The sequence below is a fragment of the Enhydra lutris genome, unplaced genomic scaffold, assembly GCF_002288905.1.
Source record: "Enhydra lutris kenyoni isolate GAN:26980312 unplaced genomic scaffold, ASM228890v2 scaffoldscaffold44, whole genome shotgun sequence".
In the NCBI taxonomy this organism is placed as follows: Eukaryota; Metazoa; Chordata; class Mammalia; order Carnivora; family Mustelidae; genus Enhydra; species Enhydra lutris.
Window position 1 is genome coordinate 15151081 of NW_019154128.1, and position 71710 is coordinate 15222790.

A 71710-nucleotide genomic window follows, 5' to 3' on the forward strand; every position below is an offset into this window, starting at 1 on the left:
AATTTACCTCTTGACTGTCAGGCTTGTGATCCCTACAGAAGGTCCTCTGGTCCTGGAGTGAAAACTGTGCCTGCTTCATAGGGTTTTCATGGACATAAAATGGAGAGAGGGCTTGGAGCAGGGTCTAGGACACAGAACTCAATAAATGTTAGTTGTTCTATAACCATCATTATCACTGCCTTTGCTACTACCATCTCTCACACTCCCATGGAGAGATGGCAGGGAACTCCCCAAATGCTTCCACCATCATGCCTTGTGAGGAAACCACTCAGAGCAGTCCAGAACCACTGTGGGACAAAGGATAATCATGACCTTGGCGTCAATACCAAAATCCTTCTCCCTATCTCCCTCACAGGCACTGGGAGACTTTCCCAGGGCTCTCAACCTGTGCTAGAGTATGCCTTGTATTCCTCCCTACAGTGAACTGTCCTTCCACTAAGAAGTCAGTATCTAATCACCCCTCTCCATGACTTTTTCCTTCTTACATGCCACTGCAATCCTGAAATCCCCCTCTGTCATTCCAGGTATGCATGGTGGTCTCACCCTGATCTAGTTCCCTCTTCCCAGGCATCGAGTGGTTGATGGAAGCCCTCATCAAGCCCCCTTCAGAATCAAATTGCTCTAACTCCCCTCAAGATACTGATGACTGTGTTGAAGCTAGTGCCCTTCCTGGTGTTCCTCCAGCAGTCCTTCAGAAGCTCATCAACCTTTGTTCCGGGAAGTGAGTGGCTGGGTCTTGAGACTCTGCTGGCCCATTCACAAAAAGTAGGAAGTCTTTCTCAATGTGGTGAGATGAGCCAAGCACGTAAGTGCTCAATACATATCTGTAGAATGGTTGGACCATTCTACATTAAATGGTTGGTTTAGGCAACCTAGGCTTCAAAATTGCTCCTGGGCTTCAAAATTCCCTGACAGGGGTGTGCATATTTCAGAGAAATAACTCAATCTAGGCCCCAGCAGTGGCCAGCATGGGCCATCTGGTGCTTCTTCAGGCAGCCCCTCTGCAATATGGGAGGCAGGATCTTTCATTACCTAAAGCCTGCAGGAAGACCCTAATCTGTCCTTTCTTATTGGCCTCTGGCAAAGAGGCCTGTGTATGGCCTAGCCATACATGTCCTTTTACAGGACCTGTAGTCACCAGGTTTTTGGTCCCTACTTGATAATATTTTGCATTGTATATCCAATATCCTCTGGCTAATGTGACAGTTATGGGTGGGCCAGATACACTATCAGGAATAAAATAGGAGATCCCATTGTTGGAGGATTTGGCTAGGTAACACTGTTTGCCAGTACCCCTACCACTAAGCATGATTATCTAAACTGAAAAGGAAGAGATCTACCACTCATAGCGGTTTGCTGTTTGGGGACAACCAATGAGAGAAGGCACCATTCACACTGGGGAGATGCTCATTTATTGATTCCTCAGTAGTTAACCCATCTGAAACTGGCTACTCAGGATAAGGTGAAAGTGACTACACCTTACTTCTCCTAGCCTGTTAGCCTTTCCTCTGACTCTGCAGATGGGTTTGGATAGAGTGAGGGCTTCATACACATTATCAACCATTTTTTGCAGCCTGAACCTTCATATCACTCTGCATGGGTGTCTGGTGGGCGGTTTCTGAGTCCTGAAAGGGCCTGGGGGCCCAGCTTCCTTGTGTGACAGAGACCACAGGGACACAGTTTAAATGCATGTAAGAATCCACCTCCAGTGCCAGCCTAACTTGACGGCAGTGGGTACCACTCCTTGCCTCAGTTTTCCCCTTTGTTGTTGAAATTAAATGAATTAATTTACAAGTGCTTTGCACAGTGTGTGGCACAGAGTAAGCCCTGTGAATGTGGTATTATTACCACCAGAGTTCATGTTTTTTCAGCATCCCTCTCTAAGCAGGTTTCATTCTGGTAGGATTATTATAAAGTATCTTGCATGAAAAGAGCAAGCCTTAGTTCAAAAATTGCAAAGCTGTCAGTCTGTTTGATATTTCTGCAAAATTCTGGCTTTCTTTTTAATAGGGTAGAGACACAACAGAAACCTGTCAGGTTCACCGTCTCCCATTATAACCCTGGAGGAACTCAGGGGACATGTGGGACAGGATATCTGGTTAGAAAGATAGCACCTGATCACAAAAGGTGGTCACTGTCTTTTTTTATACTGAATTATGTTGACACTCTTATGAGGAAAAAAGTTGTTCATAAACTGGTATAAAAAAGGATAGCCTTGGGGTGCCTGGGTGGCTCAGTGGGTTAAGCCTCTGCCTTCGGCTCAGGTAATGATCTCGGGGTCCTGGGATCGAGCCCCACATCGGGCTTTTTGCTCAGCAGGGAGCCTGCTTCCCTTCCTCTCTCTCTGCCTACCTCTCTGCCTGCTTGTGATCTCTCTCTCTCTCTGTCAAATTAAAAAAAAAAAAATCTTTAAAGCCTCCGCCTTCTGCTCAGGTCATGATCTCAGGGTGCTGGGCTTGAGCCCAGCATCAGCAGGGAGCCTGCTTCCCTTCCTCTCTCTCTGCCTGCCTCTCTGCCTACTTGTGATCTCTGTCTGTCAAATAAATAAATAAAATCTAAAAAAAAAAAAAAAAAAAAAAGGATAGCCTCTCTCTTTCTCTTTGATTCTTAACGAATGGTGCTGGATTAATTGGATATCCATATATTAAAAAAAAATGAACTTCAGTTCATATTTTATACAATGAATAATGAACTCAAAATGATTTTAAATTTATATGTAATATCTAAGACTATAAAATTTCCAGAATAAAACAGAAAAGAAAATTGATATAACCTTGAATTAGACAAATAATTCTTAAATACAACAGTAAAAGCATGGTTTATAAATATAAAACATGTAAGTTACACCTCAAAATGAAAAATGCTTTTTGAAAACCAAAGAATGAAAAGATAAATGGCAGTTGGAGAGAAAGTATTTGCCAGTCATATAACTGATAAAAATTTGTATCCAGAATATAGGTCTTTAAATTCTCAAAACTTGGGGGCGCCCGGGTCTCTCAGTGGGTTAAAGCCTTTGCCTTCAGCTCAGGTCATGATCCCAGAGTCCTGGGATCAAGCCCCATATCGGGCTCTCTGCTCAGCAGGGAGCCTGCTTCCCCCTCTCTCTCTGCCTGTCTAGACAGACAGACATAAATAAATAAATAAATAAATAAATAAATAAATAAAATCTTTAAAACAAAAAAAATTCTCATAACTAAATAAGAAAACTAATAACTCAGTTTCCTGAAAATTGACAGAGGATTAGAACAAATAAAATATATGAATAGCAAATACAAATGAGAGGATTATTATCATTATTAATCACTAGGGAAATGCTAATTGAATTACAATGAGATTCTTTTACCTGCTTATTAAAATACCTAAAAGTAAAAAAAATTTTTGTAAAGTTGGTCACTGGTGAAGAACAAAACAAACTCACCATATAACCTTGAACTAGTTACTCCCCCACTCTGTGCCTCAGGTCTTTTCTGTACAGGGGGTCATGTTTGAGGAATGGGGTCAGATACTCAGGAGATCTGCTACAGCCAATGATCCCACAGAAACTCCCAGGTCTCCCTCCTATGATCCCTTTCCCCCTTCTTCTATAACCCAAACAAGCATTAACAGTAACTGCAGAGCCTATGTAACACACAGGCTGTGAGTTCTTAAAGGGCAAAAGAGAATGGTGGCAGTACCCGCTTCTCCAAAGGGGAGGTAGGAAGCCAGTGTAGGGAGTGGGTGGAACAGAGAAGAGAGATGAAAAGGAGAGAGAGGAAGAAGAAAGAAAGGATAAAGATTGAGAGGGGATAAAAAGGAATTAGGAAGGAGGGAAGGAGAGGCTGAAGAAAAAGAGATAAATCCTCTATTTAGGCATTGGTAAGAAATCAGAATTCAATAGAGATGAAAAATCCAAAAGCCGCACTTCACAAAGGGTGAAATGGAAATGTAAAATACCCTTGTCTCCGCTAAAATAGATTATTCATTGCTCTGTGTCACTGCAGATGTGTGTGCTGTGTCCACTCACAGATAAGCAGAATACATTTGCATGATTTAAATGTCACCCAGAGGCTGTGAATAATAAACTGCGTGAAGTCAGTCTAGAGGGTCTGAATCACTTTCCCCAGAAACTCTTACTTCATCAGCCAAGTCTCCACTCAGGGTTTGAAATTTTAAGTGCTTGAAACTTCTTGTTGTGCTGTCTCATTACTCTCGGTGAAATCAGGGTCAAAACAAACCATGTTCCCTTCATCAGCAGCTTTCAAACACCCCCATACATAGGGCCATTTCATCATCATTTCAAATAAGTTAGATATTTGTCTCTGTCCCCCTGAGAATTTTAATGTCCAACATTGAAAAGGGTAAGATAATACCTGCAGGATGAAAAGCAAGTAAGGTGGTCATTGATGTGTAGGGAAAAACAAAGACCTTCTTCTGGAATGGCATCAGCTGAAATTTGAGTATTGTTTACTTTTTAAGGCATTTTGACATATATTATCCCCATTATCTATCTGATAGATATAGATATAGATATAGTACATTCCTGGAGCTTGGTACTCAAAGCTAGGATTCACATATTCAGCAAGTATTTATTGAGTTGCTACTACGTGCCAGACTTTAGGCACTGAAAGGTATAATAATAAACAAAGAAGGAGCACCTGGGTGGCTCGGTCAATTAAGCATCTGCCTTCGGCTCAGGTCATGATCCTGGGGTTCTGGGATCAAGCCCCATGTCAAGCTCCTGGCTCAACTGAGTAGATTCTGTGTTTGAACAATTCTCAATCTGTTTATCCCTTCATCTACTGATGGACATTTGGGTTATTTCCAATTTGAAGTCATTATAAATAAAGCTGCTATAAACATGGGTGTACAAACCATTTTGATGACCATTTTGATTTTAATTTTTCTTGAGAAAACATCTAAGACTAGAAATGCGAAGGCATGACCTAAGTGTACATTAAACTTCACAAGAAAGTACCATATAGTCTTCCAGAGTGGAGGTTTCATTTTACGTTCTTACCATCCATGTATGCATGTTCCCCATCAGCCCAGATTTAGGGCTGTCAGTCTTTGTAATGTTAATTGTTCTAGTCAGTGTGTAGCAGTATTTCATTGTGGTTTCAATTTGCATTTCTAACTTGTAATTGGTGATTTTATTAGTAATGACACTGAAGACTTTTCATATGTGTATTTGCCGTATAGCTTCTTTAATGAAATGTCTGTTCAGATTTTTCCCATTTTTTAATTGGGTTATCTTTTTTACTGTTGATCTGTATACATTGTTATATGCTTTGGAAGTGAGTCATTTGTCAGGTATATGTATTGTGAATATTTTCTGTCTATACATTTCCTTTTAAATATTTATTAAAATAATTTGACTTATGGAAAAGTTGCAAAAACAGTCTAAAGAATTTTACATTTTTTTTTAGTCTTCATCCACAACCCATAAACAATTTTACCATGTTAACAAAATGTTAACAATTTTACCATTTACCATTTTCACTTTATCTCTAACACACACACACACACACACACACACACACACACACACTGATTTTTTTCTGAATGATTTGAGACTGAGTAACAGAAATAATGCTCCTTTATCTCTAGTACTTAAATGAGAATTTTCTAAAAAAGAAAAAAAATGCCCTCTTAACCACAGTACAGTGATCAAAATCAGTAAATTAACACTGAAACACAATTATCTAATCTATAGATCTTGTTCAAAATTTATCATTTTGTCTCACAATATCTTATCCTATGCATTATGGTGTTAGTTTTGTACTGTGGTTCACCTCACCTTAAATTTCCTGTGTGGACTGAGAGAGCATTTGAGATTTATATGGATACATACTCCAGTTGTTTCACCACAATTTTGTAAAAATGAATTTTCTTTCTTGACTGAGTGCCACGGCACCTTTATTAAAAATCAGTTGACTGTATATAGATGGGGAGGGGTTCTGGAATTTCTACTTTGTCTCACTAGTTAGTCCGTTCTTATGCCCATACTGTACTCTTGTTCATTGTTGTAGGTTTATCCTAAGTCCTGACAGGTAATATAAATCCTCCAACTTTATTTTTTTTTTCAAGGTCATTATGTCTAATCTAGATTCTTTCGATTTCCATAAAACTTTAGACACCAACTTTTTCAAAATAAAGTCTGTTGGAGCTTTGATTGGGATGTCAGGAAATTTGTAAATCAGTGTTTTGGGAAAAAAACTTAAAATTATTGAGATTTTGGGAGCCTGGATGGTTCCGTTGGTTAAGCATCTGCCTTCGGCTCAGGTCATGGTCTCAGGGTCCTGGGATCAAGCCCTGCATCAGGCTCTCTGCTCAGCAGAGAGTCTGCTTCTCCCTCCCTCTCTCTCTCTCTCTCTCTCTGCCTACTTGTGATCTCTGTGAAATAAATAATAAAATCTTTAAATAAATAAAGTCTTTTAAAAGATTATTGAGATTTCATAAGAGTATACCATAATATAGTGTATCTTTACATTTACTTAGGTCTTTAATGTTTCTTAGCAATTTTTACAAGTCTTACACATAGTGTTAGATTTATTCTTAAGTAATTAGGTATATGATGCTATTGTAAATAGTACTTGTAAAATTTCATTTTCTGTTTTTTGTTGCTAGAATATATGTAAATACAATTGAATTTTTGTATATTAATTTTACACCCTACAATCTTATTAAGTTCACTTATCTAATATTTTTTGTAGTTTAGGTAGGGTTTTCTACCATCATGCTGTCTTTGAATAATGACAGTTACCTTTTTCTCATCTTTATGCCATTTGTTTCATTTCTTCTTTTCCTGTGTTGTACTGGCTAGGACTTGCAGTACAGTGTTGAATAGAAGTGCTAAAACTGAACATTGTTGCCTTATTCCTCAGATTTAAAATTATCTCAGATTTCAAATTAAGCATATTATTACCTGTAAGCTTTTCTAACATGACTTTTATCAACTTGAAGAAGTTCCTGTCTATTGCTCATTTGCTGAGTCTTCCCTCCTCCCTCCCTCTTTCTTTTCTTCCTTCCTTCTTTCCTCCCTCCCTTCCTCCCTTCAATTATGAATGAGTGTTGAATTTTGTGACATTAACCTTATGTCCTGAAAGTCTAAAATACTTACTATCCAGCCCTTTAAGAAAAAGTTTTTGACCTCTTCTCTTGATAAAAACATAAAAGAAACGTTGGTTCATAGTATGCATATCAGTGTGGATCTAATCAAGAGACAGAAGCCACATAATAATTTAAACAGGAGACTAGTATGAAGATTATTAAACATAAGATGTAGGAGGGTCTACAGGGCACTATATGGCTGAAGGAGAGTAACCAAGGAAGAACAAACTTGGGAGGGGGATTACCCTCCCCAAGGCTCACATTTAGACTTTGTTGGAGCTGGCATCATAGCAATGAAATAGATGGCAGGGAAGTCCTCTGGTTTGCACAGGCCTGAACGGACCTGCAGTTGTGGGGTCAGCAGGAATCAATCCCCAGAATGCAGACAGGGTGAGCCACGAGAAGTGGCTGGCCACACAGGAAGGAGTTCAGAGAGAGTGGGAGCACCAGTGTGAGTAGGAGCCTGGAGCTGTGGTGCTTCTGTCAGGAGGATTGTGGCACTAAGAGAAAAACCTGGGACATGTGGAGCTAGGGAAGCAGAGGGAGAGGGAACCCAGTGCAGGCAAAAGGGAGAGGGAACCCAGTGCACGAGGATGACCCCCAGATTGGGCTGGGGCTGGGACACAGTCAAGGAACTGTGTGTTCTAGGCATGTGGCTGAAGCAGAGCAGCCGTGGACATCCTCGCATGTCCACTCAGTAGTGCAACTGCCAGGAATGACAGTAGAGTCCCCTCCTGCTTCCATGTGGTTCCAGCATCCTCTATTGAGAAAGCCTAACACCATGTTCCCTGTAAAGAAATGCTTGAAGTAATTCTGTGGAGTAGGTACTAAAGGGTAGACTTGGAGCTGAGAGGTGACATGTTGGTAACTGACATAGTGTTGTTGAAGGATGGAATATCCTACAAGTATTGAACCCACACAATATTCTATTAGACGTTCCTGGAATAAAAGTGACAAGTAGGTATCTTTTTATATCAGATGAGGAACCTGAGTCCCATGTTAAATTAATTGCTCAAAGTTAGAGATTTGGGGTTAAATTGTCTAGACCAATGTATTAGTTGAGAATGAAAACATTTGAAACCATCCAAAAAAAAAAAAAGAGTAAGCATCATATATGTAGCAGGATTATGCATTCTAGGCTTTCAATGAATTGAATGAACTTCAGTGGGAAATGTTTGCAGGTCTCTAGAATAAATATTATCATAACTCAAACAAAAAGGCAAGCAGACTAGGGGAAATATTTTCATCAAATAAGCCAGGGGAAAGTCTTTTGTCAGTATTGCACAAAAAGCTCATGAAAATTGAAAGAAAAAATATCAACTTTAATGTAAATGGGCCAAGGACATGAATAGATGATTCACAAAGAGGAGACCCAAATAGCAAACAGACATAAGAAAATGTTCAACTTTACTACTTCTTATTGAGATGCAAATTAAAACCATAATTGTGTACAATTTATGCATGAAATTTGAAAAATAAAATAGAATGTTGCTGAAAAAAAACTGGTGAAACTGGTAAATGATTGATAGCAATAAAAATTGCTAAAACTTTTCTTGAATTTAAATGCTTATATCTCTGGAATATATTCTGGGAATATAACCTAAGAAAATAGTTACACAAAATAGGAAAAGGTGTTTCCTGGCAGTCAGCTAAAGGATTGGAAAATGGGAAATAATTTAAATGTACATAAGAAGGTCATTAACTGTGTAAATCATTCTATTAATTATGTAATTCATTTGGCCATGATCATGACCAGTGATAAATAATTTGGACATTGACCAAAAATCACCGGAAACTAACACAGCAAGATAAACTATTTCTCAAGATATGACGCTAATTAATTATAGAATAACCAAATTGTATTTACATGTTAGTATCACTGTGAAAGAGAATGACGTGTATGTGAAGAAACACTAGAACATAACATAAAATATAAATTTAATTTATTGATTTGATATTAAAGTTCTACTATTAATATAATTTTGCTGGCAACACATCTTTAAAATGTAGTGACCCAAAAAAATTGAATTTAAATGAAAAAAATTAAAAAAATAAATTACTAAGAAAAAAGGAAAGAAGAAATAAAATAATCCAGGTATTCTGAAAAGAGAATAGCTGAGCAAGACTCACCTCTTTTCTACCTGATGTACTACTATCAAGTCAGCATTATTTGTCTTGACCTTTTTGGCAGGTTTTGTGGAGACATGTCATCCTGAGGCTTCACATATATTGAATGAGCAATGCCTCTACACTCTGTACTAGAGTGGCTGATTATTTTGGACCCTTAAAAGGACCCTTTTGGACCCTGGTACAGAATTTTGCATGTGTTCCTGTTACATTTTTTCTTGGTCTGTGTATCCAGCCCATCATTAAAAGTTCTCAACGTTTTTTTGGATCCTGATTTACATTCGTCATTTGCTGCATTTCTTGACTGCATGTTAGTTGTACATGCAGAATAACATACAGAATAATTTCTGTATATTAAAATATACAGAAGGCTCCATCTGTTTACCCAAGGCCTTGATGAAAATGACCTGAGGAGACCTGAACCCCAGGGCACATCCCATCTAGTAATAAGCTCCTCTGATGACATTTGTGTCATACTTCACTGAAATAGCCTTGCATCCAGGACACATTTGCCAGCTTTAACAATTAGAAAAGTTGATGGTCCTTTTGTAGGTGGAAAATTAAGGCTTTAGGCTTACAGGAAAATTCAGGTGATTCTTCTGGGCCAGGACCAGGCTTAGTTGTGATAGGGACCAAGTTTGCCCGGGGTGTTCAGTGTCTGTCACCTGGACCTTTGCCCCTGTCAATTCTACATGCCCCTGCTGTGGCATCCATGCCATCGTACCCTTACTGGTCTCCAGGGTCATCAAATGCTTCCCTCAGTCACATGTTCCTGGAGTTATTTGCATTTTAAAAAGGATCAGAGTTTCACCTGGATGGCTTAGTGGGTGGAGCATGAGACTCTTGATCTTGGGATAGTGAGTTCAAGCCCCACATGGGCTCAGAGATTACGTAAAAACAGCAGCAACAACAAGGACAACAAAGTAAAAGATATCAAAACTTGAAAATAAAAATGAAGTTCTGACGGTGGAATTCCAGACAATGATGGTTAGATAGAGATTTGACTGGTCAGAATGAGTGGCTTCTGCCTTTTCTGGGATAGCCTCTGAGGCTCCAGAGCCTCACCTGACTTTCTGAGAGAGAGGCCTGCAAGGCGACCTGAAGGGACATCTCCAGTGGACAAAGTAGATTAGATCCCAGGGCACCACAGCCCTCCTTAGGCTCTTAATGATATTTGGATAGAATTTACAAGTCTTCACATCTCCTTAATTCAACTTTATTTTCCTTCTATTTTGCCAGCTTCTAGGTAAGTGAGGGAAATAGACTATCAACTTCATTGCCCGAGAAGCAGGCAAAGTGGCCTTAGAAACTGAAAACTACTGCTTCTCCCACCTCGGGGCCTTTTCCCTCTGATGACTTTGCACTGACTGAGAGAATTTCTGCTGGGGAAGTTGATGCATCATTGCTTCTCATGCAAACCTCACCTGCCTCTGAATAAATATTTTATTTCCCAAAAGCCCTTCCTACAAATTGCCTTATCATTTGCCAAGGATCTAAACCATCTGCCAGAGCAAGCCCACACTCTCCCCCTTACTGATAACTGGGCTTATCTGTTTGCATTTCTACTTATCATCTGCTAGTCTGGCTCATCTCCTTATCAGATTGTGTGTTCTTTAACACACCGGACACCATATGGCCCCCAGCAGAAGAGGCTGAGTTGTTGTCCACCTATAGGCACAATTTACATGACTTTCAACACTGGTCTGTAAATATCAAGTCCCCGTACATCTGAAATTTGTTTGGACTGGGCAGATTTTACATAATTAGAGTAGGAAAAATTTATTTCCTCCCCCCCAGTTTTTTAAATCAAAATATATAATAGGCATCCAGATTAAATAATGAATTAAATATTTACACAGCAAATCTGAAAGAACTCTTACTAGAAGTAACATCACTGAATCTTAATTTGGGGAGAAAAAAAAGCAAATCCCAGACTACGTAGACCATAATCACACTTTTTCTAAAATTTAAAAACAATTAAAACTACATCTTACTGGGGAGTCCCCTAAGCCATAGGTTCATGCTCATGCTCGAATTCAATCCCTCTGGGCACAGCTAGTTTTTATCCTTTTATTTCTCTGGCAGTGAAATCATAGGCAGGTAGAACTTGTCATATCAGTTTCCCCAGGTCCAGTTTTCCTCAGCTCCTGAAGCCTGGGTGCCACTCTTTCCCACATGGACCCCTCTTCATTTCTTTAGTAAGTACTGTCTGAGGCTGAAGCAACCTAGGATTCACCTGGTCCTCCCCCACCCCGATATCACTTGCCTGGTTGGAATTAGGAAATGGTGCCTTATCCATAGCTCCCTCCTCCTGAGGTCTCCCTATTCTGGCACAAGGCTTTAGGTTTCTGAGGATCCCTCTCCTGGGCCTCTTGGTGCCATGGACCTCTTAGGACACCCACTAACTCATCTGGGATTGCTTGGTGCTGACTGTATTCTCCATCTTGACAAAGGATTGCTGTCCCTTCCATGCTGTGCCATACACACCTGGTTGTACCTCAGATGAAACCTGAGGAACAGGACAAATCCCCAGAGGCCACCCCACTTAGTGACTCTTTGGCCAAATCTGGACCCTCTTTCCTGACAGAATCTTGCTGCTGGTTGCCTTTTGCAGGCAAATTCACAAATATATCCCCTCCAGGTTCTTTCTGCTCATTTCTGGTCTCAGTTTATCTGTACCTTTCAGGTATGGAAAGTTCCTCAGTAATAACTATTGTCACAATCATCATTTCCTAAGGGCTAATTATGTCCCCAGTCTTGCCATTGATGCTCTACCTCATTTTGTCAGATTCAGGACACTTCTCCACTTCATTTTATAAGTTAATTTTGTAAGGTCTTGTGTCCCCCACTCAGATCTGAGGAATGGTCTGCATTTCAAAAACAAAGTCCAAAGGGATTTTTCACTTTCAGGATTATGTGTTAAAATTGTCTCATGGTACCTACTACTTTCTCCAAATCAATATTTAGGATTCTTTTGAAGCTCTGAAATGTTTCTGGACAATAAATGATAACCATCTGCTTCCAATCTTCCCTTCTTTTCCTACAAGAAACAGCTTTAACTTGTAGTATAAATTACTAGGATTAGAGAAAAGAAAGTATTTCCTGACAATAGGGCTGCAGAGAAATTATACAAGGTAACTGATGTAAGCTGGAGAGTCTTCGGATCAAGGATGCCAAAGGTTTGGATGAGGCATACTCTCATGAATTATGTTTTCACTTGTGCTAGATTCACTTCAGATTTCTTCCAGAAACCCGAATAATAAAACAAGAATTCTCCTCTCCTCCAACTCTCCCTGGCTTCAACTCCATTTTGTTGATTCACCACTTCCATTTATTTGCTTTCCCACTATCAGAATCCCTTGAATCTGAACAATTAAACCTGACATTTCCTTGGGGAAAATTTTTCTGGGTTTTGCTTTCCTCCTTTAAGGTGTGTGTGTGTGTGTGTGTGTGTGTGTGTGTGTGTGAGAGAGAGAGAGAGAGAGAGAGATTCTAATTCTTTATTTCCCCAGTGAATAATGTACACTTGATTTCTCCAAGTATTGAATGAACTCAAGAAGTTAAGCCTTCTAAAGACAATCTGCTCCTTTGAATAGACAATTTAATAGGTATGTTCAGGAAATACCATGAGCTCCAAGTCCTCTAATTTTCAGGCTGCTGTGGGATCTTCTCCTGCAGTTTCTTCCCATAAGGGTGTCAGCTTTGGGGACCTGGAATCCAAAAGGCTTCCAGATATCATCCCAGACAAGAAGGCTAGGTTCCTTCTGGGACCTGTTCCTGCAATCCAGAACCAAAGAGTGGGGGAGGTGAGTTTAGGTTTTCATCCTTGATGAAGAGGTGTGTACTTAGAAATATGGTTTCTGTGGGGAAATTGAGTCTGGAGAAATGTGGAGGATTTGTTAAGTTCTTTTCTCCAACAGGAGTTTAAGTTCCTTTGGCTGGATTGGTGAGTTTTAATGTTTAGTTCAGGGAATAGGGTGGTGTCCGTTCTGGCAGAAGGGAACAAACCTCTGTAAGGAGAATACACGAGATCCATAAGAGAGATTTGTTTCTAAAACCCTCCCTAAATTGCAAGCGAGTTAAAAGATATATATTCCCACCTTTAAACTTCAGACTCCCAGATCTCCGCACGGTCCTCATCCAGTGTGGATTACATTACTGGTAAAAACATCCCAGGAAGAGTCCAAGGTGGCGGCTCCCGGTTAGGAGAGAGTCCAGAGTTGACAGGCAGACTTTCCTGTTTTGTTGCTCCTGGCTCGCCCACTTTTCCCCTGGAAGGGATGCTGATAGGAATGGGCAGCTTCTGCCTCTTCCAGGACCGCCTTTGAGACTCCAGAGCCTCACCTGACTTTCCCAGAGAGAGAGAGAGAGAGAGAGAGAGGAAGGCAACAGACTCCTTCCGCCATCCGCAGAGGAGGGTCCTGGGGCCAGAGCGCTGGGGCGAGAGTGAGACCAGAGCTGTTGACCAGAACCCGGAGGGAGCGAGGAGGAGACGCTTTGCCAGACAGAGGCGCGTCGCAGAGAACTCAAACTTTAGCGGGTAAGGATTGTAGGGGCTCTTAAGCTGAGAGTTCTTGGGGGCTCTGAGAGATGTACTGGGTCTCTGATTCCATCCAGACAAGAGGTGGATTTAAAATTTCCCGGCTGGGCCGTGGGGTTGGCGAAGCACTAGTGCGGTAGTGGCGCTGTCCTCAGCCCCCGGTGCTGAAACGGGCCACGTCTCCGCGAGTTAACGCGGCAGAGGAAAGGGCCCGCTCAGGGCATCTGTTCCCATCCCCGGCACACTCCGCCCCCTCCAGCCCAGATCACAGGACAAAGCTGCCCCTGTGCCCAAGTCCATCGCACCCCTTATACTCACGTCCGGCAACCGCACTGGGCCAAGCTGGGCTGAGCCGTCGGAGCCGGAGGCAGAAAGAGTTGGACTGACTCCCACTGGGGACAGGTAGGGGGTCTGGGAATAGCACCAACCCGGGAACACCTCCTTAAGACAACCTGTAACCCAGAGGCCGGGGCCCACGCCTCCAACACAGCTTGTCCTGGAAGAGGATCTTTGGCCGCTGCCTCATTTCTGTGGTTTCAGGTCAGGGATTTGCAGAGTCTCCTTGAGTCCACACTGCATGTGGGGAAGTTGTGTCTGTGGTTTGGAAGCAGCAGGAGCTAGGGAGATCAGTGGACCAGGGTTGAGGGACTGCCTCTGCTAGACCCTACTCAGTGTTGGGGATCCAGAGACAGGTGGGCTGAGGAGGAGGTAAAGAGTTTAAATTATTTAGGGAAGTGAGCAATCACAATTTTCTTTCTTCCTTTTCTTCTTTTTTTAAATGATAAAAATCAGAATCTGCGATCTTGGCCACTCCGGGCCTCTGGGCTTAGTGCTTAGGTATTGAGGAGAAGGGCAGCAGGCCCTCTGATCCTTTGCAATCCCCTAACCCGATAATCATATGGGCTTTCTGTCCAAGTCCTCAGGCTTTTCTCTCCCCACTCACTATTCCCAAGAGAGCTGGGCCAGCCTTTCCTCACACTCTGGCTGTCCTGGGGATTCCCGGCAATCCCCAACAAGAGCTGGAGCTGGATGACTAGGGAGATAGAGGGTTGTTTCATTTTTCTCCCTTTGTAATTCCTCAATTCACAACTGCCCTACTTTATGCTGTTGCTGAGATTTTATACTTTGTCATTCTAAAGTGGGTATCTCCAGCTAGACAAGAACTGTGGCTGAGGATGAAGGGAGGGAAGAGCAGAAAGGACCCGAAGTCCTCTGTCCATGGGTCAGGTGCCTCCAACAAGCACTTTGCTTGCTCAGGACTCCCAATATATGAGCTCTGCAACCTCTTGCCTGGAAGCCAGAGAGCCTGACAGTGGACACTCCTCACCAAATCTTCCAAAGGGGAAATGGGTTGATACGGTCCTTAGTACCCCAAACTACAGGGCAGTGGTGCTCCCACCTGGGTTTGGGCTCTTTCCCCGACTGGGCTGTCCAGACCCCTAACTTTTTCTAAGGACCATCCACCAGTACCACTTCCCTCCCCCGCCTTCCACACAACACACACACACACACACACACACACACACACACACACACACACACGCTTTCCTTCATAAAACCCAGTAATAATATAATCGTCTGGGAACAAAGTCACATACTCCCTCAGTGAGAAATCATTGGAAAGGGCAGTGAAAAGTTGGGCAAAGAGAGGGGAGGTGACTACTATGGCTGTGTTCTCCATACCAGGTCTTGTATGCCAAAGTCTTGGATTCTTGAAAATTCTGCCAGGCTAGGGAACCCAGCTGGGATTTCACTGAGCTGGTGGGAGCTCCTTTGGTAGGAGTGGGGGTAGGGAAGACACAAACTGTCCTTACTTCCCATGAATGCCCAAGCACATGCTCTTTTCCTCTTCAGCCTCTGTTCAGCTATAAATGAGGTCCCTGCTGGGCGCGGGATGCGAGAAGAAGCTGAATGTTCGCTCTGTGGTTAACTGACTGGTCAGAGCAAGATCTTAATCTCTTTAGCGGGGACTTTGGCTAGGACTGCGTGTGCCCCTTGTCTTTGGTGTACCAGTTTTTATGCCTTTTCTGTCCTCATTCACTATCTGCCAGAGGTTGCTGCGTCTGGTTAATAATGGGGTTGCCATGGTGACCAATCTCCCGTCGCCATGGTACCCAGGAGGTAAACAGTTGGAAGCTGCAGAGGCTCTTTGCTAGCTCCCCCAGATTGTGCACAGGCTTTGGATTTCCTGGGGGAGTTGGGGAGGGATGGCAATGACGAGGCTCTGTGAACAACCTCCCAACACACACACCCTGCCTAGAAACCTGTTCACCTGAAACCTTATCTAATCCTTGACAACCACTGTGCCCTCCAGGCTCAGATAGGTCAAGCTTTTGTTTTCCACCCCCAGTTGCATACACTGAGGTAAAGGGGTAAATACTTTTTCCTCTGACCCAATTAATATTAGGTGCACACTAACTACTTCTAAGTACAAATCACAAGGCTAAGTCCAGTGGGAGACAGAATTAATTAAACAAATGCAGTCCATGCTCTCTAAACTTCAAGTGTTGTGTGGTAGACAAGCCTTTATATTTCTTTTCTTGTCAGCTGAGCTCTGCTCTGTGCTGAAATAGAGGTAATGATAGTGCTCTGAGAGTAAAGAGAGGTGGGAGTGACTGACTCCAAGAGGAGGTCATACTGTAGTTGAAACTTGAAGGATGATAGGAATTTCAACCGGAGAGAAAGAGGAGAAATCTCTCTCTAGACAGACTAGTGGGACCAAAGATGTGTGGAGTGGTCAGGAGAGGATAGATCACACTCTGGTAACATATAGACTTGGAACCTCTCAGGGACCAACCCATCCATCTCTTCTGCAACATCTCAGGTTAGGAGGAATTGGGGGATCCTGCATCATGGGAGGAGTCCACTGGCCAGAGCCTGTTATTCAGCCCTCACCTGGCCTGGAAGCGAGACTGAGAAATATAAGAAGTCCAACGTGAGATTTGGTGTGTTTGTCAAGAGAAGGGACAAGAAAGTTTGCGTCAGCATGAGTAATTTTGTTTGAATGGAGCTTTCCCATTTAGGCTGATGTGATCCAGGTTGTGAAAAGTCTTGAATGTCAGGCTAAGACTGCATGCTGGAGAAAATACGTAACCTCTGAAAGTTTCTGAGTGCCATGATTCAAACTACCTTTTAGAAAGACCCTGGTGTTAGTGCAGAAGATCCATTCATTCATTCATTCATTCCACACTCCCTGAGCACCTCTTAAGTGCCATACCTTGGATGCATTAAAGAGGTGAGGCAATTATTTTAAAAATACTGGAGAGGGAGGCCAGGACCCCTGCCCTCACTCCTTTTCTGAATTAATGAATAAACGATAGAAGGGGAAAGAGGGGACAGATAGTTGGCAGTGTAACTAAGAGAACTTGGGGATTTGGGATCTGGGGAAGTGAGGGAGAAGTAGGAGCAGAGGCTCATCCTTGGTGATCTGTTGGCTTGTGTGTTCATGGTGTTAACCAAGACAGGGCTCCAGGGAGGAAGAGCCTATTTGGGAGTAGCTGCGGTGTTGCCATTCTGGATAGTTTTGTACCAGTGATGCCCTTAGCTGCCTATGCTGTATCCTCATACATTGCACCCTGGACGTCATCTAGTCCTCACACTCTTTGGTTGCCCTTCTCTGCAGGACAACACACATTCCCTTTTGCATTATAACAATGCAGTGTAGGGGTTAAACTCAAACAGGGTTTTGTTCCCTAGTTCTGCCATGGGGTGACTTTGAACAAGTTGTTCAACCATTATGAGTCTCAGTTTCTTCATGTGTAAATTGGAAGTAATAGTTATAATACCTGCTTCAATGGGTTGTTGGGATGAGTAAGTGAAGTCATTGGAGTGAATTCATGACCACAGCACCTGACACACCAAGTGCTCGAAGTCAGATATGAACATCTTTTTACTTTTCATAATGACAGTGCATGACTTTTGTAATCACATCCCCAAAATTAAAAAAAAAAAAAAAAAACACTTTACCTCTGTGCCTGCAGCTAGGCTAGATGAAACACTTCCTTGGCTTGGGGAAGGAAGCCTGGCCTTGTTGGTCCTGTGTGTGTGTGTGTGTGTGTGTGTGTGTGTGTGTGTGTGTCTATGGGTGTGTGTCTGTGTGTGTGTGTCTGTGTGTTGGGGGGTGGGGGGAAAGTTGGAATTCTGAGGAGAGCATCTATAGGGCTGGCTACAGAGATCTGGGTTCTCTGACTCTAGCAACATCTGGAAAGCAGTTTCATCCTCTTGGAATCTCAACCTGAGCAGCTGAATCTTATTGCAAAGCAGTCACTTAGAAATTGAGTACACTTAAAGCAGAGGAAACCAGAGTCCCATTAATTCTGAGTCATCTCCGAGGAAGACCAAGACACTTTCTAGGCATGAGACAGGTCTCTGTCTGGTGGTTGAGTAACATAATTGATAACCTAGTTACACTTTCAGTGCATTCTCTTTCACCCCAAACCTCTTCCTGTTCTTGGGAACAATGTTAATTTTTTCTCAGACAGGAATTGAAAAGCTGCTGCTGGCATACCCAAATTTCTCTTTGCTTGTGTTATAAAAATGCATAGAGTTCAGAAGAGAGAGAACTCTACCTCACAGCCATTCAAAGTTTCCTTGGGAAACCAGACATAACAACTCTAATTTGGACTTCTCTCTGTCTTGGTGTGGGAACATTTCTGGGTTTGCTTATCCACCACTTCACAGAAAAGGGAGAACATGAATTCTGACCTCCATTTCCCATCACCTCAAAGCTCAATCTGAGCACAACTGGACACACCCTCACGGTCTAAGACCTGAGCTGCCCTTTTGGACTCTTACTGGGCAGATGGAGGCAGCTTTGAATACCTACTAGTCCCAGAAGTTGACCTTGTTTCTTGAAAGACAGGGGATTGACTTTGCGGGCTCTACAACTAAATTGCCTGAGATAGTGCTGGCTGTGTGAAACGTGTGTCTTGGTTTGCTCAACTATAAAATAGGGATAATAACTTACCTCATAGGGTTATTATGAGGATTAAATGAGTTCTGACTTGTGAAAAGCTGTAGAGCAGGGCCTGGTGTAGTGCAAGCCCTCCAAAATGTGATCAATATCAGTATTAATGTGATATTTTGACATTTCTCGCCTTTAGTACACTCATATTTTGTGAGTTTCTTGTAGCAGATACAGCTAGTTTTGCATTTTAAAAGAAGTTTTGGTGGGAATGCAAGCTGGAATAGCCACTCTGGAAAACAGTATGGAGGTTCCTCAAGAAGGTAAAAATTGAGCTACCCTGTGACCCAGCAATTGCACTACTAGGTATTTGCCCCAAAGATACAAATATAGTGAAAAGAAGGGGCAACTGCACCCCAATGTTTATAGCCGCAATGTCCACAATAGCCAAACTATGGAAAGAACCTAGATGTCCATCAACAGATGAATGGGTAAAGAAGATGTGGTCCATATGTACAATGGAATATTATTCATCCACCAAAAAGGATGAATACTTACCATTTGCATTGATATAATACCCTTGACTGGAGGGTATTATGCTGAGCAAAATAAGTCAATCAGAGAAAGATAATTATCATACGGTTTCACGCATATGTGGAATTAAAGAAACATAGAAGATCATAGGGGAAGGGAGGGAAAACTGAATGGGAGTAAACCAGAGAGGAAGACAAACCACGAGAGACTCTTAACTTTAGGGAATAAAACAAGGGTTGCTGAAGGGAAAGTGGGCGGGAGGATGTGGTAATTGGATGATGGGCATTAAGGAGGGTACATGATGTGATGAGCACTGGGTGTTAAATGCAACTGATAAGTTATTGAACTCTACATCTGAAACTGATAATGTACTATATGTTGGCTAACTGAATTTAAATTAAAAAATAAATACATAAACGTTTTTATAGCAGATTTAACATGACTTCTGTAGATATAATTCATATGTCATAAAAGCCATCCATTTAAAGTCACCATTTCAGCCCTTTTTAGTGATATTCACAGTTGTGCCATCATCACCACAACATAATTTTAAAACTTTCAATACCACTACAAGAAACCCTGTAGGTACTAGCAGTCACTCTTTGCTGGCCACCCCCCACTTGAACACTTTCCCCCAGCAACCACTAATCTATTTTCTCTCTCAAAGGATTTGCCTATTCCAGACATTTTATATAAATGGAATCATGTAACATGTGGCTTTTTTGCATCTTACTTCTTCCACTTAGCATGATGTTTTCAAGGTTCATCCATGTTGTACCATGAGTCAGTAGTTTCTTCATTTTCATTGTCAAATAACATTTCACTATGTAGATATCCCAGTTTTGTTTATTTAGTTCTCAGCTGATGGACATTTAGGTTGTTTCCACTTTTTGGCTATTACAGATAATACTGCTACGAATACTCATGTACAAGTTGTTAGGTAGATGTATGTTTTCATTTCTTTTATGTATGTGCTCAAAAGCAAAATTGCTGGGTCATGTGACAATTATGTTTAGCAATTTTAAGAACTGCCTGACTGTCTTCCAACATGGCAGCTTCATTTGCGTTCCTACCTGTAGCGTGTGGAGTTTCCAGTTTTTCCATATCCTTGCCAATGCTTGTTACTATCTGTATTTTTATTACAGCCATTGTAGTTGGTATGCAGTGGTATGTCATCATGATTTTGATTTGCATTTCCCCATGACTAAATATGTTTATATTCATGTGCTTGTTGACTATATATCTTCTTCAAAGACAGGTTCTACTCAAATCCTCTCCCCACTATTTAATTGAGTTGTCTTTTCTTTATTAAGTTGTAACCATTCTTTATATATTCTGAATACAAGACCCTTACCAATATTTTCTCCCATTCTGTTGGTGCCTTTTTACTTTCTTGATGGTATTGTTTGATGCAGAGATTTTTTTTTATTTTGATGAGGTGACCTTTATTTTTCTCTTTTAGTTTATGTTTTTGGTGTCATATCTAAGAAACCATTGCCTAACGCAAGGCCATAAAGATTTACTCCTGTGTTTTCTTCTAGGAATTCTATAGTTTTAGCCCTTTCATGTAAGTCTGTGACCCATTTTGAGTTCCTGTTTGTATCTGGTGTATAATACTTTATGAGGATATCAGTGTTCTTAGTAACATTTGTTGAGAAGACTATTCTTTCTTCCATTAAAGTATCTTGTTATCCTTGTCAAAAATCAGTTGATCATAAAGTTGGGGGTATATTTCTGGACTCTGAATTCTATTCCATTAATCTATATATTTAACCTTATGCCAATACCATACCATCCTGATTACTGGAAGTTTGTAATAAGATCTTGAAATCAGAATGTGAGAGTTCTCCAACTTTGTTTTTGTTTTTCAAGATTTCAGGATTGTTTTGGCTATTTGGGGTTCCTTGAATTTCCATGTAAATTAGGATCATCTTGTCAATTACTGCAAAAATTCCAGCAGGGATTTTGATAAGGATTGCATTGAATCTGTAGATAATTTGAGGAGTATTGCCATACTAATAATATTAATCCTTCCAATCTATGAGCAAGAAATATCTCATTTGTTTATATCTTCAATTTATTTCAACAATGTCTTATAGTTTCCAGTATACAAATCTTTAGTTTCCTTGGTTAAATTTCCTAGGTGTTTAATTCTCTTTTGCTGCTATTAAAAATGGGATTGTTTTCTTAATTTCACTTTCCTATAATACAATTGATTTCTGTAAGCTGATCTTGTGTCCTGCCACACCACTAAACTCATTTATTAGTTCTAATAGTTTTTTAGTGGATTCCTTTCCTATATCCTTAAATCATATCATCTGCAAAGAGAGATAGTTTTACTTTTTCTTTCCAATCTGGATGCTTTTGTTTTTCTTGTCTAATTGCCCTGGCTAGCTGTACAATGTTGCATGGAGGTGATAAGAGTGAATACTGTTGTCTTATTCCTGATCTTAGGGGAAAGTATTCAGTCTTTCACCATCAAGTATGATATTAACTGTGGTTTTGCCATAGGTCCCTTTATCAGTTTAAAGAATTTCTATTCTTATTTTGTTGATTGTTTTTATTCTGAAAACATGTTGGATTTTGTCATATGATTTTCTCATGTCTATTGCATTCATCATATGGCTTTTGCCACTTGATTAATATGGTGTATTATATTGATTGATTTTGGATAGTAAATCAAGTTTGCGTTCTTGGGAAGATCTATACAGTACAATGTAATTTTCAAAGTGCCCTCTCACATAAGTTCTGATACTCAAATTCTTGGTTTTTTAATTTTACTTATTTACTTGAGAGAAAGAGAGGGCAAGAGAGAGAGAACAAGTCGGGGAGAGGGGCAGAGGGAGAAGGAGAAGCAGACTCTGCACTGAGCAGGGAGCCCAACGTGGGGCTAGAGCCCAATGTAGGGCTCAATCCCTGGACCCTGAGACCATGACCTGAGCCAAAGGCAGACACTTAATCAACTGAGCCTCCCAGGCACCCCTCAAGTTGTTTTTATTTATATTGTACCATGCTCAGAGAATTTTAACATTATATAGCTTTTTCCTTTCTGTTTTTGAAGCTTTGGAATATTTTTATTTCTTCCAGTAGGATCACATTCACACGTAAACTATGAGAGGACTGTCAGGCACAATATTTGCATTCTACAGTTTTGTTCCATCATGAAACTTTTTAAATCGAAGGACCTTTAATAATCAACTGAGCCTTGGTTTTCAGCTCTGTTTCACAGAGTTCCCTAAGGCATTCTGTGCACTTTAAGATTTTTTAATGTATTTTTTCCCAAATTTTAATATACCAAACACCATGGTCAAAATTAACTTATGTCCCAGTGATTTTTTTTTAACTAAGTATAGTTGATATACAATGTTACATTAGTTTCAGGTATACAACTTAGTGATTTGACAACTATGCATTTTGCTATGCTCACCACAAGTGTAATACCATCTGTCACCATACTACACTATTACAGCACTTTTGACTATATTCCCTGCGCTTTACCTTTTATCCTCATGACTTACTCATTCCATAACTGAAAGCCTATATCTCCCACTCCCCTTCACCCATTTTGCTGGGTGAAACCAGCAAACCACAACCATCAGTTTTTCTCTGTATTTATGGATTTATTTCCTTTTTATAAAATTTGTTTTTGATTCCACATATAAGTGAAATCATATGATATTTGTCTCTCTCTGTCTTATTTCATTTAGCATAATACCCTGTAGGTCCATCCATGTTGTCACAAATGGCAAGATCTCTTTTTTTTATGGCTAAGTATCTATTGATAGACACAGGTTATTTTTGTTATCTTAGCCATTGTAAATAATGCTGCAATGAACATGGGGTGCACATATATTTTTGAATTAGTATTCCACTTTAGGGAGGAGGTAAATACCCACTAATTATCTTTATAAATTTATAAAGTAAATAAATACAATATTGAATATTGTATTCAATAATGAGTACATTATTGAAATGTATTCAAATACATTTAAATAAAATACTAAAAGTAAGTGTTTTATTCCTTGGGTTTCTGTGGAAGATTCATTTGCAATAAGTCCGATAAAGAAACCAAAATGCTAGGTCACTTGCCCAAATTGGAGGCTGAGCTAAGAAGAGAATCCAGCCTTCCTTTCCCTCAGTACAGTGTCCTTGGCCACCTATATGTCTTTCCAATGCCATTTGTCTCAAACGAGATATTTTACTAGTGTCTTCCCTCTATATAAGCCTAGAGCTGCTTGAAAACACACAGCCTTCAGCATTGCCTATAGTAATGTCTGTTCTATTCCTTGTGTTTGTTCTGTGCGCTGGTTCACAGCTCTCAGAGTAATTAAGTGGCTTAACATTGGATAGTTTCCTTTCATCCTGCCATTTCCAGATGGGATAGGGGAAGAAGGGAAAGGCAATTTGAAGCGTGCTTTAGAAAAAGTTCCAAGGCATGTACACCATGTGGGAGTTGTTGACTTATCTTTGGAGTTTAGTTTGACAAAGCAAGGCTGTCCAACCTCACATTTACTGAGAGTTTGCTGAGTGCTTTTGCCCAAAGGGATGCTGAGAAAGTTGAGCTGTAGAGAACAGAAATGGATGAAACTCATCTCAGAAATCTTTCTGAGAAGATTGTAGACCCCAAGTGGTGAAAGTGATCTGTCTCAGCTGGAGAAAATAAAGACCTGCGCCCAGGGTGCCTCTCTCTCAGACTGTAGGGATCTCCTCTGACTGGGGTTTCAGTTTTTTTGGCATAACTTTGTGTCTAAACTTGGTGCCTCACTAATGGGACCTGCCAGCCTCTGGCTGCTTAGGAGTCATAACCAAAGGCAATGATAATTCAGAATGTCCTCCAGTGGGTCAGAAGAGTATGCATCTAGGACTCTTGGCACCTCTTTATTGTCTCAGCTACATTTAGGGATTGGAAAATGATAATGTTTCAAATGACACAAATTGAACCAGGACTGGTTTTCACACTTAAGCCATAATAAAAAAGGACAAAGCACGAACAATGTTTTTTTAGTATAAAGAGCTAGTCATCATAAGTAGGGACCAATATTTTTTTTTTATCAGAAGCACATTTTAGTTTAGAAGAAAGAGCTTTACATGTTTTGACCTCCTTTGTTGCTTACTTGCTCTCTCCCTTATAAAGTTCTGACGTTTTTAAGTAAGATAAGAACCTTCGGTGTGACTCATTCATGGAGCATTGTGAGAATCAAATGAGTTAATACACATTCGAAGTTATTAGAACAGTACTAGGCAGAGAGTAAATGTTCAGTAAATACACTTATTATTAGTGTCAGCATTGCAGTTACTCACCCGTTCCTCCTCCATTTAGGCCACCACGCATAGAATAAATTCTATTACACACCATGTGTATATATGCTTGTGTTTAGGAGGATATTTTTTAAATAAGAAGAAACAGTTCTTGCCTTTTTTGGAGTTAATAAAGGAATGAGAAAAGGATGAGAAAAACTGGAGTGCAGGTAAGCTGTGTTAGATTCCTGGCCTTCTTAGGTGTCCAAGCCAAGAATGGTAGAGAAAGTTAAAGATACGCAGCAGAGTACAGAAGCCACAATCATAAACAATGAATCTTGGAACACTGAAAAAAATAAAGCTTAAAAAAAAAGGAAGCCACAGTCAAATCCTTAAAGGTGCACAGCACAGTGGTTAACACGTGGTAAATGTTGAATAATGTCAAATAAATTGTGTGATCGCCACTCACCCAAGAAGCCTCCTCTGACTTCTGTGGTCTTCGAGGTAAAATTAGTGCCTCCCCCTTATTGCTCCCTACCATGCCTCTACCTCTATTTCAGCACCTTTTTATGCTACCCAGTCCCCATTTCCATTCCTGTTTCCCTCTACAGTTTTGTGCTTTCAAAGACTGAGACTTACCTTCTTCATCTTCATAATCTTTGGGGCCAGGCATGATGCCTGGGGCATGGAAGGAGTTGATAAGTGTATTTGGGGTGAGGGGCGGAGGAAGAAAACATTCGGGGATTTAGTAACGCTGTAAAGAAAATGGGAATTGTCTGAAATGATGTGTTGTTAGTTCCCCAGTCAAGCCCTGAAAATGAAGACTCACATTCAATTGGGACATGTTCACAAACCACTCTTAGACTCACGCCTAGGCTCCACTTCAAGGTCACCCTGGTAGTTGACAGGATACATCTTCTTCCTGTGCTTGAAAATTAAAATTATATATGCATTTCTAATCTCCTACGGTGGGTATGATAAACAAAACAAACCACCTTGTGGACCTCAGGGTCAGACCGACCCAAGCCTGCAAAACCAGCTTCACTATTACCTCTTGGGGCTCCTGAGGCTTAATGAGTAATGGATATGCAAGTGCCTCACACTCCTGGGGCCCTGGCTGGATGGCAGGTTTCATTCTCAACAGCCACCTCAGGATCACTGACTGGATTTTCATGATCTCATTTGTGAGCTGTCCCAGAGTTTGTCTGGGCTAGGAAATGTGAAAATTCACAGGGCAGTTAGGGAATCACTTAGGATGTCAGGACTTAAAAACTGGTAAATAAGAGGAAAGAATTGTTTATTCTGCCTTTCCTGTATGAACAGTACCACTGAAGAGCCAAATAATAAATAAAATTTTCTTTAAGATTATGTCAGCTGGGGCGCCTGGGTGGCTCAGTGGGTTAAAGCCTCTGCCTTCAGCTCAGGTCATGATCCCAGAGTCCTGGGATCAAGTCTGGCATCAGGCTCTCTGCTCAGCGGGGAGCCAGCTCCCTCCTCTCCCTCTGCCTGCCTCTCTGCCTACTTGTGATCTCTGTCTGTCAAATAAATAAATAAAATCTTTAAAAAATAAAGACTCTGTCAGCTAATTAGTAGAAAAGAAATGATAGAATATCACCAATGTGCAACTTGTAATGAAATGATAAGTCCAGGCAATGAGCTAGGACCTAGGTCCTAGGAGCTCTAGGGGAATGCACACTGATGTCCTTCTCAGGTAAACAGACCTGGGAAGAGGCCCAGGCAGGCCCTAGAACCAATCCAGAGGCTCCTGAGCACAGAATTTGGGAATCTTGGGCACCCAGAGCAGGGGGCCAGATTGTGGGTGGGCAAGTTCCCTTGGCCTCTTGTTCTGTGGCTGGAAGAGAGTCAAAGTAGAGTCCTTTAAAGCCTGGGGTCCCAGGGAGGGACCCCTCCTGCTCAGACCAAAAGGCAATGCCACTTCTTTGCCACCCATTAACTTTACATTATCAGGTTCTGGAGTCAGACAGAAATTTGTCAATCCTGGCTCAGGCTATAAGCAATATTACAGAAATTACGTACCTGCTCAGTTTCTTCACTTGTAAAAGGGTCAGGAAAGGGGAGACTATTTGAAGGTTAAAGGAGCAGTATTACATGAGCACCTACCCTATTTCTGGCATATATACAGTAGCCCTCCATAGGAGGCAGGTCTGTGAGGGCCCAGAAGTGCTGCCTCCATACAATAGCATCTGACACCAGGGTTTGTACAGATGAGAGGGGCTGAAGGAAGGGACACAGGCTGGAGACAGTGAACTTTCTCTGCTGCAACTTTCCTGGAAATGTACAAAAAGAATAATTTGATAGATTTTCTACAGAGTCCCAAAGCTTTTTTTAAGACTTGCTCTAGATCCCACTGGACTATAATCTCCTTGAGGACAGAGATGGATATTCTCCGTAAAACCTTAGCTCTTTGCGTATTATCTGACACATAGTAAGTGCTCAATAAAAAAGCACTGGGTGAATGATTTCAAACTGGGCTAATTGCCTGTAATGAAAGACATTTATTTCCTATGTTGGCTCAAAGGTTTCCATAGACATCTCAAACTGGAATCATTCTGTTTCTCAAACCTGCTTCTTCCCCTAGTTCCCTGCCTCAGTGTGCAGAACCATCAACGCCCCAGACCAGCAGTCATGCAATGTACTCAGCACCTCCCTCCTCATCACCTTTTATACCTGATTAATTACCATTTCCCAGTGATTATATCCATTTTGAAGTTTTTTAATTTGTCTGATTCATTACCACAAATCTAGTTCAGGCAACTGTCCTCTCTCCCTTGAGATACTGCAGCATTTAGCTGCATTTAGCTGCTCACCTCACACCAACTCATGCCCCTGAATATGTCCTTCTCCGTGCAGCCAGAGTGACCTTTATACATCTGGCCACTTCCCTGCTGGGCTGGACTCAGGGTAAAGCCCAAGCTCCTTAATGGTCTACATCATCTGCCCTACCAGACTATAAGATCCTTGAGAACAGTCTTTATCTTATATTTCTTTGTAGCTCCTGCAATCAGCCAGAAACTCACTGTTACATAAATGAGTAAAGTTTTTGAACATTTTTTCATGTATCTGTTAGCTATTTGTATTTCTTCTTTGGAGAAGTGTCTGTTCATGTCTTCTGCCCATTTTTTGACTTGATTATTTGTTTTTTTGGGTGCTGAGTTTGAGAAGTTCTTTATAGATCTTGGATACCAGCCCTTTATCTGTAATGTCATTCACAAATATCTTCTCCAATTCCACGGTTGCCTCTTAGTTTTGTTGACTGTTTCCTTTGCTGTGCAGAAGCTTTTTATCTTGATGAAGTCCCAAAAGTTCATTTTTGCTTTTGTTTTCCTTGCTTTGGAGACATGTCTTGAAAGAAGTGGCTGTGGCTGATGTCAAAGAGGTTACTGCCTATGTTCTCCTCTAGGATTTTGATGGATTCCTGTCTCACATTGAGGTCCATCCATTTCGAGTTCATCTTTGTGTATGATGGAAGAGAATGGTCAAGTTTCATTCTTCTGTATATAGCTGTCCAATTTTCCCAGCACCATTTATTGCAGAGACTGTCTTTTTTCCATTGGATATTTTTTCCTGCTTTGTCCAAAATTAGTTGAACATAGAGTTGAGGGTCCATATCTGGCCTCTCTATTCTGTCCCATTGATCTATGTGTTTGTTTTTGTGCCAGTACCATGCTGTCTTGATGATCACAGCTTTGTAATATAGCTTGGTATCAGGCAATATGATGCCCCCAGGGTTTTCTTTTTCAACATTTCCTTGGCAATTCAGAGTCAGTTCCATACAAATTGTAGGATTGTTTGTTCTAGCTCTTAGAGAAATGCCATTCGTATTTTGATCAAGATGGCATTGAAAATATCAAAACCACATTGAAATACCACCTTACATCCGTTAGAATAGAAAAAATTAACAAAACAGGAAACAACAAATGTTGGAGAGCATGTGGAGAGAGGGGAACCCTCTTACACTGTTGGTGGGAATGCAAGCTGATACAGCCACTTTGGAAAACAGTGTGGAGATTCCTCAAAAAGTTAAAAATAGAGCTACCCTATGACCCAGTAATTGCACTATTGGGTATTTACTCCAAAGATATAGAGAGAAGGGGCACATGCACCCCAAGGTTCATAACAGCAATGTCCACAATAGCCAAACTGTGGAAGGAGCCAAGATGCCTTCAACAGACAAATGGATAAAGACGATGTGGCCCATATACACAATGGAATATGACTCAGCCATCAGAAACAATGAATACCCACCATTTGTACTGACACAGATGGAACTGGAAGAGATTATGCTGAGTGAAATAAGCCAAGCAGAGAAAGACAATTATTAAATGGTTTCACTTACATGTGGAACATAAGGAATAACATGGAGGACATTAGGAGAAAGAAGGGAAAAATGGAAGGGGGGTGGTAATCAGAGAGGGAGATGAACCATGAAAGACTATATACTCTGGGAAACAAACTAAGGGTTTTAGCAGGGAGAGCCTGGTTATGGATATTAAGGAGGGCATGTATTGCGTGGAGCACTAGGTGTTACATGCAAATAATGAATCACGGAACTCTACATCAAAAACTAATGAAATACTGTATGGTGACTAATATAATAAAACATAAAAATAAATGAGTAGAGTTGTTAAAATCAAAACAATTTTTGATCTATTGAGAAAAGTATAAAATTTAAGCCATAGACTTAAATTATCAAACATCAGAGATGAACCAAGACTGATGAGCAAACAACTTCCCTTGAGTAAACTCATGCTGTGTTGACCATGGTGAGCAGAAACTACATCTTTGCTTTGGTGCAGTATTCTGGGCTCCTTGCACTCTCCTTCCTTTGGATATGGAACTAATTTAGTCTTGGAGTGAGTCACTGGACTATATCTAGAAATCACCATCTTTCTCTAGAGTGGTCTTTACTGACATTTGACATACTCAAGCCATGTGACTGCTCCAGAGAGCCTGTGTTTGTCTGTTCAAGAGAAACTGTCCTCAGGGATTCATCTTCTGCCTGGAAGGTTTTGATCAAGGATAAGGGAACTGGTCAATCTTTGTGTTCCTCACACCAGTGCTATGTTTAAATCAGCTTTCTTTTCTCATCAGTCGTAGGGGCGCTTTCCAATGTTTGCTGAAGGGAGAGTACTCACGGTCTGATTTCTAGCACTAGGATCATGCCATCAACTGGTTTTACCTATTTCTTTGCTTGAACAAGATACTTAACATCTCTAAATCTCAATTTAGTCATCTGTAAGTGGGGATAAAAATTGTAAATACCCGATGAGGTTATTATGAGGATTAAATGAGATGAAGTGTGTTTTGAGTATAACATCACATTGTAAAGGTTTTATGAATGTCAAGTATTGTTTGTTTTTATGCTTTATTTTTGAAATGAGATTTGGGGGAGCTACTAAAACATGTGCAAAATTATGAAATAAAAATAAGCCAGTGAGAAAACCAGAGTCAAGGGGAACATCACATCATTCCATAGAATCATGAGGATTTTAATTTTCTTATATCAGATACCAACTTGGCCAATCATTCATTCATTGGCTGGATCAGCATTTAACTTTGACCAGATCTTTGGCATGGCAGCATACAAAAAGGAGTGAAAGACCTTGCTTTTGCTTCAGGCTGTGAAGAAGAGCCCAAAGATACCCAACTAAAACACAGTGTAGCTGGAACTATGGGAGAAATGGAAGAGGATATGTGTGCCAGGGCTTGTCCTGGGAAATAGCCCTTACCTACAATGAGCTGGGTTTGCAGCTCATTCCCTGCCTTGATGTGATCTGCTTTGTATTCATGTTTCAGTAACCACCTTGGGGCTGAACGTGACTAAGCAAGAAGATGGCCAAGATTAACACCCAATTCTCCCACCCTGCGGTAAGGACCATGGACAGAGATCTCGACCATGTTGAAAATGGCCTCAGCAGGTAAGATGGGCTTTCCATTGCATGCCCACAAAATGAGTTGTTCCCATAGCTGATCTAGACTGTGGGGTAAAGAATGCCCTAGCCTGTAGCAAACAGCAGGTTGAAGGGTGCGGGCTATTCACAGTGCTCCTTCTGACTTCACTTACTTCATCTCACCTAAGCCTCACAACCCACTGAAGTAGTTTTTATTCTCATTTTAGAGAGGTAGAAAATGAGGCTCAAAAGATTATGTAACTTCTAAAAGGTAACAAACTGAAGATTCAAATGGAGCAAATTAACTTTTATTGTAAAAACTTCTCCCAACTGGCATACTTTCCCATATATACTTCAGACATTTATTGGACTCTGTGCACCAGTCATTGTCCTGGATGCTAGGGATGAGTACGAATCAGATGCCCTGTCCCTCACATTCAGTGGAAGGGCAGTATTCATGTTGTGCTCATGGTCTGCAGGGAGTGGGCTGTGCCTTACCAGTAAAGCCATTAGCCCCATCAATGACATCCCCACACAGGCAGCCATAAAGAAATCTGGGCCTTGAGTACTACTTCTAGACCTGTTCATGGCTTACTAGTAGAATGGGGAAAACCCACTTAATTTCTCCATGCCTCAGTTTCTTCAACTGCAAAATGGAGCAGCATCTTTTTCAAGCTCCTGGCACAAGGATGAGGAAGTGGGAGTGTACCTATTCGGTGCATATGGACTTACATTTTTATGTTTCTTAAATTCTCAATGAGTTGAGTTGAACCATGAGAAACTTTATTTCCAAAATTTGTGTTATTGTTGTCCTATATATATAACACTGAAAACTTTTCCCTCCCATGAGAACTGCATATTATCCAATGACCATAAACTGCAAAGACAGTCCATCAGTGTTCACATCCCTGGTGCTGGGCCTTCATCCACCATTTCTCCTCTGTTACTAATGTATATCACTTCTTTCAGATGCACATTTGTTTTTTTCTGTGTAGATTCTTGTTCCTACTCCTTAGTAACTCTGCTCATGAGTGATGGACAATAATTTCTAAAGAGATTGATTCCCTGTCACTATGAATTCATGTAGTCCTAGAACCCTACCTTTGGGGATTCCGGCAAAGGGAGGAATGTCTCAGAGCATCCCAACAGCTATTAATTGCCTCCAACCATTTTAACATAGTGTTGGAGCCCCAGGAATTTTTGATATGACTTAGGGCCATCAGAAGTTCTCATTCTGGATAAGGAAGATGTGGTCCATATACACTATGGAGTATTATGCCTCCATCAGAAAGGATGAATACCCAACTTTTGTATCAACATGGACGGGACTGGAAGAGATTATGCTGAGTGAAATAAGTCAAGCAGAGTCAATTATCATATGGTTTCACTTATTTGCGGAGCATAACAAATAACATGGAGGACATGGGGAGGTGGAGAGGAGAAGGGAGTTGAGGGAAACTGGAAGGGGAGGTGAACCATGAGAGACTGTGGACTCTGAAAAACAACCTGAGGGTTTTGAAGGGGCAGGGGGTGGGAAATTGGGGGAGCCAGGTGGTGGGTATTAAGGAGGGCATGCATTGCATGGAGCACTGTGTGTGGTGCAAAAACAATGAATACTGTTACACTGTAAAGAAATTTAAAAATAAATTAAATTAAATTAAAAAAAAAAGTTCTCATTCTACTCAAATTTCTCCTTCCTAACTGGCCTACTGTCAATACCAGTGTCTCACCACTGGAGACTTACTCCTTTAGGTTAAGTCATTGCCCCTAATTTAAAAGAAAAAAAAGAACACTCTTAGGACAGATATCTGCTACTAAAACTTTGGTATGCATGAATAGCTTCTTTTTCACATCTGTGCTAATTAACCTCTTGGAGCTGGGTGTTCAAAGATGACTGGGGTGGAGGGGAGAACAGGTCCAAGCATGCGGCACAGCAGTAAAGTGAAGCTCCTTGGGCAGCACTGGGTTCCTGGGACCTTGGGCCCAATGGGAGAAGGACAGAAGCTGTTAGGGTCAAGAGGAATTTGAAGCAGAATGGACCTCTCCCCCATTGCTCCCTTTTGTCTTGTGGGGGACATCATCAGATCATCTCATGGACCTTCTAGGCTCCCTGGGGCTGAGAACAACAGGGTCTTCATCTGGCTTTTTATGGTTAGATACTCAAGAATAAGCAGTCCCAGTTAACGGGCTGGGGCTCCTGCCCAGAATACCTGCTTGACAAGACACTGCCATGGTCCACCTCTGCCTGATTTGTCCTGGCTCTGCCTCAGCCAGTGGCCTACAAGCCCAGCTGGAGGCATGGGCTGTTCAGGAGACTCCTGGGCTGTTCACTGGGACTCCTGGAAGATGACCCTTCGCAAAATAAATTGCTAGCTCAATTTAAGCCACATGGACCCCAGCGATGGGCCTCTGGGGGCTCATGCTGGGTTTGTGCACACTCAGAGGCTGGGTCAGCCACACAGTCAGGGGCTCTGAATTGATGTTCTTCAAAAATGCTGTTTACCCTCTTCATGGGTGGGGGAAAAGTCCTTCATTCTCCCTCCTATCCCCCATTCTGTGACCAGTGTGATGACTTAACAGGCTCAGGGCCAGGCTGGCTGAGTTTGAATATTGGCTCTGCAACTGACCAGCTCTGAAAAGGGAGGCAGCTTCTCCGGACTGCACTTTCCTCACCTGTATAGTGGACTAGTACTGACCTCGCAGGGCTGTAGTGAGGTTAGAACAGGTCAGTGCTCTCAGCACAGTCCCTCCTGTGTAGAAAGTGTTCAGTCAGTGCTGTCAGTCTTGAAAATGAGTCCCCCTCCTGTGGGCCTTCCCTGGTCTTCCAAGCTGGAAGCCTTCTTCTCCTCTGGCCTCAGACAGCTCCAGCTGTCCTGACATCTGGATCTGGCCATTTCCTGCCTGTGACCAAGTCATGCTTCCTCAGGCTGACCACTAGTCTGGTCTCACTGAGCCTCACTTGGGGCCTTGCCCAACCACTCCTATGGTAAAAGCTTGTTGACAGATTAATACAGAATCGCATGGAGACAGTATGGAGATTTTAAAAGGAGAGAGAAAAATAATGCTTCCTTCATGAGGCAGATGTTTGCTTTATCTCATGGAGGCAGGACTGAGTTAACAGATGGAAGTTTCTAGAATGAGTTCCTTGGCGTTACCAAGGATTGAGCATGTGTGCTCAGGCTGGAGGGTGGAACAGCCTTGGGCCAGAGGCTGGGTCCAGGCCCCTCCTCTGCTTCCCAGCACAGCCTAGCATCTGTCTAAATACAGACTAGTTTTCCCTGTAAGAGTCATTTGAACAGGGACTATGGCATGTACACATAAAAATTTTAAAGTTTCAAATCACTATTTTAGGGGAGGAAATGGTGTTTGAACAAACCATAGATCCTTGCTTTAAAATTCAAACTGTTTTAGGAGCACCTGGCTGGCTCAGTTGGTAGAATGCGTGATTCTTGACCTCTGGGTCATGACTTCGAGCCCCATGTTGGGTGTAGAGATTACTTAAATAAATAAACTTTTTAAAAATAATTTTAAAAATTTCAAATCCTTTTAGAAAGCTTTTGGGAGATGTAATTGTGTTTTTCCTTAAATACTAATCATTCTTTGTCCTCAATGATATCAAGAAACTGTGCTGGGAACCTGTGTGTCATGGTGACCCTTTGCCCAATGCCCCCAGGAGAGAGGAGCTATTATGTCCCCATTCCCTGAAACATCCTTGTCCCCAAATCTTTCACCAAACTGGAGAGCAGGTTTCTGTTTCTCCTTTTTTAAATTATTGGGATCACTTTCCTAGTGACAAACCATACGGAAGGATGAAAACGTTTCATTTGAACAACAAAGTCAAAACACTGAAAATACCAGAAATAAAAATGTCTTGAATTTTCCTTTTCTATTTAGATCTGTTTAGTTGACTTGATTATTTAAGAGAAGTCTGGCATATTTGAAAAGATAATGCAGTAGGGAAAGACTTCAGAATCTGCAACAGAGAATTACCGTGAGGACCAAGGGTACCTCAAATCTCAGATCAATCTCCTGGTGTAGCTATTTTAGGCGAGCTTTGGGGCATAGGGGTTTGTGTCCTACGGAAGAGAAGCCTTTTTTGTGCTGCTCTCTGAGCAGAGCTCAAAGCAATTATCACCAAAGAACACCATTTTCAGGCTGCTTCCCCAGGACCGAAGACAAAAATGCACTCACTTCAGTTCCCTGGTCACAAGTGGCCAATGGCAGTGCGTGTGGGTCATTCCAGTTCCTCAGGGCTGGAGAGGAGGAAAAGAAAAACAAAGTATCATCTTCACCAGGTGCTCCGCCAAGTACAAAAGCTGATAACATGTTGCAGCTCTGATGAGCATCCCCATCTTCTCCCAGTGACAAGGGAAACATTTACCTCACAGACAGGAAGTTCCTCTTTGTAAGAAAACTTAGAAGATGAACATCACAAGTTGAAAATTACCTTCTCTTTCAAAACAGTCCCATCATTGTGTTTTGCTGGCTGCTCTTGTTCTCGCTAATCACCAGCTTCCCAGAGATCCTTCCTGGCATCATCATCATCATCATCATTGCTGCCTACAGTCGGCATCCGCAAATGGGAGTGTAGCTTCTGGATTGTCCTGGGACAAGGCCCCATCAAGTCCCTTGCCCCAGACTCTTCCACCAGCTCTGGCAGAATGGGGCCTGGCCCCCAGTTTCTCCTGCTTCTGTATATCTCTGGGAGGTTCTGGATCCCCATTCATCCATTGGTTGCCTTTTTCTCAGTACCTGTGTGTCCTCAGGGACTCAAAGTGTCACCTCAGACATCTGGTTCTTCTCTCTTCCCATCTCCTCTTCCATCTGCTTGGTAAAATCAGTTTCTCCGAGGAATAACTAAGTGGGTTGACTATTTAAATACCCCCATGCAATTTACGAGGTGGAGACTTGGGAGCTAGAAGACATCAGAGAATTTCAAGCATCAAAAAAGAAGTGGGGAGACATGTCAAGAAGAGAAGACCCCTTTGGGTCCCATGAACTTACTTCCTAGAAGGCTTTCCCTACTCTTCATGGTGAAATGTGCCTTTTCTGGACTTGGCTGTTTGAACAATACTTAAGTTGATACAAAATCACCAATTTTTCATTTAGTTCCTTTTTGAAGACTACGAAACACCAAGGAGGGTAAGTGAGCTGCCCACAGAACACCTAGCTAATAGGCCTCCCAGCTCCCCTCTCTGCCACCACCCTTCAAGCAAGTGTCCTAGATGCAGCCCCCACATGGGAGCCCTCACTGCTGCGAAGAACAGGCCTGGTTTGGAATCTGGGGCGGGTTTTGCCCTCCTCACATCCTCATCAGCTCTGATGTCATTGATTCCTTTGCTACTAATGCAAATAAATCTGTTTTCAGGATGTGCCCTCACGTAATTAACAGAAAGCAGGCTGGGCAGAAAGGCTGGGCCGACTCCTTGGTGCCCAGAGCTCTCTGAGGAGCTGCTGGTGGGGACAGAACACCTTCACCCTTGGGATTGCCTCCAGATCTTCTGGGCACACATACAGGGTCGGAGCTGCAGCCCAAGCTGTCGGTTCCTGCACACCTAACCCCACCATGTGGCAGCTGCTAGGGAGGGACTAGAGATATGGACTCACTCACTTGTCCCACTCTCCCTCCTCCAGGGACTGCCCCGAGTGCCTTGGAATGTGCATTTCACCTTTGTAGTATGCAGATTATTAGAAGGGCAAGGGGATCAGAGCTTCCTAACTATAGCAAGACCTCTGGCGGGGTTTCCCATGTGTCTAAGGACAAAAAATATGAGTGGTTTTTTAGGGATAGAGAGAGAGAATTCAATTAGACGGTTTTCAAAATAAAGAGCCATGCCCACATTGTATAACCTGGTGGACCAGAGCTGTGTCTCTAGTGGTATGCCACAGGGCTCAGTCCTGCTTTAATCGGTGTCATAAGTGAAAATACAGAGAGTAGCTTCATAAGAGTGGATGAAAGCAGGCTTTGACATAGGATGGAATGACATTCAAACCTTGGCTTTGCTACTTGACCATATGATCTTGGGGAAGTTATTTAACCTAACCTCTCAGAACCTCAGTTTTCTCTCTTACTGGGTGGTTATGTGGATTAAATGATAAGATCTATGTGTCTGGCATACAGTAAACAGTCAATAAGTGGCCTATGGTTTGTGTATTGCATGAGAACAAGATGAGTTGGGAGGAAAGGCTACATGGAGCCCAAGCGTCCCAAAACATTGAGTGGCTCAGATCAACGGAACTCTCCAGAACTTACTTCCAACAAATCAATTGTACATGCACAAGATAGGACCTTCTGGCTTAGCAGCAGCCCATATTATGGGACTTTGGGTTTTGGCTGATGGTAGTTGCCCGTGGGGACACCAAAAGCACACAAACTCACAAACCTGCAATGACCTCTGGCTTGGGGCCCAGTAACAGCAGAATGGGCTCTGTCTCCATGCCCAGCCAGGCAGGAATGCAGGAACCTGCTCACAGGAGCATGACCATGACTAGGAAGAGCCTTGAACCTGATGAGGCATGGCTGGGTGAGCTGGGGGGTTCCAGCCTGCAAAAACAGATGTGGCACAGGTGTGAGAGCTGTCCCTTCATGTCCGATGTCCATGAAGGTAGCCATGGAGAAGATGAAGTAGCCTGCCTCGGTGTGGTTCCAGCACACACACACACACACACACACACACACACAGAAGTAGCCTTGGTCTGAGGAAGCTGAGGGAAAGAAGAACCTGCTACCAAGATGGCCAGGCTGGGCTACGGGACAGAAGGGAGCGCCCTGCAGCTGGAGATGGCGGGGGTATTGTAGAAAGAGGAGTCAGCAGATTGGAGGCTGGGATTCAGGACTCTGCCTTCTAATTCCTTACTGAGGAGAAATAGAGAGATTTTTCCTGACCTTAATTATTGCTTACTTCGTCAACTGTGTTGCCACCTTGTTAAGAAGGCTGATTAGGTTGGAATAGGTCACGTGATGGAATTAATTTGTTCTGCTTGGGCTCTTCAAGACTCATAGAATGAAGTGTAAATCCCTAGGGGCCAATGCCTGGATGGCTTTTAATCAAGCTGATCAAATTTTCAGCCCTAGGAGATTTTAAAAGACAGGGAACGAAAGGAAAATATGCCCAAACACATTGGTCTTATTCTGGGCAGTTCAGCAAACATCCGGGCTCTGCTGTGGGCATGTGTCCTATTTGTGCTCACACTTTTCACTCCAAATTGGGCAGGTGAGGTCACTTACCTAGTCCCCCACTGCAGGGGACAGAGGTTAGGGTTTGACAAAAGGGCACAGTGGAAATGTATTTTCATGCAAAAGCACTGTACAAATGCGCATGGAGGCCCATGCCATTTCCATTCAATATTCCAGGACACTCCTCTTAACCGAATACCGAAAGCACTCCTGGGAAGGCTGCTGGCTGAGCACTAAGTACGTGCGTGCCCAGGGAGTATTGTGACGTACACACAGTCTGGCCTTAGCAGATAGGATTTCAGTATACAGAGTTGTATTTGAACCAGAATTCTTGCTCTGGAATCACTGTGTAGAGACAGCTGCTGTGGCTTCCGATGGCGGGCCCTAGCCCTGGGACACACCCACCCGGCGCACGGATGAGGACCATGTGCTGCTGTCCTGTCCCCTTCAGTCCACGGGCTGGACAAGCTGACTTCTGGGGTCAGGCTTGCTGTAAAGGAAAGGCCACATCTATCCTAAAAGCTGGGATCTGCTGGATCCTGCTGGAGCATGGACTGACATAGTGAAGACCGGGGCCAGTGGCTTTCCTCATTAAGCAGGACATCTGGCTAGCTCATCCCTGAGTGTGTCCAGGAGGGGATGAGCTTGAAATCAATTTAGCCTGCTGCATATTTGATTTCCTAGGGTCCACTTGCCAAGCGAGGAGACTTCGTCAGAACTGCAGCAGGAGATCACCATGGAGACCAGAGGACTGGCGGAGTCTAGGCGAAGCTTCTACACCAGCCAGGGGCCCGCCAGGTAACCGACCAGGCTCAGCGCTCACCTTGGGAAGAGGGAGACTGAGGCAGGAAGAATGTAGATGAGTTTCAGGAAGAAGTGGGGGCGGGAGGCGGGGGGTGGTGGTGGAGGTGGAGCTGAAGATTTGGAGAAGAAAAAGGGACAGAAGAGCAGTCAGAAGTCTACCCCTGAGGAATATCCTCTCAGGTCAAGCGTTCTGAGCTGAGAAAAATGTAAGAAAAACTGCTGTTATCTGAAATTGCTTTCATATAAAGTGATATTGAGGTACTTGCTCAAGTCTGGAAGAATTTAGAAAAAAGCCAACCAGGAGGGGTTCCGAGAAGAATTCAGAAACGAGACCAGCCAGCCGCAGGAGAGCCCTGGTGGACCTCAGTGGTGTGCAGATGGCCCTAGGGGCCACTGTCCAAGATAGCCTCTGGCAGGCCCTCTTGGGTGCCTGTCTAGGCTTCCTGGCTCACGTCCTTGTGAAAGGATTAGAAAGAGGGTCCCGGCTCTGAGCCGATGACATCTGTACTCGGGCTTCGAGAGCTGTGCCACCTTGAAGAAGTCATCTTACCTTTCCAGATCTCATCTGGACAACTGATTTCACGCATCAAACAACGTGAGGCCCGCATCAGAGCCAAGTGCTGACTCACAACAGGTGCTCAACAAACATGGGGATTATTTCTTTCCACCAATTTTTTTTTAACCAATGCTGTAGTTTTATATAGTCATGTGTTCTACAGTTTTTGCTTAAGATTATTGCAAAAATTAATTCCTCTAGTTATTCTTCATATATTTAATTGTGGAGGAATGTTTCTTTCACTAGCCCCTTGTGGCTGGGCATTTCCACGATTTCTGGTGTTTTCGTCTTACTAATAAAATGCTGTCTGAAGGCTCACTGACTGCAAGGACACCTTCACACCAGTTGATATTGAAAGGCCTGGGGGAAGGCCGAGGCAGGAGGCTGGTGTAAGTTCAGACCAACCACCTCATGGAAGAGGAGCCAATGGGGGCTCATGAGAGCGGAGTTGGGGGCGGGGGTGTGGCACCTGTCCTTTCCCTTTCATTTTCTCCTGGAGTGTCATGATCTTTGTGATTTTTTTTTTTTTTTTCCTGCATGTCTCCTCTGTTTCCGGCTTTCTCTGTTCACACTTCAGCAGGCACAGGCTGAAAATGGCTTTTGCTATACAATCCTGAGTTCGAACACCCAACCCCAATTTGGAGTGGTTTTTAGTTCAGAGGCTCGAGTGACTTTCTGTGGGTGTCTTGTCCATTCCTGGACCTGTCGGCTGAAACTGGAGTGGGGAGCATGACCTTGGTTCCAGCCCCTCAGCAGAGGGCGGATGGGGAAGGGAGGAGTGTCCAGAGCAGGGAGGCTGGGCTGGGCTGGGCTGGGCAGGCACCTCCACGTCTGTCTGCAGCAGCAGCTGTCAACATCTCTGGGCGTGGAATGTCTTCCTGCTTTAACTCATTCTCCTAGGCAAAGTTCCCAAGTGTGTGATTAGGGTGAAGGCATGCAACGGCTCATGACCTCGTTCTAGGTTGCTCAGAACTCATTTGATTGAGAACAGGGGTGTGCACCCAATGGTGCCAAGTCAGGCCGACCAGATACCAAGAAACAGAGGTCAGGCTCTCTTCTCATTCCCCTTTGGAAGAGACAGGGGAGGCAACAGGCAGGGCTAAGGGAGAGCTTCTCATGGAAAGCTGAAGCTAAGATGGGCTCTGGGGACATGGGCTGACTGGTCTCAGGTGCTTGTGGTCTGGCAGGGCCTGGCTCTAGGAGACGGGTCAAGGCAACTTGCAAAGAAACTTATGCACAAGCCTGGGGAGGGAACAAGAGTCTGTATAACAAATAAGACAAGGGTTAGGAAAAGAATCTAAATTGTAGGTGGGCATTTGTTCCTTTAAACCTTGTTCTGAATTTTATCACCATTTGCAGATTGGATTCTTTTCTATTTCTATGCTTACCAGTCATAACAAAGAGCTCTACAAAAGAAATGATAAGCAGAAAGGCTTCTGATGCCCCATTTGAAGGATCATGCCTTTGGCAGAGCCCAAGTGTTAAAAGGACAAAGTTATAATGAAGACACTGCCCCTTTAGCTCTGTTCCAGACGGCAGGTGATGGAGGAGAAGGGAATAAGTCCCCAGCAGAGTGGAGATGCACACCTGAGCCCTGGGCCCCCAGGACCCATGTCCTGCCAGTCATCCCTGCTTCCACCCCAGGCCAGGAAAAAAGGGCTTTCCGTCTCCTTCCTCTCTGCACTGGCTGCCTGTCCATGTCCTTCCAGGATGTCTCGCCTGATCATCTCACTGCGAGCATGGGCCACCAGGAACGTACACCATGAGGCCCAGAGAACGGACTCATTCCTGGAGCGTTTCCGTGGAGCTGAGCTAAAGGAGGTGTCCAGCCAAGAAAGCAATGCCCAGTCAAATACGGGCAGCCAGGAGCCACCAGACAGAGGGAGAGGGTAAGGAACCAAAGGGATGAGCCACCGGCACCACACAGGGGGGTGCAGAAAGCACCGCTTCACTCCTGCTGCTAGATCCACTATGTGGGGGGGCCTGGGGCAGGCACCAGCCTCGTGACCTGGACCTTGAAGATGGTGTCTGGGGTGGGGGAGTCCTGCATGCTCTAACAGTCACAGCCCTGAGTCCAAGAAGGACTGCAGGAGAGGAAACCCTCTCACCAGAATCCCCAGTGTCATTTGATCCTGCCTCCAGCACGCCCTGGAGTCGGTACTCTCAAACGCATCTGGGGATGCTGCCTCCCCCCACACCTCTCTCCATCAAAGGACCCTCATTCTAGATTGCACGCTGACCCACCTTACTAAAAACCAAGGACTTTAATCCATAAATCTTGGGAGTACCTAAATGGTACCCACAATTCTATGCTTAGGTTTACATAGTCTTCTGGGAGGAAAGTCTTGCAGGTTGGTCAGAATGTTCAAGAGGAGGCATCCGTATCTCAGATCAGGATAAGAACCAGGGGGTGGGGAGTGTAGGTAGGGGTAGGGTGGGGCATGGGGAGAGTGTTTGCTTTTTGGTAGGAGAAGGGTCTGCAGAGCAAAGGCTCTGAGCAACTTTGTGCATGGCCCACCGCCTGACTGGGGCTGTGGCTGGTACAGATATTTAAGAGAAATCTGCAGGTGCTGACTTCACCCCACACCCCCACACCCCACACACACAGCTGCTGCCTCCCTTCCTCTCTTGTTCTTGGGAAGTCTCCCCAGCCTGTGGTCAGCAGGGAGACCACTGGGCCACCACAGGTTGAATCCAGGGACACTGAGCAGCAGAAGGTCTCTTTAGGATGCTCTGGGCAATTGGAGAGGAGGAGAGGAGAGGTAAGATATGGAGATGGAGGCTGACCACCTTGGAGCCTCTCAGACAGGAAGACTCTTGCTCAGAATCTGCTTTCTGAAAAAGGGGCCTTAGGAAGGTCTTTTGGCTGAATTCTCTAGGTAATGCCAAGATTTATAAGGTGCAAAGGTGAAAACAAGCACGGTTGTAGCAGAACAGATGGTCCCTATATAATTACTAGAGCAAATCCTGCGTGTTTTTGTGTCAAATGAGCTGAAGAAGGGCTCAGGTGTGAGCAACTCAAACAGGCATCCCAGGGCTCCTGGGGAGGGAAGGTCATGCAGCCTCAGAGGAAGCAAGATGGATCTTTCTGGTGCTTCCATTTTTCTTCCATGTTTGTATGTTTGTGTCATAGGTTTATTATAGATCATGCACTAGATTGCAAAATATACAAGCACATTTAAGAGGAAATGTGAGAGTTCAAGGAAAATTTCTTGCTAGCAACCACTCTAGGACAGCCACCTTTAGTCTCCCTACCAGGAAGGGCATGAAAATTGCTGGCTAAGATACAAAGGCCTGGCATTCTCGGGCTCATGTTTTCACCTGGGTTTGGACCATAAACCCTCGGCTTTCTGGGCTTGGGAAGAGATGGTGGAGGACCTGGGTGCTGGTGGGGAGGTGTGCCAGGCCATCCCAGGTTCCCAGGGCCAGGCATCCTAGACCGAGAGGGAGCTCCATGATGGTAAGGCTTATGTGCTGTTGGCTGCTGAACCAGAAAGAAAGGAGGGATGGCAGATAAGGAAGAAAAGAAGGCAGAGGAGGAGGAGGGGAGAGAGGTTTGCTACCGAGCTAGGCAGACTGGTTCAGTTCCTGGTGGGCAAGCAAAGACTTCCTTTGCTAACTTGATCAAATTGTCTTCTCTACAAGCTTAGCCTAATGAAGATGAACATTGGCTTCTTTGTCCCTTTCCCAATGTTACCAGATGAGCAAAGGGTTGGGCTAGAAGCCTCTCAGAGCCAGGTCCCAACTGTACCTCAGATGTCTGGTCACTCATCCGAGGATTCAGAGTAGGTAGGTACATGCAATGGTGCAGAATGACGGCTGATCAATCAGGGAGGCTTCCTAGGGGGAGGAAGACTTTGGATTTCCAGGCAAATCCCATTGGCAAAGCAGAAGTATGCAAAGACTGGTCTTGGTTATTCTGTTGGTTTGGCCTTAAGAGACACCCAGACACAGAGATGTGGTGAATACAGGCCACTGCACTGCAGGGAGCTACACTTTCTTTTCCAATTTCACATGGGTTGCAAAATTCTTTGGGAGACTTTCCGGTTATCAGAACCTCTCCCCAAACAAGCAGTTAGAGCCACATCCTGAACGGTGAGAGGGAGGAAGAATTGGGCAGGGGTGAGCAAAAGTACCAGAAAGGCATTTGTCTCTATATTCAGTATCAAATAAGAGAAGAGGCTCCCTGAGAGCCAGGCAGGAGTATCACCAGCCACGACTTTGGTCCCGGCTGTCCTCTGTGAATGGTCTACAGGGACAACAGACAGGCGGCTGTGAGGCCACGCTGGCTTTCTTAAACTAGCTGTGTCACAAACGTGTGTGTGAGCAATTGAGCTCTAGGAGATAATGCCTTTTCCTAAAGACCACCAGGAAGGACTGTGTGACTCAGCCTTAAATAAATGTGCAGCTGGGTGCAAAACCAGCCTCTACTCTCTACCCAGTGTTAAGATTAATGTGGGGACAAGGGCCCAGGGCAGGATAGACTCAAAACTGGGACAGTTCCACCCACGGTCTATTTTTTGCTCTGCAAGTCGGAAGCAGCTGCTATGACTGTGTTTTCAAGGTGCAGGGAGGGCTCCTTCTGAGAGCCCCGCCCGCGCAGATGAGTGGAGCAGGTTGCTGCTGCCTGTGCATTCTGAAGGCGCTCAGCCCTCCTCACCTGAGTGCACCCCTGAGAGCAGGTGCCCCTCAGATTCATGTCTGGGTCCCAGGTGGCTCCTGGTACACTGCCCGGCATGGGGTTGAACTGAATGAAACTGAGGGCACCGCAAGGCCAGGTTTGGGTGGGACTCATAAAGCAACTTTCACTTATTCAGAAGACTCAGTTCAGCCAGAAGTTCATCCTTTCTTCCCACAAGGCTTTACTAGAGCCAACCAGTCACCAAAAATTTTTGTTCAGGGTGCTTCAAGCTGTGTGGAAAGAACCAGGGTACTGGGGATGCAGGTACTGGAATAACCACCCGGGGCGGATGGCCCCCAGCCGTTGGCGCTGAGCTCAGATTCCCATGCTGCATTCTTTTTACTTCCCTGCAGTGGCTGGCCCCTGGCCAGAAACAACACCAACACCTGCAACAACTCAGAGGAGTGAGTACCTCTGCTCCCCAGCAGAGCCCCTCGCCTTCCCTGGTCCCACCGGCCGCCTTCCTCCCAGTAGGTGCCCCAGCTCCGCCACCCTGCTAAAACGCGTCCACTTCCCACCCACCCAGAACACCACTAGACTAGAACCCTGTTCCTTTCATCCTGGGGACAAATGGGGAAGGGACCTGGTCCGTATGACTTCTTGGAACAAGTCATGTTCTGTCCTTCCCTCACTTTTCCCATCTATAATGCGGAGGGGTTATATTGCATAAATGTTTTAAGCCTTGACATCCTCTCTCGCTACGGATTTGAGGGTACAGTCTCTGAGTTCCTTTACAGAGCTGTGGATATCCTCCTTCATGATGAGAATGTGTTTTCCATTCTCCAACCTCAAGTTCCAGGGTGCCCCAGTGAAATGCTCTTGTCCTAAGGCTAATCTGGGCCAATTTGGAGGGTGTGATCAGGACAGTGGGAAGAGGAAATGTAAATAGTTCCAGAGGATAGCCTCTTGAAATGCTGACCTGCTGTAATTACTTTTTCTCACCAGATGCTGATTTGGCAGATCAGTTTGAGGTGTGATTCTGGCAAGTGCCCCTCAGGAGTCCAGGGAGGGTGTGTGCGTGAGTGTGATCATACCCTCGTGTTAGCACATGTGTGTGTGTGTGTGTGTGTGTGTGGGCACCATCCTCCAGCCTTCTTTATGGAGTATCATGGGGATAGGCACTGGAGGAAGTCTCATTTGGAGCTTAGTGGGGGAAACCATCAATATCAGCAAGAAATCTGGATTTCCTGACTTCCATTTGAAAGAGAAATGTGTCAAGGCTTTTTTCTTATTTCCCTTTGTTCCTTGGATAGAAGTTTTTCCCATTTCCCTCCATGAAACCTAAATGCATTTTGTTTGCATAAATGTAGATATCCAATCCAGAGAATCAAATACAAGATAAATGAAATTATTTAATCTGCGAAACAGCAGCTATTTGATGTGTGCTTGATCTAAAGCCAAACTTACTATTAAACACTGTTGAATCCCCAGTGTTGGGTCCCGCAGTCGGAGAAAGGCCCGGGGCGCTGGTAACCACGGACAGAGGTCCTGCAGTTCTCTAGCCTTCTCTGTTCTGGGACTGGGATGTAGGCGAGGATGGAGGGAGATGGTGTTGGCTGAATCAGGCTCTTATAAATCTTTGGTGTTGGGTGCGAATCCTGGATCCACACAGCAGGCCGAGGACCGAGGGACAAAATTGGGGACTGTCCCAAAATGGGACCATCTGGGCACAGAGTTACAGAAATAATTCCCGTGGACATCCTTCCCCATTCTTCCACCACGTTTCTAGCATTTTCACTTAGCCCCATGGGTCCTGAATCATTTTTCTCTCTCCTGGAGCAAACGGCTCCTAGCCCAAACTGGCGTTGTTTTGCGGCTCTGTATAGGGCAATGCTGGGTGGGTTCAGGGATGTGGTTGGATGGCGCTGGGTCTTTCATAGGCCCACAGCAGGTTGATAAGCAGGGGGAAAGGCCAAGTCCTATAACCTCCATCCAGCCTTCTCATTCTCGCCTGGTGGTAAACTCCGGCAGAGCTGAGCTACCTGATAAGCTTGTGGGCAGCGCCCTCTGCTGGTTTCTTGGCATTAAGACGTCAGTGGCAGTCCTTACTCTTCTAACAAGTTTAATAATTTTTTAATTTTTATTCAATTTATTCATGTACTCACTTTCAAAAACTTGGAAAACACAGAAAAGCACCCATGAGCATACACCCTCCAAAAATATACTTCATTTTAGTAGTGGAATCCCATTATCAGAGATGACCCCTCTTTTAACATTTTGGGAAATATCCCTCCAAGTTTTCTATATTTACTGAATAGATAGATAGATAGATAGGAATAAAGAATATGTTATATAAAATATGTAATGTATATACTGGTATATGCTATAATTATTATACAGAATATATACTTTTTATTAGAATTATACATAATTATATATATAGATACATATTGTGACCAATATATATCATCTCTCTAATATAATATTATCAATGTATATATATGCCAGTTAAGCTCATTTGTATCCCAATTCAGCCGCAAAGAGCTTTGTGACCTTGGGCAAGTTACCTGACCTCTCTGTGCATCAGTTTCCTGACTTGAAAATTAGGGTTTGTATTAATGTCTGTCTTACAGGGTTGTGTGAAGACTAAATATGTGAATCCATGTGCAGTGCTTAGGACAGTGCCTAGTTCATAGTAAGTGCCCAGTAAATACTGAGTAGCAAGGTAGGCAGAACAATTTCACCACCACCTCCCTAAAGATGGCTACATCCTAATCTCTGGAACCTGTGGAGAGATTACTTTATATGGCAAAGTTGACTTTGCAAGTGTGATTAAATTTGAAGACCTTGGAGATTATCCTGGATTATCAAGTGGGCCCAGTGTAATCACAGGAGTCCTAAAAAGCAGAAAGGGGGAAAGAGTGGGTCCACAAGATGAGATGGAAGGAGAAGGAAGAGGATTTTCAAAGTGAGAAGGTAACTGCTGGCTTTGAGGAAGGAGAAAGGGGGACACAAGGCAAGGCATACAGCAGCCTCACAAAGCTGGCCAGCCCTCCACTTTCAGCAGCAAGAACACGGGGACTTTGGTCCTACAGCTTTAAGGAACGGAACACTGCCAACAACCCTGGTGAGCAGGAAACAGATTCTGCCCCAGGGCCTCCAAAAAGAAGCGCAACTTGCCCGCCCCTTGAATTTTGTCCAGTCAGACTTATACCAGACTTCTGATCTACAGAATTATAAGATAACACATGTGGGTTGTTTTAAGCCTCTATATTCGTGGTAATTTGTTATGGCAGCGATAGAAAACTAGTAAGGCACCTTTTGATTACCAGGATGGGGCTACCGCTGAAGCAAATATGGAGCAATGTGGGAGTGGCTTCGGAGCAGGCTCCAGAAAAATCCTGAGGAGCATAACTAAAAAAAAAAAAAAAAAAAAAGTCTAGATTGCTTCGAATAGGTTGGTGGTAGAAATATGGATATTAAAGACTACCAGTGAGGGCTTGTAAGAAAATGAGGAGCATTACAGAGAAAGCCTAAGTTGCCCAAGCACCTTGTTGCTTGGACGGTTATAAATGGACTATTAGTAGGGACCCAGGACTTTAAGGACGCTGCTGGTGAGGACTCGCAAAAAAAATGAGCAGGCTCTTGGAAACAGGAGAAAGGGGACTCCTGCTTTACGGTGGCAGGAACCGTAGTGCAATTATGTCCCACAACTGCAGGAAGGGTGGAATGCAGAAATTGTAGGCAATGAGCTTTAATGTTTAGCTGAGGGTATTTCCAACCAAAGGTGTTGAAGGTCCAGCCTGGTGACTTCTTGCTGCTTATGGTAAAACCCAAAAGGAAAGAGATATATTGAGGGAAGAATTGTAAACAAGAAGGAAACGGGACTTCATGATTTTGGAAATTCACAGCCTACTCAAATGCAAAAGATACTAAATTTTAAAAAAACTGTCAGGAAATCGTGCTTTGAGGAAAAAGTTGAGGGTGTGGCTGAGCAACCTTTTGCTATTACCTCAGAAAGATCAAAAGTACTGAGTAGTGAACAAAGGATTCCCTGAAGAGATTAAGGGTGTGACTCACAGCTCCCCTCTGCCTGCACGCCCACAGAAGCCAAAAATAGAGAAGGGATTTCTCAAAGATCTGTGGATGAGCCACTTGTCTAGCCCAGTGAATCCCTCTGATAAACATGACCTGAAATGTTCTGGAAGATTTCCTACCAGCAGAAAACACTGCCAGCTTAGACCAGAAGGGGCAGAAATGGAGGCAGACTGTGGGACCCCTAAATTCTAGATGCAGGAAACAGGTTGATTAGAATATTCAGCTACAAATAGACAGGTGCTCCCTTTAAGGAGGAAGAAAGGATTGCTGGGAGGGGAGAGCCTTGAGCCCAGAGGGTAGAGGCTTGAAAACCACAGAGGATTATTCTTAGGCCTTGAGACAGAATGGCAGTTGCCCCACTGAATTTTATCACTTGTGACCAGTAACTCTCTCGTCCTTTGGTCTTCTCCCTTTTTGAAATAGAGTATCCAGAACTGATATCCTATACCTGCCCTCCCGCGGTATCTTTGGAGAAGATGGTTTGTTTTAGTCTCACAGGTTCATTAAGGAGAGGGGCTCATACCCAGAGTCATGAGATTCTGGTTTAGATAATAAGATTTGGCATTTTTCAGCTGAGGAGACTTTTGGGCTCCAAGTTGATACTATCATGGGGTGAAACTTGTGGGGGGGTGTCTTGGAATGAGGGTGAATGCATTTAGCCCATGGGGTGGATATAAATCTTTGGGGGCTGAGGGCCAGACTGTGGTAGGAGGCATAATGGCTCCCCCAAAAGTCCAGGCCTTAATCTTCACCTCCTGTGACTACGTTACCTCACACAGCAACAGGGACTTTGCAGATGTGATTAAATTTCAGGAGCCTGAGCTTATGCTGGATTATCAAGGTGGGCCCGGTCTAATCAAAAGCATCCTTGAAAGTGGAGATTTCCAGCTGCAGAGAACCAGAGAGACGGGCATCTCTCGAAGGGCTCCACCTGCTGTTGCTGGCTTTGAACACCTGCTGTTGCTGGCTTTGAACACCGAAGAAGGACGCCAGGAACCAAGGTCAAAACAGCCTCTAAACGCTGAGGATGCCCTTGGCTTACAGCCAGCAGGAAAAAGAGGATCGAATTACAGGAGGAATTAAATTCCACCAACAATCCAAATAAGCGGGAAACAGAGTCTCTCCTGGAATCCTCAGAAAGGATCACAGCCCTGCCAACCCCTCAATTTCAGGACAGGGAGACCCAGACCAGACTTCCAACCTACAGATCTGAAGTGAGGATTGTTTTAAGCCAATAACCAGTGACAGTTTGTTCTGGAAGCAATAGAAAACCCACACAGCTATTATTCTGTGCTGTTTTCACGGTCTGCTTTTAACTTGGCAAAATATTAGAAAGGTTTTTCCGTGTCACCAAATACTCTTCCACAACATCATTTTGAGGGGCCTCGTAGAGTTCCACTGTGGACGAATCTCCTCCTGTTGTTAGGGTTAGATTGCTTATGCTGCTCACTGTTAGAAACAGTGGCGGGTTATCTTCCCGTGCACATGTTTGCATGCATCTTTGATTATTCCCTTAGGTCATGCTGTGTAAAATATATTGGGCTTTTTCAGTGAGTGCTTATTTCTCAACCCTGGGCCTTCCTCCAGGATGTGGAATAGGGGGATCCGAAGGGTCTGTGGGTGATTCTGGTGGGTTCCCCAGAGGCGGGCAGGGTCTTTTACCTTTCTGCTTGGTTTCTTCAGTGGTTCCCTGGGTAGTAATGCCTGCCTTCCAGACCTGGTGTGACTATGAACGGACAACCTTTTTAACAGCGCTAAGGCATAAAGGTATGCCATAAAGGAGAGGAAGCAGAGTAAAGCCATGTGCTCAGGAGACACCTGCCCTCACAGGACCTCCCTGCAGATGTGGACAGGTGCCTCACCATCTGCCACTATCTGGACAGGTGTCTGAACATGGTGGCCTTTGCCTCAGACGACCCTAAGATTTGCCATTGCCTGTGCGTATTTTGCTTCCCTTTTCCTCCCTGGCTTCCTCATCAAGGACCAGGCTTTCATTTGATACACAGGTGGGTTTTGAGAACAGCCAACAAGCCATACCCCTCCCTTCAGGAAGAAGAACCTTACATGTGACTTCGAAACTCCGGGGGACTTTTCCGCCCACCGTGTGTGGATGTGGGTTCCTTTCCTGTTACCTCAAAATGTCTCTGGTCTCAAGCTCTTTGTGACTTCCTAGGGACTCATGAAAGTCGGTCAGAAACTGTAGACCATTAGCCCAGAACTCTATGCATACTTTAACGTGTACAGTGTATGCTTTAATGGATTGGTTTACCTCCAACCTCAGGAATAGTAATAGCGATAAAATCAGTAACCTCGTTTCATCCCCGTGAGCCAGAAGTATCCATTTCCTATACCACACCCTCTCCTCCTTGTGACTGTTGCCCACCCTCTCCACTGTGGTAGTAGTGTCCTTGGCCTATGAACATTGCTCAATGTCCCCCTGTATCATCCAGTGACAAGGCGAAAAAGGAGGAGAAGGAGAAAAAGGAAGAGAAAGAAAAAAACTCCACAAAACAAGAGGAGTAAGTACTGAGAAGAGCTGCCTCCAACGAAGGGGTGCAGAGGTCAGGCCTGGGCCCCCTCCCACCTCCCACCCGGGTCCTGGGAGTCTGAGAACCATGTCGCCAGGCCCTGGTGTCGGTCCTGGAGAGGGGCTGCAGAGTTGGTCCCAGGTGGGGCTTGGGCTTCCTGACATGGTGTGAGGGGCCCACTCTGCAGGGAGAGTCCTGCCCCAGCTCTGAGCGCCCAGAGGGGGATTATAGGTGGAGAGGACTGTCTGCAGCCTTGGGTGAGCAATCAGGGGCTGTCCCTGTGAGCCTGCCCCTGTGCACTCCCACCCTACATTCTGTTCGTCTGTCTGTACAGTCGGGGTAAGCTGAGGCCTACTCCTGGGCACTAGGAAATACTATATTCTCAAACTTCACTCCAAACCCAGCAGTGATGTGCATCAGGAACATTCCAAAGCCCTGTCAGTGAGCTGTTGATCTTGCACGTGGTGAGGCAAGGCAAAGAAAGAAAGGCATCCCGAGGTCTCCCCTGGGGCATGGCAGCAGCCCTGCAATCCGGGGCCAGCTTGTAGGGCATACGGGATGGGGGACAGGCTCATGGACCCAAAGGAAAAGGAGAATCTCCAGTGCCACCTATAAACTCTAATCCTTAGAAAATCCTGAAAATAAAAACAGAAAGCACCCTAAACTATTGCTTCCTTCAGTGTTGGTCCATATAACCTAGAGGATTCCCAGATGAGTTGATTTTGACGGAGAGGCAGGATCCAAGCCCTTGACATGAGTCTTTAGATCACCTGCACAAATGCAGTTAGCTCCCAAATGCAATCCCGAGAGGAGCTATTTCGGAACCTCTGGACAGTGTCTAAATGCACATCTCTAGCCCTGGCCCTCGAAGGGTTCTGGGTGGGCCCTGGGAATCAGCATTTCCACAGAGCTCCCCCAAATGGTTCCAGCATTACCATGCTGTAATTGCTTCCCAACATCCTGAAGGACATGGGTGATACCGTGGGCACATGGGAGTGTCATCACCATCATTTTATTGTCAGCTGTGGCTTCCTGAGGAGCTGAGCTAGGCGGGAAGGACTTCCAGAGTCTGCCCTCTCCTAGCCTGTCCCCCCCATGCAGGGACACCCCATGTGACCCCCTGATACTGACAGGACGTGTCCCTTGAGTTTAGCCGCAGTTGCCCTATGGTCTGTAAGCTAAACAAGATTTCTAAGACTGCCCAGTGCTGCAATCTTTCAACACACTGCATTGTTTGTGTGTCGGTGTTTCCAGAAACAAGAAGGACAGCATTGTGGTGGATCCCTCCAGCAACATGTACTACAACTGGTTGACTATCATTGCCCTGCCTGTCTTCTACAACTGGTGTCTGCTGGTGTGCAGGTAGGGGCAGTTGGCAGGGTCTCCACACTAGGAGGGGAGAAGGGTGGAGGGGCCAGGAAAGGTGAGGGCATTCAGGCCTCAAGACAGAGCTCTGGGTCCCAGTCAGGGGGCTGGGTTTCCAGGCCCCATGCAGCTACCATTCAGCTGTGTGTCCCCACTTCTAAAAGAGGACCGTCTTCAAGAGTTCTCTGAACCACTGGTGAGGACCTGTGCTGGCTATGGACAGCAAGGGTCCTGTCACCTTGGAATAGTCTTAATCCAACTGTAGGAGGAAGATGCAGGGTCGAGTAGCTACTCTTCTGAGGGGAAGTGGGTGGGGATTGGGCATTCCTGAGCAGCCGACAGGATGGGGGGTATTGGGGGCTATGCTCTTCTGAGGCCAAACAGGACCTTTGAGCATCCCTGAGCAAGCTGCAGGCCGGAGATGCAGGCAGGGCCTTTGGGGCATTTCTGAGAGAGTCTGTAGGAGAGAGATGTCGGGATCCCTTGTCTCTCCTCTGATGGGGTTGGTGGGAGTGTGTGCGGCCCGAGGAAGGCACAGGGCAAGAATGCAGGGACAAGAGCCACGCTTCCTAAGTGCTGGGCTTTGGAGCCTTCCTGTGCAAGCCCATGAGACAGGCGTGCGTGGGTGAGCAGCTGCCCTTCCACAGTGGCTGAGGCTTTGGGTGCTCTGGAGGTTGGGGGGAGGCTACTCTTCTGAGGGGGCAGGGGTTTGGCAAGGTTCTTGAGCAAGCAGTTGGAGGACAGAGGGGCAAGCCTCTGTTCTTCCAGAAGTACACAGGAGACTTTGGGGCTTTTTCTAAGCGAGCTTCAGGGCAGGACAAGGGGTAAGTGGCTACTCTCTGAGAGTAAGTGACAGGGTTCAGAACGAAGATGCAGGACAAGGATATGGGTTGAGCTGCTGCTCTTTGGGGGGTGGATGGGGAGGTGCGGGCAAGGCAGGGGGACTCTGGGGGCAATCCTGAGCAAGTCGGCAAGATAGACAGCAGCTGCTTCTATGGGGCTGGGGAGAAGACATGCTACTGTCTGAGTGTAAGTGGGGGCTTTCGGGATTCTCTGAGCAAGGTGGGGGGATCTCCTGCTCTTCTGAGGGGAAGTGTGGGTGTGAGAAGGGGGAGAACTTGGGGCAGCTCCTATGTGGGTGAGCTGCTCCTGTGCAAGCAGGGGGTCCTGGAGAAGCTGCAATTCTGAGGCAGCAGGGGGCTCGGGTTGCTGATCGAGCTGCAGGGTGGGGACACAGGCACCAGCTGCTGCTTTTTTGAGGTGAAGAGCGTATTTGAGGGGTACTCTTTGTGTGAGAAATAGTAAGCATACGGACCTAGAAAGCAGAAAATATTTACTGGCTTGTTCAGCTGTGAATTTCTGAGAAATTCCTCTAGTTTGTTGGCATCTGACCCCAGAGGGGGCAGGTGCTCCGTCTCTGCCCCCATCAGCGACTCCATCAGTGAGGCCTGGAAGAACTGCCCACTCCTTGGATCCCAGAGCTCACTGTCGAGAGGCCACAGGGCTCTCTCTTTGGGACAGCAAGCTGCTCAGAGCTGCGTCTCCTCATCAGAGCCTGGGATGGTAACGCTGGGGAACAAACCCTGCCAGCAGGGCTGATACCAGGCTGAACACTGCCGTGCTCAGCCCAGAGCTGGTGCCTGCTTGGGACTGGCCCGGGACACGCACACTCCTTCCCTCGCTTGCCTAGGGCCTGTTTCGACGAGCTGCAGTCCAAGCACGTGATGTTGTGGCTGGTCCTGGACTACTCGTCCGATGTCCTCTATGGCATGGATATGCTGGTGCGAGCCCGGACAGGTGAGTGGGGCCAGGCCCAGGGACTTCCCTGGCAACTAGGCCACGGACCCACCTCATTTCTCAGGAGGGGGACCGTGGGGACTGGTGACAGGTTCAGGAGATCCAGAGTGGTAGGCATTACCTCCCCATGTCCATGAGAGCCCAGGCGGGTCTAGGGAAGCCCCAACAGTGAGGGCGTGGTACTGCCTTATGGTTCCCTCTACAGTGGCCTTTTAGCAGAGGTCAGGATACCGGGGTTCTGGTCCCTGCTGTCCCAACGACCTGTGGGACCTTGAGCAAATCAAGTTGTCTCTCTGGGCCTCATTTGTATCACCTGTGAAATAAGAAGGCCAAACTGTCATCTGTCAAAGGACCCCTCTGGCAGCGACAGTTCAGTATGGCAGGAAAAAGGAGAAAGAGCTCCCTCAATCTTGGAGCTCCTTTCCCTGGACAGCTGGAGGATCCAGGACAGGTTACAACGTGGTTTTAGATGTATGGAGGCATAAAATCAGAAGCAGGGCCCAGGTGCATGATGACTTCCCTCAGATCACCTCTGGTTGCGAGTGGCGGCTAAATTAACCCCCCATGTCTGAGGGTCCAAGCTATGTATCCTTGGGGCACCTTTTTCTAATCTGCACAAAGACTTCCCATCAGCCGGCAAGGGCCTGGCTTGTCACTTTTAAGCTTTTTGAGCTGAAAACCATGCCATAGCTGTCGCTGTAAAGAACAGCACCACATCACAGCAGCAAGCCTCCATGTGGCTTCCCGGCGTAGAAAGCATTTCAAGCACCTCTTGGTTTCTCACGAGATCTTCTGCATGAGACAGGAAGCACAGGCATGATTATCTCCATCTTCAGAAACTGAGGCCCAGAGACGCTGAGTGACTGGTCCAAAGTCTGCAGTCACTACCCGGCAGGGCCAGACCAGCAACCCCTGCTTCCACTCAGTGCCCAGCATCATAAATTAGAAGACCTCTGGAGCGCCTGGGCAGCTCAGTCGGTTAAGCATCCGACTCTTGATTTCTGCTCAGGTCATGGTGTGGTCTCAGGGTTCTGCGTTGGGCTCCTTGCTCTGCCTGCCGCTCCCCCTGCTTGTGCGTGCTCTCCCTCTCTTAAACAAATAAATAAGTCTTTAAGAAAAAAAAAGAAGAAGACCTCAAGTATGCAGCTTGAAGGTTGCATTAAAGGTAACTTAGTCCCGGTGTTCTGCCACTTCGTGGTGACATAAGCCTACTGAGACATGAGAGCTCCATGGGGGGCCCGACTCATGGAGCCAGCTATCCCTGTTTCAACCAAGCTTCAGTGGGAGAAGTTACCCCCACTTAGACAGGGATCCCACCCCTTTCTGTGCTTGGGTGCTATCGCTGGCAATCTAAGATTCAGCAGGAAGCCTTGTGGGGAAGACAGTTAGGCACAGAAACCAAGTGGCCATGGGTCATACTCAAAAGAGAAAAAAGTCTTCAGAATTGAGAGAGGATGTTATTAAGGAAATAGGGAGAAGCCCCATGGCATAGGAGTGCCGTGGAATGATCTAGGCACTCAATAAACACAAAGGTAACCAAAGAATGAAATAGGGAATTGGGGCCTGGGAGGCAGGGTGTCCCTACCATACGATCACAAACTTGATGTTTGCTTTTCACAAAAGGGGCAGTCCGGCCTCCGTCTAGCCCTCAAAGTGTGGCCCTGGATCAGCAGCAGCATCATCCAGACCTTGTTAGAAGTAGACCCCAGACCTATGGAACCAACGGTGGGGACAGCCTGGACTCTGGGTTTCACAGAACCCTCAGTATGAGTCTGATGCTTACCAAAATCTAAAGGACATTCTTCATATCTCTACTTTTGTGCATGTTTGAAAGAAAAGAAAAAGAAGAATGAAAGTCTCAGCCTACTTGACTGAGTTTAGCAGTAATAACACCTCCTGAGTCTTCCACGCCCAGCTCAGCTCCAGACCAGACCAGTCTGAATGCTGCAAAGGTTTTCAGAGCCCTTGGGATGGCAGTAAGGTGCAGCCCCAAAGGAGAGTTACTGCTTCCGTAGGCAATGTTTTTAAAAGGGAGGTCATGCCCCATCAGTGGCTGGTGAAATCAGTTTGAAGGGCCATGTGCTTCTACAATTTTTATCATTAATATTTTCAAACAAATATGAAGTCGGAGACAGTAGTATTATATAAATCCCCATGTACCTTCACCCAGCTTCAGCAGTTACCAACATTTTGCTAATGTTTCATCTCTCCCTGCCCAAGCCCTTTTCTTGGTTGGAGTAGTTTAAAGCCAATCTCAGACGGCGACCACTTTAATATGTATCTCTAACTTTAAAGGATGCATTTTAAAAATATAATGTCCAGGGTCTCCTGGCTGGCTCACTCAGAAGAACGTGAGGCTCTTGATCTTGGAGTCGTGGGTTTAAGCCCCACATTGGGTGTAGAGATTATGTAAACAAATGTAAATATATATATTTAACACATCCATTTATCTTTTAAAAATTTAATAATCGTTCCTTGGTATCTTCGAACAGCAGTCCCCATTCACATTTACCCAATTAATCTACATTTTTAATTGAATAAGACAGGTTGGAACATCCTAGATGAGAAAATATCAGAGTGCATTTTCATAGTAAGAGGTAAATGTGGCTTTTGAAATTGTTTCTGTCATGTATGTATAACTACGTCTTCTTTAGTTACAGTGTAAAATATTTTTCTGTGGGCCATGGTCACACACACACGCACACAAAAGGCAGCCACTTTAATGCCCAAGTGACCTCCATCTTTTTCTTCAGGCTTCCTTGAACAAGGCTTGATGGTCAAGGATGCCCCGAGACTGTGGAAGCATTACACAAAGACTGTGCACTTCAAGCTGGACATATTATCCCTAGTCCCCACAGACCTGGCTTATTTTAAGTTGGGCATAAACTACCCAGAACTGAGGTTCAACCGCCTCCTGAAGTTTGCCCGGCTCTTTGAGTTCTTCGACCGCACAGAGACAAGGACCAACTACCCCAATTTGTTCAGGATCGGGAACTTGGTCTTGTACATCCTCGTCATCATCCATTGGAACGCCTGCATCTACTTTGCCATTTCCAAGTTCATTGGTTTTGGGACAGATTCCTGGGTCTATCCAAACGTCTCAAACCCAGAGTATGGACGCCTCTCCAGGAAGTACATTTATAGTCTCTATTGGTCCACCTTGACCCTGACCACCATCGGGGAGACCCCACCCCCTGTGAAAGACGAGGAGTATCTGTTTGTGGTCATAGACTTCCTAGTGGGCGTCCTGATTTTTGCCACCATTGTTGGCAACGTGGGCTCCATGATCTCGAACATGAATGCTTCACGGGCTGAGTTCCAGGCCAAGATTGACTCTATCAAGCAGTACATGCAATTCCGCAAGGTGACCAAGGACTTGGAGACTCGGGTGATCCGGTGGTTTGACTACCTGTGGGCCAACAAGAAGACAGTGGATGAGAAGGAGGTACTCAAGAGTCTCCCAGACAAACTGAAGGCCGAGATCGCCATCAACGTGCACCTGGACACTCTGAAGAAGGTCCGCATCTTCCAAGACTGTGAGGCAGGGCTGCTGGTAGAACTGGTGCTCAAGCTGCGGCCTGCAGTGTTCAGCCCAGGGGATTACATCTGCAAGAAGGGGGACATCGGGAGGGAGATGTACATCATCAAGGAGGGCAAGCTGGCTGTGGTGGCTGATGACGGGATCACCCAGTTCGTGGTCCTCAGTGATGGGAGTTACTTTGGGGAGATCAGCATCTTGAACATCAAGGGGAGCAAGTCAGGGAACCGCAGGACAGCCAATATCAGGAGCATCGGCTACTCGGACCTATTCTGCCTTTCCAAGGATGATCTGATGGAGGCTCTCACCGAATACCCAGAGGCCAAGAAGGCCCTGGAGGAGAAGGGACGGCAGATCCTGATGAAGGACAACCTGATTGATGAGGATGTGGCCAGGGCCGGGGCGGACCCCAAGGATATTGAGGAGAAGGTGGAGCACCTGGAGTCCTCCCTAGACACCCTGCAGACCAGGTTTGCACGGCTCCTGGCCGAGTACAACGCCACTCAGATGAAAGTGAAGCAACGTCTCAGTCACCTGGAAAGCCAGGTGAAGATCGGCACGAGTGACCCTCTGGCTGACGGGGCCACTCCTGGGGAGGCTGAGAAAACAGAGACCAAACAACAGTGAAAGGCAGAGGTCCATGTCCTGCTTCCCAGAGTCCACCATTGGCGTGATGCACTGTGGCTACGGCTGAATGGCCCAGGACTCGGCAAGGCTGCATTTCCGTTCTCCCTCCCCTTTGCAAGCCATGTGGGACTGCAGGAGAGCTTCGGTTTCCTCATTTAGGAAGGAAGGGAGCTCATCATGTTGGCCCCAGTTATGCAGCGGGTTATTGTGATATCCCCATTGAACACTGCATGGAGCAGGGCTTCGTACAGTATGAGATGTTCCCCAACCCACGCATACGAAAGTGTGGGCACAGAACACTTTTTTTAATCCATGGGGAATTTTTAGACTTTTGAACTTTATTTTCCTGTAAATGGAAGATTATTTAGTCATCCACCCCCTGGCACACCCCATGCCACCACCTTCCGATAAGGGAGATGTAACAGAAGCTAGAAGTGCAATGTGGGATCTCAGATTCAACCTTACACAAGACAGTTTGGGGCATGTTTCTGAATCTGGTTTCTCCTTGTGTGCTCTTTGGGATTCTAGAAATCCTGGCCTTTGGTTGTACTGTGATAAGCACAAGGGATGAAGCCAAGTTGGCCCATTTGGGGTCACTTCAAGCCTTGGAAGCAAATGCAAACTCCCTGACATTCAGCCCCCAAGAACATCTCGATGAGGGAAAGAAACATCTTCTAACTCACCAAAGGGGTTTGAAGACAGCCTCTCCTGTCGTTCCTGAGTCAGGAACAGGGGCAGCCTGTTCTGGCTTGAAGGGGAGAGTTATGTTTGGGGGAGAGACTTTCAGGTTGGAGGTTGGGATAGAGTCCTGACTCAAGCAAAGCTGACAACTAGAACTTTTAGAAGGTCAGACATTTAGGCCGTATCTTTGCAAACTGCCCCTCCACTCAAGGAGGAAACCTCACCCTACCTTGGAATTATATCCAGTGGCAAAGTTCTCATCTAGGCGAAAGTGTGCCCAGTATAGGACATAGCTTTTTTCTTTTTTTAATCCAGTAAAGAGAATTCCATTACCATTGTATAAAATATTACTATATTTGGATTCTATGAATGTGAATTATAACCTTAGGGGTCCTTCCTTCACTTAAATACACATTGCAAGTTACCCAAAGGTGAGTTATTCTTCTCATGCAGAGAAGCCATATGCGCAGGTTCCCTTCCCTTTTCTCTTTCTCCTTCCTTCCTTCCTCCCTTCCTCCTTCCCTCACTGCTTCCTTCCTTCCCTTCCTCCTTTCTTCCTTCCCTCCTTCCATCTTTCCTTCCTTCTTTCCCTTCTTCCATCATTCTTCCCCTCCCTCCCATCTTTCTTCCTTTCTTTCCTCCCTCCTTCCCTCCCTCCTTTCTTCCTTCCCTTCCCTCCCTCCTTCTCTTCCTTCACTTCCCTCCTTCCTCCCTCCCTTCCTCCCTCCCTTCCTTCCTTCCTTCCTTCCTTTGCTCCCCTTCTCCCTCCCTCCCTTTCTTCGTTCACTTTCCTCCCCCTCCTTCCTTCCTTCCTTTCTTCCTTCCTTCCTTCCTCACTCCCTTCTTTCTCTTCTCTTCATCTTCTCTTCTCTTCTGACTTCCCCTCTTCTTCCTCTTCCTCTTTCTTTTCAGAAAAAAATGCCCCATTTTGCTTCAGAGACTTTGAAGTCTCTGTGGTCTGAAGTTATAATCCATACACTACACAACTGGACTCTAATGTAGTTCATACAAAAGGTGCTGCATTTTCAAGTATGTATTTTGGATTCCAATGGGTCTCTTCTGGTTTTTATTATGGATCATTTAAACCATTTTAACTTTCTAAAATGAATTTAAAAGGACTATTAAAGGAAGATAAGATCCAAGCTCATATCATCAGCAAACTGTAACTAGCAATGTATACTCAAAATGCATATATTTTAAAAGCCTTAACTATTAATTATGCCTATGTTTATATTTGCACAGGAAAAATAGAGACCTGGATTTAAAAAAAAATTAAATGACTCCTGCTTCATATTTTGTCAAAGGGGAGATTCAGTTCTGGGATCTGTGTCTAAGGCAGTGAGCCTGCCTTCCCAAGTATAAAAGTGGAGAATAGGGCAAGGCGCTATCCCCCACGTGAGGGGATATGCACAGCCAGAAGCAGGTGAGGAAAAGCAACCAAAGCTGCCACATTTGTCAGAGCAAGTAAGTCAAACTATTTAAATATGTAAGAAGTGGGTCTCAGGCAGGATGCTAAATGTCCCGGTATCATTGCCCCCAGTTGCCATGGGGGTGTTCAGGCGGTTGGAAAAATCATGAGTGGATAGGAAGCTGGAGGCAGACTAGCAAGCACATCTCCAGAATCTTCCACTGCTCGTGCTGAAGGAGTTTGGGTGGTAAGTTAGAATGTGGGCTTTGGGGAGTCAGGCCTGAGCATGTTCAAGTCCCACCACTGCTACTTGGGCAAGTTACTCTTCTTTTCTGGGCCTCACTTTCCTCCCCTGAGAAATGGGAATGATCCTGCCCACCTCCCGTCATGGGAATGATACTGTGAGTAAATTTTCAAACAGCACAGTATAATGGGAATGGCCTGTGATACCCCTTGGGTGTAGAAAACCTCAAATTTTCTCCTTGAGGGATAAATGAATATGGTTTCATCTAGTTAGTCTCCTCTAGATGCCAAGATTGCTGGGAGATTGGGTCCCTGGCTGTTTTCAGGACTCGTATTCACTGTCTTGGAACCTGAGACAAGGTTTGCATTCTCGCAGCCACTGTAGCTGCCCACAGGAGGCCGTCCCTCCCACCGCACCGGGTTTAGCCACAGAGAGCCATGCTTGGAGACAATGAGACAGCTTCTCTTTGTGCCTTTTGTGGGAGTCTGAGCTCATGGAAGTGTGTGTGTCTGTGTGTGTGTCTGTGTGTGTCTTTGTGTGTATCAAGAAAGAAAGTCCCTGAGACAGGAAGGGAAGAAAATATTGGTGAGCACCTCTCCAGGTGTGGAAGGATGCAGGGTCCCTGGCAGAACCCCAGGGAGGTGGGAGGTGGCAGGACCTCAGAAGAGGAGACTGGACTTTGGCTCTGGGAAACCCAGGCTGGCAAAGATCCCAGTGCCTCAATCTTGGGAAGTCCCAAAGCTGACAGACAGCAAAGAACGACACAGAGCTGGACAAAGGGTATCTTGTCAGTAATCAGTATGAGAAGGGTCTGAAAATATTTGTAACTTGGTTGATTCCTCAAGAGAGATGTGTGCTCCATTCCCCTGGACCACTGGCCCTCTGATATATGATGCTACCAACCATCAAAGTTAAACAGGGCCAGGCATCTGTTATAGCTTTATCAGGAAAACTCTGGTCCATCTCAGACCCTTCTTCTAGGATGTTATAAAATAGAAGCCAAGACAGTTCCCTCTTGGTCTTGGGGCCATTAGTAATACCCTGAGGAAGGGAAGGTGAAATGAAAGCTGTAATGAACAAAATGGAAAATAAAAATGCTTCTTTGAAGTGCAGGTCATGAATTTTGTCTAGTAAAGTTGAAGATTCTCTTACCTATGACCTAATAACCCTAATTCTGGATCCTTATTATAGGAAAAATTTTCAGATGTATGTATCCAGAAGCATGTACAAATATTTATTGCAGCATTGCTTTTAATAGAAAAAAGGAAATAACCTACAGATCAGAATCTAAGAACAAATTAGGAAAATGTATAATATGTTAGGTGTTTCACCAAAAAGAATTTAATAGAGGGAATTAATCGAATGGATGTCAGAGGGCTGAGAGAGTAGAAAGGGAGTGCTGAAGTTATCCAAAGAGAGTAACTCCAGAAAGCAGCTGTTACCCTTAGGGCTGGGAGAGTAAAGGAGAAGGGGTGCTCAGAGGAGAGCCCCTCAGAGTTGTAACTCAGACTTCTGAAGGTGGGGAACTGCTGGCCCTTACTGGTAATGTAGGAACTCAGAGGAGTTTGGAAAAGGTAGGACCTTGGATATTATCTGAAAAGGTGCATTGTGTGGTGAGACTGGCCCTGGGGAGTCTCAAGAGAAGTTGCCAAAGGAGGCTGGATCCAAGGGCCACTGCCAGGACAATCTGATGCTGTTCCAGCCATATAACCAGGACGGGCCAGCAAACAGGAAAAAGAAAGTCCCTTCTCCCCGCCCCCTTTCCTTCCAGTCATCCTCCAGGGTTGCCTAGTAGAGTCCTAGGAAAGGGAAGACAGAGAAGAAGGAGGACGTAGACTTCACTGACAGCATGTCTGTCGCAGACTGGAGATCCTACCTCAGATATACATATGCAGTGAAGTCTGAAAAGCCTACCGTCAACGTTTTTTCTGCGGCCTGAAGCTTTTTCCTTCGGAGAATGCAGAAAACCCTGAGAAACGGCAGCATGGGAACAAGGGAAAGGATCATTCCTCAGGCATCTCCTGTGTGAGGGCATTGCTCTTCCTGCTCAAGTATGGATTACTTCAGTTAATAATCGCTCCTGTTGGGGGAAACTTCCTAGACATTTATTCTTTAAATATAATCAACATCATTCTTTAATTGGTTTTTTTAAATGTACACCTGCTCGGTGCAAAGCAGAGTTTAAGAATGGCTTTTCTGGGGCGCCTGGGTGACTCAGTTGGTTAAGCGGGTGACTCAGTTGGTTAAGCGTCTGACTCTTGATTTCAACTTGGGTCATGATCTCAGGGTCGTGAGATTGTGCCCTGTGTGGGGCTCCCTACTCAGCACAGAGTCTGCTTGTCCCTCTCCCTTTGCTCCCCCTCCTGCTCTCTCTGTCTCTCAAATAAATAAATAAAATCTTTATAAAAGTAAAAGTATCGCTTTCCTAAAACTCATCTGTTAGAAAGGCTAAATATAAGAAACTGGTGATGCCAAATGTTGTCAAGGTTGCAAAGTGCCAAGAATTCTCATTCATTGTCTGGTACATATGCAAAATGGTACAGCTTTGGACAACAAGTTGATATATTTATAAGGTTAAAAATACACTTAACATATGATTACTACTGAGCCGGTGGGTTATATGATTCTATGCATCTGTCCAAACTTGGAACCGTACACCACAAAGAATGACCTTTAATGTATGCAAATTTTAAAATGTCAGCCAGGATGTGGGATGATCCCAGGATGGAAGGACGACTGTGACAGTTGAATTTAGCTGCATTAAAAAATATGACACAACCTCACTAAAGGATTTAGGGTAAAATGATGACCTAAGTGATTTTTGGTCAGGGTAAGTCCTCCAACTTTGTTAATCCTTTTCAAGATTGTTTTGGCTTTGACCCAAGATTGTTTGGGTCCCTTCCATTTTCATAAAAGTTTTAGATTGGCTTGTCCATTTCTGCAAAGAAGGTAGCAGGATTGCTTTAGATTATAGATCCATTGGGGAGATACCACCATTTTATAACTTAGTTTTCTGACCCATAAATACCAGATGTCTTTCCATTTACTTAGGTTTTCTTTATTTCTTTGAACACTGTTTTGGATTTTCAGCATAAAGTCTTGGAAGTCTTCTGTTAAATATATTCCAAAGTGTTTTATTCCTTTTGATTCAATATGAAATTGAGTTGTTTTCTTAATTTCACATTCAGATTGTTCATTGCTAGTTTATTAAAAAAAAAAGTACTGGTCTTATATCCCACATCCTTGATGATCTGGTTTACTCTAAATCTTTTAAATGGATTTCTTAAGCTTTTCTATATATAAGATCATGTTATCTGCAAATAGAGATGGTTTCACTTTTCCTTGTCAGTGTGAATGCCTTTATTTTTTTTTCCTTGCTTTCTTGCTCTAGCTAGCATCTCCAATAAAATGTTGCATGTATATGGTAGGAGACATCCTTGTCTCCTTGTTCCTGGTCTAGGAGCAGAGCGCAAATACAATGTCAGCTGTGGGTTTTCGAAAGTGCTCTTTGTCAGCCTGAGGAAACTCTCTTCTATACCTTGTTTGTTGAGTTTTGGGTGTTGAATTGGGTCAACTGACTTTTCTGCCTCCAATACATAATCATGTGGGGTTTTTTTTTTTGGTCTTTTATTAATATACTATTACCTACACTGTTTTTTAGATGTTAAACTAACCTTTTATTCCTGGGATAAATCCCACTTGGTCACAGTGTATAACCTTTTCCATATGTTACTAGACTCAGTGTGCTAGAGAATTTTTTGGAGGATTTTTAAAATCTATATTCATAAGAGATATTGGGCTGTAGTTTTTATTATTATTCTGATATCTATGACTGGTTTTGGTTTTAGCAATACCGGCTTCATAGAAAGAATTTGGAAGTTTCTTCTCCTCTTCTAACTTCAGTAAGAGTTTGTAAAGGAGTCTTTAGATAGAGTTAAAATTCCTTAGTGGAGACATCTGGGTCTGAGGATTTTTTTAAATTAAATTAAATTAAATGTTTTTAATTTGAATTCATTTAGCCAGGGTATATAGTGTATCACTGGTTTTTGATAGAATGTTTAATGATTCATTAGTTCAGTATAATATCCAGTGCTCATTCATATCATGTACCCTCTTTAAAGCCCATTATCCAGTTGTCCCATCCCCCACCTACCTCACTTTCTGCACCCCTCAGTTTGTTTCTGGGAGTCTCATATGGTTTGTCTCCCTCCCTGATTTCTTCCCATTCAGTTTCCCCCACCCACCTCTATTGTCCTCTGCACTATTCCTTATATTCCACATATGAGTGAAACCATATGATAATTGTGTTTCTCTGATTGACTTATTTCACTCAGCGTAATTCCCTCCAGTTCCATCCATGTTGATGTAAATGACAGATATTCAGCCTTATAACTCAGCCATCAGAAAGGATTCTTTTTTTTGATAGAATGTTTTAAAGTTACTAATTCTCCTTCTTCTTCTTCCTCTTTCTCTTCTCCCCCTTCTCCTTGTTCTCCTCCTCTCTCTCCTCCCCCCACTCTTCTTCCTCCTCCTCTTCCTCCTCCTCCTCCATTATAGGTCTATGCAGATTTTCTATTTCTTTAGGGTTTGTTTCATTTGTTTGTTTGTTTTCCAGGAATTTCTCCATATCGCCCAAGTTATGTAGTTTGTTTAAATAAAGTTGTTCAGAGTTTCCTTTGTAATCCTTATTATTTATGTAAGGTCAGAAATGAGGTCTCCTTTCTCATTCATAATTTTATTTTATTTTAAGATTTTATTTATTTGTTTGAGAGAGAAAGAGAGAGACAGAGTGAGAAATCGGGGGGAAGGGCAGAGGCAAAGGGAGAAGCAGACTGGATCCCAGGACACTGAAATCATGACCTGAGCCAAAGGCAGATGTTTAACTGGCCGAACCACCCAGGAACCCCTCTCATTCCCGTTTTAGTAATTTTAATCTTCTTTCTCCCCTTTTCTTGGTCAGTCTATCTAGTTTGTCAAATTTGTCAAAATTGTTAGTACTTTTAAAGAACCATCTTTTGGTTTTATTGATTTTTCTGTACTGCTTTTCTATTTGTATTTCATTTGTTTCCATTCTAATCTTTATTATTTCCTTCTGCTTCTTTTCATTTTATTTCTCTAGTTTCTAAAGGATGAAAGTTAGGTTACTGATTTTAGTTCTTTCTTCTTTTTTAATATAGGTGTTTCCATCCATAAAATTCCCTCTAAGCACAGCTTTAGTTGCATCCCAAAAGTTTTGGTATGTTGAGTTTTTAATTTTTAAATTTTCTTCAAATATTTTTTCACTTTCCATGTTGGGCTCCACGCTGAGCATGGAGCCTACTTTAAAATAAAACAGAATAAAATACAAAATAAGAAAAGGTACTTGGGTGGCTCAGTCAGTTAATCATCCATCTGACTCTTGATCTCAACTCAGGTCTTGATCTCAGGGTCGTGAGTTCAAGCCATGCTCTAGGCATGCTGGGTATGGAGCCTACTTTAAAAAAATATATATAAAGTAGAATAAAATAAGATATTTTCTCACCTTCCTTTTGAGTTCTCTTTTGATTCCTTAGTTATTGAAGGTGCTGGTGTTTAATTTACCTCTACCTGTCATTTCCTTCTGTTGCTGATTTTTATTTTAGCACCACCATTGTGATTAAAGAACATATTTTGTGTCAATTCAATCCTTTTTAATATATTGAATTTTCTTAATACTCAATTATCTTGGTATACATTTCTCTTGTATCAAGAATCAATTCTTGATATCAATACATATTGATTTACCAATACTCAAGTATACTTAATACTAAAAAAATACTTTTCTTAATACTTGCCACATACTGTATGCTGGAGAATGTTTCATGTATAACTGAGTAGTATGTATGTGTGTTCTGATACTGTTGAGGAGTATTGTATAGACACCTATATCTATAGGTACCTATAGATAGGCTAGTTAATTTATAATGTTGTTCATGTCTTCTATTTCCTTGTTGATCTGCCTCATGGTTTTATCCATCACAAAAAGTGGAGTATTGACGTCTTCAGTTACAATTATCACATTGTCCACTTAGTTAAATTCTGTCAGTTTTGCCTCATGGGTTTGGATGCATGATCCTTATAGTTATTATATCTTCCTAATGGATTGACCCTCTTATGAAATGTTCCTCTTTGTTTAAAGTTTTTGTTTTGTTTTGTTTTAAGGTTTATTTTGTCTGATATCAGTGTAATCACTGCAGCGCTCTGTTGGTTAGTGTTTCCATGGTACACTTTTGTCTATTATTTTACCTTCAACCTATTCATACTTTTGAATTTTAAATTTGTTTCTGTAGACAGCACACGGTTGGATTTTTAAAAAATACACCTGCCAATCTCTGCCTTTTGATTGGAATGTTTAGTTTACTTACATTTAATACGACTTGTGATATGTAGGACTTATGTCTGCCATTTTGCTATTTGTTTTTATATATCTTACATCTCTTTTTTCCTCTATTACTGTCTTTTTTTGTAGTAAATAACTATGTTCTAGTATACTATTTTAATTCCATTCTTTCTTTTAATCTGAAGCTATATCTATATCTATCTATATCTATGCCTAGTGTTTGTCTTGAGAATTATAATTATCATCTTAATTTGAAACAATCTAGTTTGTATTAATACTAACCTAATTTCAATGGTGTACACAGAATTTGCTCCAATCAAGCAGTTTTATTCACACGCCTTATTCTATTATTGCCATACACATTATACCTTTTCATATTATACCAGCCAATCAAATTATATTGTTGTCTTGTGTCATTGTCTTTTAAATCAGAGAAAAGTGTCACAAACTTTTACCTTATATTTGCCTTTAGTTTTTATTCCTTCGTGTGAATTGAGTTACTCTCCAGTGACCTTTCATTTCAGCCCGAAGGATTCCCTTTAGTGTTTCCTATAGGGTGACTCTGCTGGCAATGAATTACCAGTTTTTTAATTATTTGTGAATATCTTAATTTCACTTTTTTGGAAACAGTTTTGCTGAATGAGTTTTGCTGAATATAAAATTCTGTATTTACAGCCTTTTTCTTTCAGTACTGTGTGTATATGATTTTACTACCTTCTGGCCTCCATGGTTTCTGGTGTGAAGACAGCTCTTAATTTTTTTGAGGATTCCTTGTACATAATGAGTTGCTTCTTTCAGTGCTTTTAAGATTCTCTCCAACTCTGGCTTCTGATAGTTTGATTGTGATGTATCTAAGTGTGACTCTCTTTGCATTTATCCTAATTGGAGTTTACTGAACTTCTTGGATAAACAGATTAGTGTTTTTCATCAGATTGGAATTTTTTAGTCATTATTTCTTCAGATATTCTTCATGTACCTTTCTGTGTCCTTCTGGGACTTCCAGTATGTCTACGTTGATATACTAGATGGTGTCCCACAAAACCTCTGAGGCTCTGTTCAAACTTTTCATTCTTTTTATGTTCCTCAGACTAGGCAATATCGATTGACCTATCCTAAAGTGTAAATTCTGTCTTCTGCGAGCTCAGTCCTGCTGTTGTACTTCTCTGAGATAATTCTTACTTCAGTTATTACATCTTTTAATTTTAGGGTTTTTGTTTGCTTCCTTTTTTTTATAATTCCTATCTCTTTATTAATATTCTCTTTTTGTTGCTCTTGTACTTTTCGAGATATAGATTTCTTTAGTTCTTTGAACATATATTTTCTTTCTTTGGATATATTTATAATAAGTGATTTAAAGCCTTTGTCTCGTAAATCCAACATTTGTATTTTCTTATGGACCTTCTATTCAGTAACTTTTAGCTTAGGTCCTTTCCCATTTCTTTATATATCTCATAAATTTTTGTTTAGAACTAGACACTTTAAATAATCTAATATGACAATTCTAGAAATCATATTTCCTTCTACCCCAAAGTTTGTTGTTACTTTGTTTAGTGACTCTGTTGGAATAATTCTGTAAAGTCTGTATTCTCTGTCATTTTTAACCGCTGAAACCCTGGCTTGGTTAGCTTAATGAGTTGCTAGTGATCAGACAAAGATATTCTCAAATGCTGGAACCAATACGTCTTTCTGCCTTTATGAGTGTATATGTTGAAGCCTGTCTTCAATGCTTAGGCAGGCAGTTTACAATTCTGCCTGAGTCTTCACCTCTAGTTTGCTCAAAGCCTTGAAGTTAGCCAAAAGTGAGAGATTATGGTCTTCTCACATCTTTCCTGAGCATTGTGCACATGTGTGTGTCCTTTAATTTTTTTTTTAAGATTTTGTTTATTTAGTGTGCCTGGGTGGCACAGATGATTAAGCATTTGCCTTCAGCTCGGGCCATGATCCCAGGGTCCTGGGATGAGTCCCACATCATTCTCCCTGCCCCTTGGGGAGCCTGCTTCTCCCTCTGCCTCTGCCTCTCTCTCTCTCTGTCTCTTATGAATAAATAAATAAAATCTTTAAAAAAAGACTTTATTTATTTATTTGACAGAGAGACAGACAGACCCAAGAGAGCACAGCAGCAGAGGGAGAAGCAATCTCTCCACTGAGCAGTGAGCCTGATGTAGAGCTTGATCCCAGGACCCTGAGATCATGACCTGAGCCAAAGGAAGACACTTAACAACTGAGCCACCCAGGTGCCATGTATGTGTGTGTCCTTTTAGATTCCCAGAATCTAAAGATTCTAGAATCTTCTCAGAAGTGTGTCAGATCTTTCCAAAGTCCACTAAGGGATAGCAATTCTTGATTATTTCCTGTTATTTGGTCAGTCTCTTGTTGGTTCCAACTGGTATCACTACCTTAGGCAGCTGCAGTGTTTAGATAATTACCACTGACTGCTTTTCCCAAATGCTCTGTGGATAGGACATTCACTGAGAGTAAGCTCTGAGTCAAGTCAATTAAAATCAAGCCCCAAGAACAGAGCTGTTCCAGTGAGCTGCCATATGAGTGAATCCAATAGTGACATTTCTCTGGGGATAGAGCTTTTTGAGGGGCTCCAAATCCCTTTCCCCCTCTGGTAGCTGCACGGCCATTGTTTTTCACAGCCATTATGGCAGCAGGGCTGTTGATTTTCAAGGCTACATATATTCTCTAGTGAAAACACATATAAACATAAATATATCATATTTAATGACCCAAAAAGAAATTCTCAAGTTGGTTGGTTCCAGTCCCCAAAATAACACTGCTCAGCTCTCAGTTACTGTATGTAGATTATCTTAATCAGCTTATTTATTGTGTAGAGATTATTTAGGTCCATATTGAAATACAGATTGTTTGGTTCCACTTTCACAGCTTCTGACTTAGCAAGTCTAGCATGTGGCCCAGGAATTTGCATTTCTAGTAAGTACGGAAGAGGATGGTAATGCTGGTGTTTGGGGACCTCATGTTGAGAGCTTCTAAAGGATGCTTTCCCCCCAGCACACTTCTAGGATACTTTCTTCTATAACATTATGATGCTTCAAAAATGCATAGCATCATATATACTAACAAGCTTGGTTTCCTTTTCTCTTGATAATGTTTACTCTACAGTGGAATTGGGGCCCCATTCCTCATTACTGAAACGTGATTATTCTTTTTTTAAATTTAATTTAATTTTTAAATTTCTTTAATAAACATATAATGTATTATTAGCCCCAGGGGTACAGGTCTGTGAATCGCCAGGTTTACACACTTCACAGCACTCACCATAGCACATACCCTCCGCAATGTCCATAACCCCACCACCCTCTCCCTACCCCTCCCCAGGCCACCCTCAGTTTGTTTTGTGACAGTAAGAGTCTCTTTGAAATGCGATTATTCAGGACGCCTGGGTGGCTCAGTTGATTAAGCAGCTGCCTTCAGCTCAGGTCATGATCCCAGTGTCCTGGGATCGAGGCCCACATTGGGCTCCTTGCTCATCAGGGAACCTGCTTCTCCCTCTGCCTCTGCCTGCCATTCTGTCTGCCTGTGCTTGCTCTCTCTCCCTCTCTCTCTCTGACAAATAAATAAATAAAATCTTTAAAAAAAAAAGAAATGTGATTATTCTTTTAGGAGTATCCTGGATTACACGCCAATCAATTGACAAATGCTTATTGGAAGCTTGATCGTCATTCATTGCTCACTATTATGGTAAAAGAATTTTTTGAAATTGGACTATTGTTTATTTTTTTCTATTGTGTATTTTTAAGTGTTTGTGAATTTATGTGTTTTTTTAAAAAGCTTATGATTTAAAAACACTCTTGGCTTGATTAACACTAGTATGGCCATAGGATCATCTGAACATTTTTGAGAACACTTTTGAGATGTCAAGAGGATCTTATTAATACTTTTGCTAGAAAAAAGGTATGAACTGGAGCTGTCCCAGTTAAACCAGGTATATTGGTCACCCTAATTTTAGAAAATAAGATATAAAAACATTTTTGGATTTCCACAAGTTTGATTTTCTTGGCTTTAATTTTATGTCAGGCTTAAGTCAATTTTTCTATTTATCTAAACTCTGATAAATGTTCTGGCTTATTGAATTAAAAAAGTTTTCGTTTAAGAATTTTTAAGGAGAGGGGCACCTGGGTGGCTCAGTGGGTTAAGCCTCTGCCTTTGGCTCAGGTCATGATCTCAGGGTCCTGGGATCAAGCCCTGCATCCATCATCCATCTCTGCTCAGCAGGGAGCCTGCTTCCCCCTCTCTCTCTCTGCCTGCCTCTCTGCCTACTTGTGATCTCTCTCCCTCTGTCAAATAAATACATAAAATAAAATCTTCAAAAAAAAAAAGAATTTTTAAGGAGACCTTTTTTCTAATAAAATTTAAAGACTTCAAAATAAAATGCCTGCTTATAGTCAGTCCAGTATTCTTGCTCAAGCACAAATATTAAGGTTTAAAGTCATATTAAAATGAAAAGTTTCCTCTAAAACTTTATTATATATTTCTTTCCCATGAAAAAACAGAGCGGACAGTGGGGGAGAAGTGCAAGGAACTGATATGCGGTGAGAGTCTATAATTGCATATTTATACAGTTATGCCAGAATAGGTCTGCAAGGCTGTTACTGGTTTCTTCCTTTTGCTTGTCTGTATTTTCAAAGTATGATTTTAATTTTTTCTTGTTTCTGGGTTCAATGTTCCTTTTCCTACACGTCTGCTAGGGATTGAGTGCACCTGCACCACGGGAAGCAAGCTCACCGTGGGGGCAAAGGGCCGAAACGTTTCACCCGGGGACCACTCTTCTATGGAACCTTCTTAGGGGGTACATTCGAGCCTCACAAGACTCAGTATATGTGAGGGCGAAAATGCCATCGTCCGATTAAGTCCAGATGTTCAAGAACTCCTTGCAGGAGACTCAGTCCAGGATCAGAGTGAGGTCTTGCTGTAACCTAGGAGTAGAATACGGCGCGGAAGTCTCAGCAGCCCTGCGCCTCCGCCAGGGAGGTGGACCCGGAGGGGTGGGGCGGCCCGGCCGGGGGTCGCTGAGTGAGCATGCGCAGAGAAGGGGCGGGGCCGGGGCGGGGCTGAGCGCGACCTCCAGAGCAGCGGCAGCGGCCGCGGAGTTCGGATTGCTGCGCGGGTGGAAGGTTCGCGGCCGGCGGGCGCCGGAGAACCAGCACGTAGAGCCGGCCCACGGCCCGTGACTTGGTGACCAAGCGGCGGCGCTGCTGCTGCGGGGCTCGGGCGCGCGGCCCGGCGGGACCTAGGACGGCGGGGCAGCAGGGCGCGGGCGCCGCGGGCCGGGGAGCGCCAGGTAGGTGGGCCAAGCTGGGCGCGGGGGCGACGCGGCGCTGTCGAGGAGCTGGGTGCAAGGATGCACCCGGCGGGGTGGGGCGGGGCGCGGCGCGCATCTCGGTACCGGGTGCGCCTGACTGAGACGGCGCCCGCGGTTGTCATGGAAATCCTACAGCCTAGCGGTTCGCGGGCGGTTGCGTCTTTGGAGAACAATCCGAGCCAGGCCGACCCCTAAGCCAGTAGGAGACCCGGGCCGTCTCGCGCTGAGGGGAGTGCGGA

General features: G+C 44.0%; 2 protein-coding genes across 5 annotated transcripts in view; both read left to right on the forward strand.

The window, feature by feature from the left end:
• Nucleotides 1–30284: 30284 nt before the first annotated feature.
• LOC111155927 (cyclic nucleotide gated channel alpha 3) lies at nt 30285–57454 on the forward strand. 2 transcript variants are annotated; one of them, XM_022516403.1, is made up of 8 exons: nt 30285–30370; nt 38205–38318; nt 40590–40769; nt 43915–43965; nt 50050–50118; nt 51382–51489; nt 53183–53289; nt 56043–57454. In XM_022516403.1, the coding sequence occupies exons 1-8, from the start codon at nt 30285–30287 to the stop codon at nt 57452–57454; spliced, it is 2127 nt and encodes a 708-aa protein (XP_022372111.1). The 2 variants fall into 2 exon arrangements, with proteins under 2 accessions (XP_022372111.1, XP_022372112.1); XM_022516404.1 differs by lacking the exons at nt 43915–43965; nt 50050–50118 and adding an exon at nt 43008–43023 and having other exon boundaries at nt 51389–51489.
• Nucleotides 57455–71394: 13940 nt separating this feature from the next.
• LOC111155844 (inositol polyphosphate-4-phosphatase type I A) overlaps nt 71395–71710 on the forward strand; it is a 127864-nt gene continuing 127548 nt past the window's right edge. For all 3 annotated transcript variants that reach the window (XM_022516267.1, XM_022516269.1, XM_022516268.1), the window contains exon 1: nt 71395–71450. The gene's annotated coding sequence lies outside the window, so the exon portion shown is untranslated. The remainder of the gene's footprint in view (nt 71451–71710) is intronic.

What these genes read in the sequence shown, in the direction of transcription:
- LOC111155927 (XM_022516403.1), top strand. Translation starts at nt 30,285, where the DNA reads ATGGCCAAGATTAACACCCAATTCTCCCACCCTGCGGTAAGGACCATG. An exon ending in CCACCAGACAGAGGGAGAGG is followed by an intron (nt 40,770 to 43,914) that starts GTAAGGAACCAA and finishes ACTTCCCTGCAG; the next exon opens with TGGCTGGCCCCTGGCCAGAA. An exon ending in GCTGGTGCGAGCCCGGACAG is followed by an intron (nt 53,290 to 56,042) that starts GTGAGTGGGGCC and finishes CTTTTTCTTCAG; the next exon opens with GCTTCCTTGAACAAGGCTTG.